Source organism: Juglans regia, chromosome 13, assembly GCF_001411555.2.
Source record: "Juglans regia cultivar Chandler chromosome 13, Walnut 2.0, whole genome shotgun sequence".
Taxonomy (NCBI): domain Eukaryota; kingdom Viridiplantae; phylum Streptophyta; class Magnoliopsida; order Fagales; family Juglandaceae; genus Juglans; species Juglans regia.
The window spans coordinates 23686026-23758114 of record NC_049913.1 but is presented as its reverse complement, the minus strand read 5'-3'; the positions used below and the strand labels follow the sequence as shown (position 1 = coordinate 23758114).

The following is a 72089-nucleotide window of genomic DNA, read 5'->3' as shown; positions in this document are numbered from 1 at the left end:
ATCTTTCTAAAGGTATCACATTTGAAAATGTAGCTGAAGATGTTAGGGTTTTTGGGTAGAAGAAGCAGAAATAATGTTTTTCTTCAAAGATTGTACTTGGGATGTTTTCAAGAGGATTAAACATGTATCGACATGGCAGGGGTTGCTTTTTTTCAACTCTAAAGGTTCCAATGGAGTTGGCGAGATAAATATGTAAAACCCAAGAAAACTAGTGCTGCTGCTGCCACTCCTCGAAACAATTGGCTTTTCACAGCCTTTGTTGTTTGCAGGTAATCTCTACATCTTGTAATTTTAATGTCTCAACTTAATTATGCGTGTCAACAACAACCATCCACATTATCATCAAATTACATAATCCTAAAATATCACTATTAAAAATGGAATGATGATAGAATAATGATTAAATAGGAAGGCTATGCTGCTATTAAAAGAGAATCAAATAGCACAGATTAGAGTTATACTACAGAATAAAAAAAAAATAGAAATAACAAATTCTTGGCAGTATGCTCTCTGAATTAACGAGGTTGAAGTTGTACAGTTGTAGACGTAATGAACTATTAGGAATTTAGGGGACGTAATGAAGTATGAGCTATGGAGGCGTAATTGAAGAAATTTCAAGCATCTCATACAGTTTTTGCAAATCCAAAACAGAACCAATGATTTATAAAGCCATCAGAGAGAGAGAGAGAGAGAGAGATAAGTCGAGAAGAACCGGCGGAATGGAGATCGACGACGACCTGCGGTGGAGCAAGAGGAGCTGCGACGGAGTGGACTGAGTCAACGAGCTGCTGCTTGTGGCGGAAGGCTAGAGGCCGGAAGGTGTCTGGCGTAGGGTAGGAGAGAAATTAGGGATTAGGAAATTGAGGGAAAGTGAAACTGATTTGCTTCATCGCAGGCTCACAAGGAAGGAGAAAAAGAATTAGAAAATTACAAGTTCATCCTACCATTTCAAACAATTTACCAAATTGTCAGACATCTTAATTCCGGACCGACATTCCAAAATTGGGCCGGAATGGACCTATTAAAAAATTAATTTCTTTTCAGGTGGGTCCCTTATTTATTCACTTTTTTCAAGAGTGGTCACGACTCAAGATCACTCTTCCAGAATTGGGCGGAATGGACCGGAACAAAGAGTGGTCTCGAACTGCTCCGCAAAAGGAGAGGAAAAAAAGGGGAATTTAAATTCAAATTAAATAGAAAGAATGAAATGACCGCCGTGGACAATAGAAAGGTGGGTTGAAAATGAATGAAAAATGTTTTTTTTTTTTTTTTAATCAAAACGTATCTCTGAATTTCATTAATAAGAATCTGTTACAGTTTTTTCTTGTAAAATCAAATTATATAGACCCTTAGAGTCATCTTCCATCCATATTTCCTCTTCACTTACATTCAATGAAAACTTTACTAAATAATCAGCTGCTTTGTTTGTCTCTCTAAATGTATGAGTAACTAGCCATTGAGGTCTGTTGTGTAACAAACCCATAATATCTTCAATTGTCTGACCTCTCCACTCTTAATTTTCATCTCTATTGTTTACAGCTTTAATAATGCATAAAGCATCCCATTCTAATTCAACTTCACCCATCTGCGACTCATCACACATCTTCATAGCTTTCCGTAAAGTAGTAGCTTCCACTTGAGTTGCTGACATGACACTTGATTGTGGTATACATGAAGATAACAGAATATCCCCTTCTTGATCTAGAAACACAATCCCAATTCCCATCCTCTTACTATCCTTCAGAAAGGCAGCATCCCAATTTATTTTTGTCACTCCTCCCTTGGTTTTCTCCATCTCACCTCCCCTCTTTTTGCAAGATTTCTTCCAGGGCATTCTACACTATTTGCTACCATATACTCAGTCCTTGTCATTTCAACATTCTTAAAAATACTAGCAGGACCATTAAAGCATGATTCAAATATAAATATGTTTCTCCTTAACCATATATTTCTCAAGACTATAGCAGCCAATTCCAATTCTTCCATACTCAAAGATTATGACATTTTCCTCCAGACAAACCCAAAATCCACTTCTTCTTATGGCCATTTTTGAATTGGACTTCTACTTTCTGCCCAAACATCCACTGCTGCAACACAACTCCATAAAACATGACAAATAGTTTCTTCATACTGATTATAAATAGGGCAGCAAGGATTTTCAAGTATTTTTCTTTTAAACAGGTTCCTTCTAGTTGGCAAGCAGTTATTTAAAGATTTCCAAATGAAAATCTTTGTAACCCCAGGGACTTTTAATCTCCAAATACCATTTCATCCTTCATCTTCAAAAAAAAACCTCAAGGACTCCCCTAGCAACATTTTCCTCCTCTGCATTTCGAAATGGTAAGCAGATTTCACATTGAAAACCCCACTCTTAGAAGGTGCCCAGATTTATTTATCTGGCCTACCAATTTTACTAACAGGTAAACCACATATAATCACAGCCTCAATTTCATTGAACACTTCTTTCACCAACTCCACTTTCCATTCACCATTTTCTCCATCAATGAGCACTGCCACCTTATCAACCTCATTTAAGCACTTGATAGGAGATTGTATTTTATAAGAGGATAGTTGAGGAATCCACCTATTACCCCATATTTTTATACTCTTCCCATTACCAACCCTTCACACAAGCCCCTCTTTTAACAAGTTCAGAGCTCCCCACAAACTCCTCCAAATTAATGAAGGTTTACAGCCTAGCTTTGCCTCCAATAGACTAGAAAATTTAAAATACTTGTCATGTAAGACCTTGGCTGTAATAGATTCAGGATTTTGAAAAACTCTCCAACACTGCTTTGCTAGAAGAGCTTTGTTGAAACTCTCAAGTTCCCTAAATCCAAGACCACAACATTTTTTTGAAGCTCCCATTTTGTCCCAGCCCATCCACCTTATCTTTTTGTCATTTCCTTTGAAGCTCCACCAGAATTTTCCCACCTCATTAACTATCTCCTTGCAGAGTTTTTTTAGGAGTGCAAAAACACTCATACAATAAGTAGGAATCAATTGAATCACTGCCTTTAAGAGGACTTCTTTCCCAGCAGGAGACAGTAAGTGATTCTTCCAATTGTTCAATCTTAGCCACACTTTATCTTTAATTCCTCTAAAAGTATCATATCTGGATTTCCCCACCATTGCAGGTAATCCTAGATACTTTTCAAAGCTATTATGAACTCGAGCACCCAAATCTATTATAATCCTTTCCCAATCCCTTTTCCTTCCATTTGAGCTGAACATAATAGTGGTTTTCTGTTTGTTAAGGTATTGCCCTGAGGCCCTTTCATAAATCTGCAAAATGTCCCTTATTTTCACCCATTCCTCCCAACAAGCCCTTCCAAAGATGATGTAGTCATTAGCAAAGAGGAGATGAGTAAGCTTTACTCCACCTCTTGCCATTGCCCTTCCTCTAATCAACCTTGCCCCTTTAGCCTCATTTATCAAACCACTCAAGCCTTCATCACATAATAGAAAAAGATGAGAAAGGGGTCAACCCTGTCTCAGCCTTCTCGATGGAATAATCACCTCTCCAGATTGTCCATTCAGCAACACAGCATAGGAGACAATGGTAATGCATGTCATGATCAAATTAATCCACCTCCTTCCAAAGCCCATTTTCACCATTATTGCCTCAAGATAACATCACTTTACTCTGTCATAGGCTCTTGAAATGTCTAACTTCAAAGATATTGTTCCCATCTTGCCCTTGAGTCTAGTTTTCATAGAATGAAGTGCTTCATAGGCTGCCACTATGTTATCCATGATTAATCTATCAGGGATGAAGGCACTCTGATTCTGTGAGATCACACCATTTAACACTTTCTTCAATCTATTTGCCAAGGTTTTTGCAATGAGCTTGTACAAGACATTGCACAAGCTTATTGGCCTGAAATCCCCCACCTCCATAGGCTCAAACAGCTTTGGAATTAATGCTATGTATGTGAAATTCAAAGACTTTTCAAACTTTCCATCATTCAGAAAACTCAAAGCTGCTTTACTGATCTCTTCACCCATAGTCCCCAATAAGTTCTGGTAAAAACAAGCACTATATCTATCTGGACCAGGATATTTATGAGGGCCCATATCTCATAAAGCTACCTCCACTTCCTCCCTACTAAATCTTTTTTTTAACTTCTCATTCATACAACTTGTTATTCTTTTATCAATGGGACGTATACATTCCTCAATAGCCTCCCTTGGTGGAGATTCAGATCTATAAACTTCAGAAAAATGCCTCTTAAAAGCCTCAACTATCTCATTTTCCTCAGTTCTCAAAACTGATTAAGCATCCTTCACAAAAAGCACTTTATTTCTTTTCTTCCTCTGATTGGCACAAGCATGGAAGAACTTTGTGTTCTTATCTCCCAATTTGTACCAATTCATCTTTACCCTCTGCTTCCATCTTAGATCCTCATGCTCAAGCAACTTTCTAACCTCTTTTTTTAGCTCTCTCAGTTCAGTTACAACCTCGGGACCCTCCATATCTTGCAATTCCTTTATCTTCTTTGTTAACTACTCAATATCCATTCCTCTTTCCCTGTCTTTCTTTCTGAATCCCTTTGTTAGCTCATCACTGCATTTTAGCAACAAATTCTGCACATGTTGAATTTGCTCAAGTGTTAACTGCTTCTTTTCCCAAACTTTTTTCACTACCCCCTCACAATCATCCTCCTTAAGCCAGCTGGCCTCAAATTTAAACAAAAATCTTCTTCTCCTCTCTCTAATCCTTTAATTACTTGCAGTCATTAGCAAAGGTTTATGGTCTGAACTTCTTGCAACTAGACCTTCCGCCTTGACCAAATGGAAACTTCCTCTCCATTCCTTATTTGCTACATATCTATCTAATCTTTCTTTTGTAAAAGTATGATCAGCATGACCATTACTCCATGTAAAGCAATCCCCCACATAACCCATATCAAATAGCTCATTTATTTCTAAAGCATCACGAAACATCCCCATCTGACCCTCAGGTCTCATCTGTCCCCCTTTCTTTTCATCTTGTGTTAAAATCTCATTAAAGTCCCCTTGCCACACACCAAGCTCTTCCCTCACTAGGTTTAAATCTGGACAATAGCTCCCATGTGAACTTCCTCTTGGCAGCCTCCTGGTGCCCATAAAAACCAGTAAAAATCCATTATTCTCCATTACCATTTTTAACCATGGCATTAATATGCCATTGAGAAAATTGATAATCTCTACCATTACTTCACTATTCCAAAAGAGAACCAGACCTTCCTTCCTTTCTAAAGAGTCAACCACAAAACAACCCTCCATTTTTAACTTGTTTTTTAATCCCTCTATTCTTCCTGCTTTCACCATTGTTTCCATCAGAAAAATCAAGCCAGACCTCCTTTCCTTAACCATAAGGTTAAGGTCTTGAACTATCCGAGGGTTGCCAAGCCCTCGGCAGTTCCATACTAAGGTTTTCATTGGTCTTGGTGGGGTTGCTCAACAACCTTCACCGTACAATTTGAATTCATACCTTCCATCCCAACAATTCCCCTTCTCAATCTTTTTCCCCTTCCCTCCATAGGCCCCATCTCATCTACATTACCAACAGCATTTCTTTTCAAAATCAAATTAGAAGGTTGAGACTCACCATAAGTTTTAAGGACACGAGCCCTCCTCTTCCAGCTACTAGCTCTTCCCTTCTTTTGTTCATTAACATTCATTAAGCATGCTGAATTAGATTCACTATCAGTAGCAAGTGAGAGAACCTCCTTAGGATCTTCTGTTGAGCTCACTGTTTTCGGCACCAAAGTTTGTTCTACTTTGATCATCTTTTGCTTCTCGACCCCTTGAGTCATCTCAACCACCTCTGTTGTCTCAATACCACCTTCCATGCTCCCCTTTTCCTTCCTCAATACACCTCCACCTATCTCATACTCTCCATTTTCCCCTGATCAATATTAGTGGAATTCCCTCCCATTCCTAAAGCTTTTGGTTGCCTATCTGCCAGATTACGTCTAACAGTTGAGGCCCTCATCCAAACTCCAAACTGTTTTGAATCAATATCTTCAATTGTATCCCCCAACTCTCCACCCAAACACCCATTTTTTGAGTGCATTATACAACCACAACAAAAACAAATTCTAGGTAGTTTTTCATACCTAAATGGAATCCAGAGTTGTTTTCCTTCATAACTCATTGTTCTTCCTCAGGCTAAAGGTTTTGTAAGCTCGCACTCCACCTTCACCCTCAGAAAGCAACCCCATGCCACGTCGAGAATCCAGGAGGTGAGCCTGCGTACTTCCATCAAACGGTTTAAGAGCAAACAGACGGCTGTCAAACAGCCATGGGCATCCCGCAAGAACTCTCTTTCTATCGCCACGGTTTGCAAAAGTCACCACAAAAGTATTTGTTCCAATCTCAGTAAATTCCATGCTCATGTTCACTCGCCAGTTCTTCTCCATCATCTTCCTCACAGTTTCCTTACCAATCATTCGATCTGAGCATATTCTTCCAACTAAGCTCCTTTCCCCCTTTTTCCGAATTCCTCCATATTTCCCAAATCCACAGCTATCGGAATGTTCTCCTCATCATTCAGTCTTAATCACTCCCATTCAACTTCAATCTCCTCCATCTTCGATCTTCACCACCACCGCCAATGGCTAACTTCAGCTCCCCTTACTCCACACGAGAATAAAGGAGACTAAATAACATCTCCTCTATCGCTTACTGGAGGAGAGAGAGAGAGAGAGAGAGAGAGAGAGAGAGAATTCAGGAATGAAAAATGTTATTTGCAATTATAAAGTGTGTAAATGTCTCACATTTTTTTTTAAAAAAAAATGAATAAATATAAGACTCAGATAGGAGTGCTACCTGCATCCTTCCAGAGAAGGTAGACTGCATCCCATACGCCGCTCCTGCCCTAGTAGGGGTGGGTTTTCCTTGCTAGATCTGACCATTCACCTCGGGGGCGGGGCCTCCCTTCCGGGTGACAAGGGGCATATTTCAAGCCATGGTTCGTTCGCCCCCTGTCCAGGGCAAATGGGCCCAGAACCGCTTCTTAGGCCATTTTCGGTCCATATTGTTTTTAAAAAAAGTCTTAAAATAAAAGAAAATTTATATTTTACAATTTACATATAACATATAACATAAAAATAAAAAAAGGTTGTTTAGAGCATAAAACATAAAAATCTAAATAATCTAAGCTATGACAAATTAATTTAAAAATATTATAAATTTTCAAATAATTGAAATGAATAATATTACAATATTAGAAATTGTATCTAGCAGACTAGCAAGATGACTTTGAGTCCTGAGAGTGGAATTTGGGGTGGTGGGCGAATGAGACTGTGAGATTATAAAACTTAAAACATTAATCGGAAAACAAATTGGAATTACAAACAATATAATGATATATACATATGTAAATAAGTTAAAAACATAAACTACAAGTTCAAACCAAATGAGACTATCAAGGATTCTAGATTAGATCATTGGAAATTTGGGATTAGGATTGAAACTTAGGCAAGTGAGGGTGTGAGACTATGAAACCTCAAAAACAAAATAAGAAAAAAATCATAAATATAAACATTATATAGATATGTGATAAAGTTATAAAATTAAAATTATAAACCGAGATGAGATTGAGATTGAAGATGAGATCGCTAGGATTGGGCATATGCCAATGAGACTATAAAAATTGAAAAGAATACAAGAAAACCAATTAGAAATCCCTAAATACAATTTGGGGCTTTCAATATTGAAATCCTCAAAACAGATTTCTAAATTAAATTGGGGGTTTCGATTTAAAATATTTAGGGTTTCGATTTAATTTAGGGTCTCAATCTGAGTTGGCGAGAGCGACAACCTAATATTGAAACCCCTAAACTAATTTAGGATTTCAGATTAAAACCCTAGATTTACAATTTTACATCACAAATACCACCAAATATCATCACAAATTCACACAAATATCCCCACAGCAAAGAAATCACAACCCCATCCTCCAAACCCATTCATGAATCTCATCCTCCATAGTCCAATCCGAAAACTAAAAATTAATTTAAGGTGCCCCTTTCTTACATCTCACACTTGCACATAGTGAGCAAGACTGCAGGTCTGCATCTCTCAATATATTCTCAATCTTGTTCACACTTGGCAAATAGGTCGTGCGACCATCGAGCACAGCTGTAAAAGAAAAATAAGAGCATTATATCAAATCTCTCTAAGAGAAGACTAACATAGCAACATCCCTAAAAGTGTCTCGCTATGCCCCCGACTCATTTAGTCACATTAGACTAAGCATCCATAATCCCTCTTGAGTCTAAATGACTCAGAGCAATGCTCAATCTCCATAATACATAATTTACTTATAGCTATGTTGCAACTCCTAAGAAGCAACATAACTTGCCGGCAGTGAATACACACCATTATCGATGTGTACCAAATAGTCTTCCATTCGTCCTCATGTCATTTAGTTTCAATTCAGTCACTTTCTCAACAATATCTCTTTAGACCATATCATTCATGATCCTAGATAACATGCCAAAGTATCAGACACTAAAACATTAATCTCGTGACATAGTCAAAAGTCTACGAAGGGCATAACTAAATTAAGGTCATTAATTATGACCTACAGGACTCACACAGTGAGAAAGCAAGGATCTATTCACTCACCTCTACTATTTATTGCAAGAGCACATGTAGTATGAAATGCATGTTATGGTGGAGTTTTCTTTCCAAAGAAAAAGCATATATCTAATCTCAATTCACTGTACAGATTTTAGTCTAGTCGTTATCTCAACGCCTAACTCGAGTCCCTCCATTTGCTCACTATCCAAAACAGCACAGAGGATCTCACATCTGGCTAAACCATAGGCTACATGATTGTGGGTAACCATGCACGATCCTTTTAAACATGATGGGCCTCATCTTAGCTCCTACTAAGGCGACATATCTTTTGTATGTTACAACTTATCCTTATTTAGACAAGTACTGAGTGACACATTGTCTCATCTTTATTCGCTACCTCTTTGTAGCACCAAAGGTGATCGCTCGTGTGAGTGAGTCGATTTAAACCTGTCAACATACCATTTTCACCATAACTACCAGATTTATGGTGAATGTGTGTGCATACCAAAAATATTTCTAAAATGCTTCTAGTCACGCCACATGATCATTAAACACATCATTATCATGTGCATGACAAACAATACCATGATGGAGAGAAATCACTTGGTCAACTAAAAATAATCAAACCACAATTCTGAAGTCATGTTTTAGAACCATTTCTCTTTATGCACATTCTCATGTGTAGTAGCTTTTTAAAACATGCTCCTACCAAGAGACTCTACTTTTATATATAAAAATCCTTTGCACAGCCATGAAGTCAGCGACGACTCATAATGAATCTCATTTAAGGTCAAACTCACAATATAAACCTTAGATTCTAGTAAGCAAGTCTAACTGTGACTTTTAAGAATCTACAAGATGACCACAAATCTCATTCAGCAAACTTCATTTGTGATTTCAAGGTTTCATATGAATCTCTTGTACTCAACAACATGTGAGATAACCAACCTTTATTTTTCATTAAGGGTAAAGCAATTAGGGCATTTTTCCCCTAAGGACAATCATAACAGTCTAGTCATTACTGTTAATGACTTTTTCAAATCACATCACAAACTCACTTAATCAAATAAGCCATATTTACCCTCTAACAAATTCTCAACATTTAACTCTCATGAGCAAACCATAATGGAAACACCAAATGGTATAGGAAAAACTAGATTTTTTTTTTTTATATTTTTCATCTCATTAATTGTCTATGAATTTGAATAAGAGCTCATAGAAAATGTTTTCTTATACACAGTCTTAAAAGACATGAAGTCATAGAAATTGTCAATAGCGTTCAAAGAACCCCATTTTATTCATTAGGTCGTTAATAAAAAAAAAGGACTAGGTACATTGGATATCTTTGAATAGATGGTTCGTTTAAGCCGCATGTAAAATGAAATGGTACAAGCAACAATCATGCGCTCCAGTACTTTATGCCTAAACATTACAAAAAGCTAAGCATCTAATTCTCCTGTGAGAATCAACTATTGACTCTTTCAAGAAAAGTTCAAATAAATGTGCGATCAATGGTTATCTAAATGCAACTCAATTAGTGTCAAGAGATGGATCTATACCTCTATCAACTCCACTTTTCCTTTATCAATTAGATCAACCACCCTAGGTTGGATCATTTAAGTGAAGTAAATTTAAAATTCTATGTTAGGATTCCTACTATGTTAATTCAATACCTTTAACAGAGCCATATTACAAATATTCTCTTCTAGTCTCTAAACGACGAGAGAATACTGATATAAAACTATCACATTATTTATGAGGATCTTTATATTCTATGAATTTTGGGGTCACTATCACAAGTAGTACGAAATCACTCAAATGTATACTCACACTAATTGTTGAATTACTCTCACTATTTTTGGCGAACTTTTATAAAAAAAAAATTGAAAATATTTAGGTTAAGGTAATGTGGAATTAAACGCAATGAAACATTCTTTCCTAAAAAACAAGTGTTACAAAAAAATCCACGATTCCCCACCCTCACCAAAAATACGAGTAGTTTTCTTAACTCAACCAAAAAATTATCAAACTTAGATCCTTTAGATTTTTAAAAGAATTCACGTTTGCACAAAATAGTCACTTAGCCTTTCTTAAAAGGCGAATGAATTTGATCTAAGGACGACAAATCAGAATTAAGGTCGCAACCCCATATTACATCAACCCAAGTGTGATGCAATAACTACTTTTGTGCCATAATTCATTTATAACTTCATTCTCAGCAAGTCATTAAACTGCGAGATAATTATTCTCATTATATAACTTATACAATTGCGATTTGGAAAAAATATTTTAACCGAAAAATATATTTTCCTTAAAAAAAATTAGAATCACATTTACATGATGAAATAATATTTTTTATTATTCCATGTCCTTAGTGTGTATGTATAGGAACTTTCACATAAAAAGATGCTCATATTTCCTTTTTTCTTTGACTCTTCTAAATAAAGTAGGGGGATCTCATTAGCGAGAAAACAATCAATTTCTCAAGCTTCACTCCCATCATCCTATGTCTCCACGGCAGATTTAAGTATACCATCTCTCCATCCGAGAAATAATATTACTGAGTCACTAAGTGACCATCCAACTCATAAACCTTTGGAAATTCTCAATAACACCGTTAATTTCAATGAGTCTTAAATCAAATTAGGACTAGATTTCACCAATATCACATTAAAAGTGCAAAAAAAAAAAAAAAAATCTCCTTGTGCAATAAATGTAGTATATGACGTTTTAGCAACTAACTAGCAATATCTCTATTTCTCACTTACTCAATATTTTTCATATTCCAATTCCCCTATAGGAGAGGAAAAAAAATTGCAAGAAATTATCATAGCCTAAAATCTATCTTGCATTACTGCAACCATGAGCGATTTTTAGGCTTAATTAAATCACACCTAATTATTCAGACTTTTGCCACAGTTACCATGCAAACCTCCAAGATGCTTGGTATTACATTACTCTCAAGAGGTGTTTCGAAGTTTATATATCTGTAAGAACATATTTGTTCTCGCTTGAGAAAAATAAAACATAAAATGAATGTGTCAATCAAGAATGTCTCCAACATTCCTGCACACTCATATTTTAATGTCCTTACTTGCCAGACATACTAGCAAGTTTTAGAAAGTATGTGCTTATCTGTGAGTTAATCTAAGTTGTTTCAAGATTATAGTGACCAACCTTAAATCTAGGAGTAATTAATCTTTACGTTACAAAAAAAAAAAAAATGCACAACTTTCGTTATTACCCACAAGATTCTTAAATGCATAATAATGGTTTAGTTCTATCTGATAGTTGATCCCATCAATTTCTATGAAAAATTGTAGTGCATGCGTGCAATGCGCATTTCTAATTTTACTCTAGATCTTTTAAAGGTTTCTATGAAAAAATATTCATGTGACACAATTTCATACTGATTTAAATAAAATTAACAAACACACCAACAATAAGCTATAGCCCAATGGTTGAACTCATTGCCCTTGTGTGTGAAATCTTGGGTTCAAAATACCACATAGAACTTTTTTTCCCTTAATGACCCAAAAAGAACACAAAACTTTTGGATGGGCTGTGCGGACTCTCTCACAGCCAGCAGGCCGATGACCAAGCTTGCAACCTAGTTCGCCTCAAGACTTCTTCTTCTTTTTTTTTTTTTTTTTTTTAATATAGCACACTACACCAAACCAGAAAGCCCATGGTCTGCCCAACTAGATGCCCAACAACTACACAATCCCAGCTCCCATCAACCAAAAACAATGGCCCAAATCCATCTTAGCCAAAAGGAAAATGTCAGTCCCAATCGTTTTGAAACCCACAACCCAATTCATCTTAGTTCATCACAAGAGAAAAAAAAACTATTCTTCTTCCTCATCTGTTTAGTAATTGTTCAATGTAATGGAAGAGAAAACAAAATTTCTAGGTCACGGCTGCACCTCCTAGCGAGAACAGAGTTGCATGGCGATGCTGCCTCACTACACCAGCTTGGTGCGCACAACTCAGCAATAGAGCACGTTGCACCGACTGAGTGCATCAAGCTTAACGTAGCACAGGGAGCACCGTTGCACTTGAGCTGCCTGTACGTGCAGCACCATGGGCACGTAGTATCCAACAATTGCGTCGTAGGCTACACTGCACACAATTGCAACGTGATGCACCAGACTATACACCCAACTGATGCTAGGTTATCCACGCTGGCACCGCCTCTCCCTAGCAGTCAGCATTGCACCCTTGGCAGTATTACATAGGTATCTGCGTGAAATGCATCGTGCAGGCAGCGCCATGGGCGACGACCTAGCTGGTGTGCACAACACCATGGGCAGTGCAGCACCCAGCTGGTTTGCCCACGCTGCAGTGCTCGCTACACTCTCATGGGTGCGCAATGCACTGTGCACAGCGGCTATAGTACGTGTAGCTCCTTGCGCAACAGTGCTAGTGGTGCACCATTACCCTGGTTTGAGAGGGCATCACCGATTGTGCAACTCTAAAAAAATAGAGAGCATCACCGAGGCAAGCACTGCACCACTAGTATGCTCTTCTGCCTAAGGAGCTCCCGGCATTAATGTGTGCAACATCTTCAAGTACAAAAGTCCCCGCACTGCTCTGTATGTGGCCATAGCCGCTGCCTGTGCAGTGGTCTTGTGGTTGCATTAACGATGCTCGGTAGCCACCAGCAGTAGAGCACGTAGCTCTTTGTGTGGCCTAATACACGAATCTGCCGTAGCCCCTTAGGCATAAGGCGCTGATCTTTGGAGTGGTTGCTGCACAGAGGCAGTAAACACGACACAACACCCATGCGGTGTGCGTCGCTGCCTCTTGCAGTGTTTGCAGCACTTGGGTGCTATGCAGGTTGATGTCTCATAATCAAGATTTTGCAAGCTCGACTAGTTCATTATTCCGGTTGTAGCCAACCGTGGTTACAGGAAAAAAAATTTCCTCATCACAGAAAAATATTCCGTAAAAGAAATCACCACATGCACAACAAAATATAAATCAAGAACAATCAATCACGCTATGATACCTATGTTAGAAATACTAGATCAGAATATGTAGCGGAAGCAATATTACCTAGTTGTCAAATTGTAGATCAAGTGGAGTTGTTTCATAGATTCTCTATCGTCATTGTTGTTCATCTTAAATCATTCTGGCAATAGTGGAGTGTGCTACGCGGTAATATACCAGAGCAACACTCACATATTCCAAAGCCTAGATGCCAGGACTATAGAGAACCATTTAAGGGAGAACTTGTTTGTGATGCGAGTAAGTCATCTAAGTGTAATCCCTAACTGGCTATTAAGGGCCAGCCATCAAGATTTATGAACTGGCTCACTTCATAATACCAAGAGAAGGGGAATGGGTGCCCACTATGGGTGCCCCTTTCTTACGATAAGAAAGCAAATCTTTTTCTTTTGGTTTTTTATTTTGTAGTAACTAGTAAGCATCTGAAGTATAAACTTTGTTACAAGCATACTTTTATTTTAGTTGATAGTCTAAATTTCTGGCCATGTATAGCTGATCCTTCTTGGTGCTAGAACAACTCGTTCTTTCCATTCTCAATATTGGTAGGGCATATATGTTAAGATGCTAGATTGAACCATTAATATGATGTTCAACAAATCATAATAGAAATGCATGTCAACAAACATGTCATATCTTACTCTGATATGGTAATGTTAGATTCATATCATTAGAAACTTGTTGACCTGTGGGACACAACCTGTTGGGGAGTAACTGTTTCTATGTCTTCTTTGACTATAATTGTTTCTCCATTCTACTAGATTTTAAATACAATGAAGATTTACAAAAGTTGGGCTTTGAATTTGGATCGATTCTTTTGTACATCATTTCCAAATAATGATTTAACTACATGAAACGGCTGATTGGCCATATGTTGCTACCATACAAGTTGGTGGCTGAAATGTATTTGTGGTTAGAAGCGCCTAGAATAGGTGGTGATTCCATTATTATCTTATGAGTATTTCTCCATTTTCCATCCAATTATCTATCCTTGTTCATATATTTTCTTGCACTTTCTCACATATCAAACATATCCTAACCTCACCCTTCATATTCTTGATTCTTCACATTATCACCTTTCCTAAAAATAACCCTTCATCTATCACCAATTGCCATAGTTGAAAACCCTAGCCTCCATAAGCAAGTCCTATAATTTAGGACCCTAACCCTATCTTCCATAAGCAACTCCTATAATCTAGGATCTAAATCCTGTCTTCCATTCTTGAATCCCTAAATTCAAAGAACCAACCCTAGCCTCATCCAAACCACCAAATCCCTTTCATATTTGACCTAACAAAAAATCCTAGCCAACCTAATCATCCCTACATTTTAGGATATCATTTTCCATCTTCCAAACCCTAGCCTCACTTCACATCCAAACCCTAATCACCACCCAAGTGGTGCCACCATCAATGAACAACATCAAGTCGTGCCACATTGCATCATACTCACAAGTTCATCTCTTAGATCACCACAATACATCATTACCACTACAATCATCTTTTTCACCACTAAACATCAAACCACCATTAACCTAGAGAACTTTCGTTGCCATAATCATTCCAAGACCAAGCAAGAAGACAAGGTGTAATTGGTCATCACAATGAGAGACAAGCTAGAGGACCTTAGTGTTTGGGTACTTGACCGAGGTCCCTAACATTAACTAGTGCTTTTATTGAGAGGCTCAATCTTGCTTGGTGATTCTAGAGGAGTTCTCACTTCTCTTTGAGGTAAACGACATGTTAACTTGAATTTTGTGATTGGATTGGGGAACCCCTCTTGGGTTTCATATTGTGTTCTTGTGAAACTTGCAGTTGGGGGTTGAGGAGGAGGTCGGAGTAGTTACGTTGTAGTGGTCAGCCACCCAAGAAGGTGGAGGACTCGAGGTTGGACTTTTTGAAGCTTGTTGCAAGTGTTCAAGAGGTCCAAAGTTGTTGTCCAAGTTTGCAAGTTTCAGTTTGCAAGTTGTTTTTAGGTCAAGACTTTGAAGCAACAATTCAATAGGGCACTCATGAAGCCACGAGACAATAAGGTTCCAATCGGGAATGCATTGAGACACTTGAGGGGCATACCACAAGGCTCACTAATGTCCTTGATGAGGTCACTACCACTATGGCCGAATTGAGGATGGCCTTGAATGCCACATGTTGAGATAGTGAAAGAACCAAAGAGCCATCGAAGCCATGAGAAGAGAAACCAATGTATGTATTGAGAGGCTTGAAAGAAGAGTTGTTGAAGGGAATGGCCATGGGCCACTTCTGAATCCGAATGGGCAAAGACAAGATGTTTTTGTTGATGGTGTTGAGACAAATGTGACAGAGTCTATGCAAGAGCCAAGTTTTGAAGAGGGGGAAGAGTTGAGAATGAGCATGTTGCCGTAGAAAGGTGGATCCGAAATGAAGACCAAAGTACAAAGAGCCCTAGTGTGAGAAAAGAACCTCAAGATGTGAGGTTTGAATATCAACAAGAAGAGAAAGACTATGAGGCTGAGTATAATCATGAGGTGGGAAGACCTTATGGCCGAGGTGATTACTTTGATAGAAGAAGGCACCAACAAGAGAGGGGTAGAGGCCACCTGAAAGACAGTATGATGCTGGGTACCATGAAGAGAGAAGAGGACCTAAGAAACCTAAGGTAGACTTCCCTAAGTATAGTGGGGGAGATCCATATGAGTGGTTGGACATGGTCCACCACTATTTCCATTCCTATGAGATTCCGAGAGAGGAAAGGGTGTCAACGACATGCTTCTACTTGGAAGGGAAGGCTAACAAGTGGGGGAGGTGGATCCATGATCAATATGAGAATGAAAGAAGAAGGCTGGGATGGACGGCTTTTGAGAAGGAGTTTCTTATGCAATTTGGCCCATCACCAATTGTCAACCACAATGGCCAACTTGGTAAGTTGAGGCAAGAGGGAAAAGTGCACACTTACATTGAAGACTTTAGGCAACTTCAAACTATGGTAAGAGGTTAGTCCGAAAAGGAACTTGTGGGCACTTTTGTGGATGGTTTGAAGCCTTGGCTAGCCAAGGAGATTAAGTTGAACCGACCTACAAGGCTCCAAGTGGTGATGAGGATGGTGGAGATCCTAGAAGAAAGTACTACTATGGAAAGGCTACAATCTAAGGACATGGGGAGTAAGTTTTCTAAACCCTTGCAAACCAAGGTTCCTTGGAAAGACAAGGAGGACATGGGGGTGTTTCTAAGTCCAAGCTGTTTGATGTGAAGAAACTTTCAAGGGAGGAGGTCCAAGAGAGAATCAAGAAGGGTCTTTGTTTCAAATGTGGTGAGAAGTGGAGTAGAAAGCACAAGTGTAAATCGGGTCAGGCCTTTGTATTGCTTGATGAGGAAGATAGTGAGGATGGTGAGGGTTGCCATGATAAATCATCAAGCCAAGAGTCCGATCATGAAGAGGCCAAATCTAGTGAGAAACAAGAGGAGGCTGAATTGTCCCTTAATGCCTCGGGGGTCCAAAAACCTACTTCTATGAGAGTGATGGTATGGATTGGGACATTTGAATTCACCTTATTGGTGGATAGTGGTTATGCACACAACTTCATCAATTCCAACATTGTCACCAATGTTGGATTGAAATCGGTTGTTTATTGAGCCATTTGAAGTCAAAGTTGCTAATGGGAACAAGTTGAAGTGTGAAGGGCTAGTGAGAGAAGTGAAGATGAATTTCCAAGGGTGAGAATTGTTGCCGATCTACATGTTCTTTCATTGGTGGGGCTTGATGTGGTCTTGGACAATGCATGGCTCAAAGGCCTTGGAAGGGTAGTGCATGATTACCACAATATGACTATGGAATTCAAGCTCGGGTCCAAGAAGAGAGTTTTGATAGCTTTGGCGGCCAAGGAAGTCAAGTCTTGTGAGACCATTATGTTCGAAAAATTATGCAAAGGTGGAGCACATTGCTTTGCCATTATGGTGGCCAATGAAGACTTTGTTTTTGAGATGGGAAAGAAGGAAGAAGGGGGCAAGCAAGATGAGTTGCAATTGCTGCCCAATGAGATTAGAGAGGTTTTGGAGAACCATAGAGGTATTCTAGATGTGCCCACTACCTTGCCACCTTCTAGGTCATTTGATCATTGCATTGTTTTGGTGGATGAGAAGAAACCGGTGAATGTGCCTCCTTACCGGTATACTCACTTTCAAAAAGGGGAGATTGCGAGGCAAGTGGATGAGATGTTGAAGAGTGGGTTGATAAGGCCAAGCACTAGCCCATTTTCTTCTTTGGTTTTGCTAGTGAGGAAGAAGGATAGATCGTGGCGGTTTTGCACGGATTATAGGGCCTTAAATGAAGCAATGGTAAATGATAGATTTCCTATACCAACAATTGATAAGATGTTGGATGAGTTACATAGGGCTAAGGTCTTCTCCAAGCTTGACTTACGGGCCGGTTATCACCAAATCCGTATGAGGGAAGAAGATGTCCACAAGAAGACATTTAGGACTCATTCCGGGTACTTTGAGTACCTAGTGATGCCATTCGGGTTGTGCAATGCCCCCTCCACTTTTCAAGCCTCCATGAACACAATCTTTTAGCCACTTTTGAGGAAGTTTGTATTGGTCTTCTTTGATAACATCTTGGTCTACTTCAAGTCTATTGAAGAACATAAAGAGCACTTGAAGATTGTGATGATGATTTTGGAAGAACACCATTTTTTTATAAAGGCTTCCAAATTTTCCTTTATGGAAAAAGAATTAGAGTATCTTGGTCACTTTATCTTGGGAGAAGGGGTAAGGGTTGATCAAAGGAAGATCGAGACCATGGTGGATTGGCCATTGCCTAAGGATGCTTCGGCTTTGAGGGGTTTCTTGGGCTTGATCGGGTATTATAGAAGATTTATGCAGAACTATCATCTCATTGCCAAGCCACTCACTTCTTTGCTCAAGAAGGAAAATTTTGAGTGGACACAAGAAGCAAGGGAAGCCTTTGAGAATTTGAAGAGGGCTATGATCGTGACCCTCATGCTTGCATTGCCCAACTTTGAGAAATCATTTGAGGTGTACACGGATGCGAGTGGGGAAGGAATAGGTGCTGTTTTGGTGCAAGAGAAGCGACCATTGGCCTTTATTTCCAAGGTACTTGGGCCAATGGAGAAGGCATGGAGCACCTATGCAAGAGAGATGTTGGTGGTTGTGCATGCGGTGAATATGTGGCGGCCTTATCTTTTGGGCCGTGTCTCTTCAATTAAAGTGTCTCCCAAATGCAGGAGATATGTAGTTGTTTCTAGGAAGAGTACCAAGGTCGATTTCACAGGGATTAAAGATTTTCAAAGAACTGAGCTGTGGTGTTTAAAATGAGGATGCTTATTTATTCAAACTTAGAGAGAATGGTGATGAAAAAAGAAATAGGCGGAGACCAGCCTTTAGACTATTGAGTTTGACCTGGTATGCAATGAGATGAGATGATGTGATTTAATCTTCCTTTCCCTTCTACTTGAACAATGCTTCTATTCTACTAAATCTTTTAAAGTTTTTAAAAAACACTTGGTCTTTGCAGATTCAATAAAACAAAAAAAAAAAAAAAACTAAAACAACCTTTTCGATATCTAAGGGACTTTTTGTCAAACATTTAGGTTGCGGGTTCCTTCTCATGGATTGGTTCCACAAGGAGGGTTAGACTTTCCCAATTTCCTTCAAACATCATTTCAGTCATGAACAAAATGTCTGGTTAATACATATGATTCACGCTCAAAATAAACTCTGAAATACCTCCAGTAAATTGACATCAAACTATCGTTAGGTGTGCTAACAAAACCAAAGTCTCACACGAACCAAGAATACACCGTGCCCTTCAGTCAACGATGGATCAAGGATAGATAAGTGAGCTTTAGAATGGCATCCAATAATAGCTGATAAGAAAACTTTCTGGATACTACTTGCTAAGAACAATAGAAATCACAAACCCTAGGAAACTCAAACCGCTCAAAGAAATCTCCAGCCTAAGTTTTAGAAAATTTACTCACACATAGTGTGTTGGTGAACAACCAAAGAGAAGAAAAAATAAAACATCATCCAATTCTGTTCAGCGGGAAAAACACAGTACAACAATAATTTTCGCTCGAAATCTTCTCCGTCCCAAAAAGACCCTCTTTTCACATGAATCTTTCCCCTTCTTATGCTCCCGCACCAACCTCTGCTCCACTTTCTTTCCCGAATAATCCATGAGTTGGTTATCCCCTCTTGTTCTGTGCAGTTCATCACTAGAGGCTAGGGCTGGAAAAGAAAACAAAGAGAGAAAGAGAGAGGGAGAGAACAAGAGAGGGAGAAAGATGTCAGTGTCCTCGTGTAAAGACTATTTTCTTTTTCTTTTTTTAAAGTCATGCATCAAACTTTCCTTCTTTCTTTTTAATGTATTAAACTATCATGTAACGTGATTTTGTTCCAAAATTGACTCAACCTTATGCTTATTTAATACATTATTGTCACTCTATCAGGCCACGAGTTTACTATTCTAACCGACCAACAAGCTTTGAGTCACCTCCTACAACAAAAGATTATCACTCTCAAGCAACAAAAGTTCATTGTCAAGCTACTTGGTTTTGAGTATGAGATTGTTTACCAACCGGGTAAAGAGAACAAAGTGGCCGATGCATTGAGTAGAAGAGAAGGGAGTTCACTTTTGTGGGTTGTGTATGAGGAGGATGAGTCCTCTATGATGGCCTTGAGTGGGGCCGAATGGAGAGTTTGAGACAAGATCCAAGAAGCTACAAGAATTGAACTTTTGGAAGCACAAAAAGAAGGGATAGTCGGCTTCAAGGTGAGGGATGGTTTTATCTACTACAAAGACTATGTTTATGTGCCTAATGTTCCAAACTTTAAGGAGATTCTTGATCACTTCCACAATAGTAAGGAAGGAGTGCATTCGGGGTGGTTAAGAACCTGCATAAGGGTGTAGCACTTCTTCTATTGGGAGGGGCCTAAGAAAGAGGAAAAGAAGCTAGTGTCGAATGTGATGTGTGCCAAAAGGTCAAGTATGACACAAGACCACCAACCGGCCTCTTACAACCATTGCCAATTCCAAACTTGATTTGGGAGGACTTGACAATGGACTTTGTAGAGGGGCTACCTACTAGTAGTGGCCATGAGGTGATTTTAGTGGTGGTGGATCGACTTAGCAAGTATGCTCACTTTGTTCCTCTCAAGCATCCTTACACGGCCAAGGCTTTCATTGATAATGTGGTGAAGTTACATGGGTTTCTGAAGAGCATCGTGACCGATCAAGTTAGGGTGTTTATGAGCACCTTTTGGAATGAGCTATTTGAATTGCAAGGGAGCAAGTTGAAGGCAAGTTCCTCTTACCATCCTCAAACTGATGGGCAAACCGAGGTGGTGAATAGGACACGAGCAATATTTGAGATGTTTTCGTCATAAAGAGCAAGTGGGGTGATTAACTCACATGGGTCGAGTATTGGTATAATACAACATTTCACTCTTCCATTTAATTGAGTCATTTTGAGGTTGTTTATGGAAGACCACCACCCACTTTAATGAATTATGAAAGGGGGACGGCTAAGAATGATGAGGTGGAGAAAGAGTTGATTACTAAATATGAGATCCTAGTGAAAGTGAAGAGGGAGCTCAGGAGAGAATGAAGAAGTACTACGACCAAGGGAGGTGTGTATCGCCTTTAAAGTGGGGGACTATGTGTACTTGAAGCTACAACCATATGGGCAAAAGACTTTGAGGAAGAAGCTTAGTTTGAAGCTGTCCAAGAGATATTATGGGCCTTTCAAGGTGCTAAAAAATTTGGGAGAAGTGGCTTCTAAGTTGAAACTTCCTCCAACATCCAAGCTACATCCGGTCTTTCATGTATCGGTGCTAAAGAAGCGGGTTGGGGACACTAGGCTCATCATTGAGGAGTTGCCTACCTTTGATGAAGAAGGAAGAATGTTCTTGCAACCAAGAGAAGCACTCAAGTATGTGGTCAAAAGGGAGAGGAGTAGGAGGAAGGTGTGGCAAGTGTTGATACAATGGCAAGGAGTGCCAAGGGAAAAGGCTTCTTGGGAGGAATATGATGAAATGGCATTAAGATTTCCATAATTGATCCTTGACGGCAATGATGTGCTTGAAGGGAGGGGGAATGTCAAGACCCCAAGGAAAGTGGGCCACGACCAAGCTACCAATCATGCCATGGGCCAGCCAAGGCCAACCACGAACCACGGGCCAACCCATGCCATAAGCCCATCATGGGGCCCACCCAAGACATATTTGAAAGGGGACCTTTTAGGATTTTCCCTCCTATGTTATTGCTTTAAATAAGTCCTTTTAACATTTAATTTGTATCTTTTGGCAAATTTCCTTTGTGGACGGCTTGAATTGTTTTTAACATTTTTTTATGCTTTTGCACTTGGGTTTCTTGGATGAAATTCGTGAATCCTAAGAGAGGGACATCACATTGCAATTCATGAATAAATGGTGATTATATTAAGTATTTCTCCATTTTCCATCCAATTATCTATCCTTGTTCATATATATTCATGCATGTTCATATATTTTCTTGCACTTTCTCGCATATCAAACATATCCTAACCTCACCCATCTTATTCTTGATTCTTCACATTATCACCTTTCCTAAAAATAACCCTTCATCCATCATCAATTGTCATCGCTGAAAACCCTAGCCTCCATACAATTGCCATAGCCGAAAACCCTAGCCTCCATAAACAAGTCCTATAATTTAGACCCCAAACCCTATCTTTCATAAGCAACTCTTATAATCTAGGATCCAAACCCTATCTTCCATTCTTGAATCCCTAAATTCAAGAAACCAACCTTAGCTTCATTCAAACCACTAAATCCCTTCCATATTTGACCTAGCCGAAAACCCTAACCAACCTAATCACCTCCTACATTTAGGATATCATCTTTCATCTTCCAAACCCTAATCACCACCCAAGTGGCGCCACCATCAAGGAACAACATCAAGCCGTGCCACATTGATTCATACTCAAAAGTTCATCTCTTAGATCACCTTAATACATCATCACCACTACAATAATCTTTTCCACCACTAAACACCAAACCTCTATTAACCTAGGGACCCTTCATTGCCATAATCATTCCAAGACCAAGCAAGAAGACAAGGTGCAATCGGTCATCATAAAGAGAGGCGAGCAAGAGGACCATAGTATTTGGGGACTTGATCGAGGTCCCTAACATTAATTGGTGCTTTCATTGAGAGGCTCAGCCAAAAATTAGTGATTCCAGAACAACATTCAAAACTACTATGAGAGTGAGAGTGAGAGAGTGAGAGTGTGTGTGTACCTTTTCCGATCGGCCGGATGCAAACACCCCCATGGCCTAGTTACCAGATCTTGGAGATGAAAATACAATAGGAGAAGAGCTGATTTTGCTAGGCAGAGAAGTTGAGTTTGCTCGATATCGAACAAAAATGCTTTCTTCTTTGTGGGATATCACCAGGCCGACCATATCTATGTCTGGCCTCTCATTTTTTTTTTCTTTTTTAATATTTGATGTGAACCAAGGCACATTGGATTTAGCCCTCGTTTGCTTTCACAACTATTCTCATATCATCTTATCTCATCTCATATTATCTAATTATTACAACTTTCTCAAATTTTCACACAAAATAAAATAAAAAATTCAATTTTTTTAAATCCTAAAATAAAAATAATATTAAAACATATATTTTAACAATATTTTATTCAACTTTCAACTTTTATCTCAACTCATCTCATCCGTAAAAATAAATGAGGCAGTGTGTGGCGACTTGGGGGTGCGATTCTATGTAGCAGTTTTGGAAAATGGAGCGAACGAATGGAGAAATGTTAAGTACTGTGTTACATGATGTGTTCTTAATTATATTATAAATACTCAAAATGAAAATTGGTGGAGCTAAATACCTCCAATAACACAATAATTTTGGGATTCAAAAGATGACTTCATTTATGATATTTTAATGGTTTAAATAGACATAGTAACCAACAAACAACATAACTAACTCCAAATATGAATCCTCACACAACCACATTATCCCATTGGCATGACACCATAAACCCATGTAACAAAAGACAAGAGCCCGCTAACAATAGACTCGATCAAACTCTAAAACTAAGCCCATGAGAATTAAACAAAGCAAAAGACATAAATGAGCTTAGACAATCTAACAAAGACATTGCCTATGTTGCCCGAGAGATAAAGCCGAAAGTCTAGCTTCCAGAAGCCCTAACATATTCCCTTCCTTCAGAGGACTTTGCCCACAAGGTCTAGGTAGCGCCTCTTCAAATCCTCCCATGTAGTGTTCTCCTTCGTCGTTCCTTTCCACTATATCAGCACCTCTACGCCGACTCTGTTCCCTTTTTTCTAAAGCCTCCTCTGTAGCACCTTTTCAGGTACTGGGGCTAGGGTTCCTTCTGTTTTTATTGTTAAGAGGTTAAGGATGGGTTGAACGTCGTTCCCTAGCTTTTCTTTTAGGCGTGAAACATGAAAAATAGGATAGATGTGAGATTATGTGGCTAGCTCGAGCTTGAAAGGTCCTTAGTACCATGGGGAGAGCTTTAGATTCCATCGCATCAACACCAACATCTGGCAGTAAGGACACAATTGGTGGAAAACCTAGTCACCTTCATTGGACTCTCTGTCTATTTTTTTCAGATCTGCAATAAATTTCATTTTAGCTTGTGCTTCCTGTAGGTTTTCTCGAACCAAAGTGGCTATAAAGTCTCAACTTTTGAGTTCCTCCTCTACGACTTGTACATGGGTTGAGCTTGGTTCATAGGGCAACATTCTAGGTGGGGGTTGGCCGTATATGGCTTCAAAGGGTGAAATATTAATAGATGAGTGTATAGAGGTGTTGTATGCATACTTCACTAGTTTTAACCACCTCGCCAAATCTTTTGGTTTGTCACTGGAAAAGCACCTCAAGTAACACTCGAGCCCTTTGCGCATTGCTTTCATTTGACCATTGATTTGTGGATGGTACACCGAATTGAGTAAGATTTATGTGCTATAGATTCTGAATAATTCTTTTAAAAAATGACTTAGAAAAATTGGATCTTGATCAATAATAATAGTCTCATCCTGTGTAATTTGAAGATATTATCCATGAAAACCCTTTCTATAGTCAAACCTATGTGTGGATGCGTGAGGGACATGAAATGAGCATATTTGCTCAATTTATCAACCACCATCATAATCACAGTTCGACCTCCCGAGGGGGGGGGGGTATCCTTCTATGAAATCCATACTGATGTCTACCCAATTTTTTGAAGGAATTGGCAGGGGTTGAAACAACCCCACAGGGTGGAGGGTTTCAACCTTGTTCCTTTGGGATGGATCACACTCACGTACATATGCTCAAACATCACTTCGTAACCCAAGCCAGAAAAAGTCCCTTTTTATCCTTGCATATGTTTTATGAACTCCTGTGTAGCCCTCTAATGGACTGTTGTGGAACTGCTACAAAATCTATTGTTGAAATGGTACCAAGGACCCAAGGTAAAGTCTTCCCTTGTAGAAGAGTAGCTCATTCCGGACTTGGTACTAAGTTGGGTCCAAGATCCCCTTATGGTAGTGCTTAATTAGCTAGCAGCTGGGGGTCTTAGGGGTAAGCCTTCTTTAATTATTCCACCCATTGTGCTTACATCATACTAACTGCTTGTAGTTGTATGTTTGAGGAATGGAATTCAATGTTTGGAGTGGTGGTGGGATTGGTTGATTAGGTTATGGCTGGTTGGGTTATGGTTGGTTGGATGTTGTATTTTCTTGAGGGGTAGTCGAGATAGTGCATCTGCCATTGTGTTAGTTTTTCCATTCTTATACTCCATTGTGAAATCATAGCCTAATAATTTAGATGCCCACTTTTGCTAGACAGAAGTCCCTACATGTTACTCTAGCAGGTGTTTCAAGGCTTATTGATTAGTGCAAATCCTGAAATTGCCCTAACAGATAGTGTCTCCACTTCCTCAATACCATAACTAATGCAAGCAACTCCTTTTCATAGGTAGAAAGAGTGAAAGATTTTCATTTTAATGCTTGACTGAGATAAACAATAGAGTATCCTTCTTGCATTAACACTGCTACTAAAACTTTTCCAGAAGCATCACATTCTACCACAAAAGTTTTAGAAAAATTTGGTAATCTCATAACTGGTGGGTTGACCATTGCCTCCGTAAGTTGGTTAAAAGCCCCTTGAGGCCTTTCAGTCCAAATGAAAGAGTTATTTTTTAATAGTGTTGTAAGTGGTGCTGCAAGTGCCCCGTAACCCTATACAAATTTTTTGTAATATCTAATGATCCCCAAGAATCCCTTTAGAGCTTTGAGATTCTTCGGAGTTGACCATTCTTGAATAGCCAAACTTTTCTGGGGGTTGGTCTTGACACCCTTATTGGAAATTAAATGTCCCAAGTATTCTTCCAAAAGCACATTTAGAAATCTTTGCAAAGAGCTTATGAGACTTTAGAGTCTCTAGGATAGTGTATAAGTGCTGCAAATGATCCTCCAAATTTTTGCTATAAATTAGAATGTTATCAAAGAAAACCATAACAAACTTCCTTAAATAGGGCTGAAAAACTTCATTTATCAACTCTTGGAAAGTTGATAGAGTGTTGGTGAGCCTAAAGGGCATCACCAAGAACTCATAATGACCCCCCGGAAGGCAGTTTTATATATGTCTTCAGAATTCATCCTAATTAGATGATATCCCAAACGAAGGTCTAGCTTTGAAAAGATTACAGCTCCATAAAGTTTATCAAGTAGTTCATCAATGTTAGGGATATGGTACTTATATTTTACAGTGTCTTTGTTGAGGGAACGCTAATCCACACACATACACCCACTATTATCCACCTTTCTTACAAGTAAAATCGAAGATGAATAGGGACTTTGATTGCTTGGGATTATGCCATTCTTTAGCATCTCTGCCATTAGGCTCTCCATCTCCTCCTTTTGATAATAGGGGTACCTGTAAGGTCTCGCACAAGTAGGTTTGGCACCATCTTGTAGCCGTATTTGGTGATCACGACTCCTTAAGGGAGGCAAACCCCTTGGTTCATAAAAAACAGCTCCATATGCATTAATAACCCGCTACACAACAGAAGGGATTGAAACAGTAGAAGAGAAGCTAGTCCCTTCTAGAACTTGAAGCCATATTCCTTTAGCCGATCCCCACTTATGATGATTGATCAAATTCCTGTATAATTTGAGTGGCAGGTTGTTTTCCCTGTAATTTCACTGTAGCACCATCAAAAGAAAACTGCATTGTAAAATCAGTAAAATTCCATAAGATAGAGCAGAGATTTCTCAGTCAATCCACCCTCAATACCATATCACAGCCCTTTAATGTTAGCAAATATAGGTGAGCCTTAATGTTGATATCTTGTAGCTTGATAGGGACTGCCCTACATTACCAAGGCAAGGAAGGCTAGCAAAGTGGCTGACAGGTGGCTTTCCTCCACTGGCAGTCTTCTTTTCTCTACTACATAAGGATCAATAAAGCTGTGAGTACTCCATGTGTCAATGAGAATTAGCACCATTTGATGATTAATAATTCCTTCCAGTCGCATAGTCTTTGGTGATAGGGATCCTGCTAGGCATGTAATGAGATGCCTAACAGTTCTCCTACTTCCTTCTCTTCCCCAATAGTTTCATTTTATTGTATCACTGCTAGAGTACCCTCTGTTTCTTCTTGCTTTCCTTCTTCTTCCAGTCCTTCCAACAAAAAATTCTTAGGGCGAGTACATCTATGGCCTGGATGAGATTTTTCATCACAATAATAACATAGCTCTCTTTCTCTTCTTTTTTACATTTGGGTAAGGTTAATTCTCCTAATGGGTATGGTGGGACTACAGTTTGGGTTGTGAGGTGGGGAGTTGGTATTGTTGGGCCTTGGGTCTGGGCGAGGAGGTGGTGCAAGTAGTCTTAGGATGGGAGCTGGAGCAAGTAACTTAGGGTTAGGATTCTGGGCTATTGTGCTTTGGGTCTGGCCCCTAGGTAGATATCCATGTTTTCTGCGGATTACTTCTTCTTCTTGCAATCGGGCCAACCCAAAGGCTGCCGACAGAGTGGTGGGCTTAAACATTGTAGCAATGATCTTAAGACCATCTATGAGTCCACTAAGGAATGTACTAATACGAAATTCCTCAATAAGGCCACTAATTCTGTTGGATACAATCTCAATTTGAGATTGATATTCTTCCACAGTAGCTATTTATCGAAACTTGGTAAAAGCTCTAATCGGGTCCTCATAAGCAGAAGGCCTAAAATGAAATTGTAAGGCCACTACAAACTCTTCCCAAGAGTTGACTGGGCTGGAATCCATTAGCCAACAGTATCATGAGAGGGCTTTACCCTCCATATGAAAAAAAACAATTTGCAACTTTTGTTCATCTAGAGTATTACCATAAGCAAAGAATTGTTGGGCCTTAAGGATTCACTCTGTGGGCTCTGATCCATCAAACTTGCGAAAATCCAAGCGGAGAGTTCTACCTTGAATACCCGCAGTTCCTTCAAACAGAAGGTTACTATTAAATTTAAGGGCATTACCTGATGAGCCTTCTCCTAACTTTTGATTTCCAGTCGTGATTGCCAATTGATCTTAACTGGAAACCAAGTTATTAATCTGTTGCAGCACTACTTCCAACATTTGCCTTTGTCGTTCTTGTTCTTCTCTCAATTGGACATATTCTCCCCTCAAGTGGACACGACCTCAGCAAGTTGAGCATGGTGGATACCTTCAGCCATCTGCCCAGGAACATGGCTCTAAGACCACTGTTACATGATGTGTACTTAATTAAGTTGTAAATACTTAGAATGGCAATTGAAGGAGCCAAATACTAACACAATAATTTTGGGGATTCAAAAGATTATTTTATTTTATATACTTCAATGGTTTAAGAGCATTAGTAGTGAGCTAGACATAGTCAAAATTTGGCTAACTTGCTTTAAATCTAGCCAGCCCAAATTGTTGCCCAAATTATTTTTTGGCCATAAAATATTCTTATAGCTTACGTTCATCTCTTGCGAAGCACACCAAATCTCCACAAAACATCTCCTGGAAATACCAAGTTATTGCTAAAGTCTCCCAAAAACACAGAGCAGCAAAGCAACAGAAGTCTCCCCAAAACCAAGCTTCTGCCACCGTCATCACCAAACACCTTCCGGTAAGCCCACGCCGTCGCCTGCTCTCCTTTTCTTTTTTTTCTTTTTCGGTTCTATTTCCACCATCGACCATGTGTCTTTAGGTTCCTTGGGTTCAATGATCATATAATGTAAAATTACACATGCTATCATAATACCGTTGAGTGTTTCAATGTGAAAAAACTATGCAGGGCCACGAACTATAGCAAATCGTGCTTGAAGCACACCAAAAGCACGCTCAACATCCTTCCTTGTGGACTCTTGGGCTACATCAAATTATTTTTTCTTGTTTCCTTGGAGAGCTGAGATGGTTTTAACAAATGTTGCCCATTGTGGATAAATGTCTTCAATAAGATAGTACCTCCATTGTATAGTTATGACCATTAATGGTGTAATTGACAATCACAATACGCCCTTGAGCAATGTCAGAAAATATAAATGATCTATTAAACACATTTATATCATTATGAGGTCCCAGTAATCCAAAAAAAGCTTGCCAAATCCATAGATCGTAAGAAGCCATTGCTTCTAAAAAAATTGTCAACTCGTGGATATGACCAGAGTACATATCATGCCAAGTAGTTGGACAGTTCTTCCACATCCAACGCATACAATCGATGCTCCCTAACATACCTGAAAATCTACGTTTCTCACCAAGTGCGAGCAATCTAGCAATTTCATCATTGTTGGGTTTCCTTTAGTACTCTTTAGAAAAAAAATTGAAAAACTACTTTAACAAAAAAACTTTAAGCTTCTTAATGCGATAGTCTCTACAATCTTCAAGTATTCATCCATAAAATCAACCGTGACACCATATGCAAGCATCTTCAGAACAATTGTAATCTTTTGAAGGGAAGAAAAACAAAGTCTTCCAGAACCATCTCGTCTTTAGATAAAATAAGATTCATGGGCTTTTACTGCAGCTTGAACACAAAGAAATAGAGAACGACTCATTCGAAACCCCATTCGGAAGTATTTGTGAGGATAGATTGCAGGATCAGCAACATAGTCGCGAAAAAGATTTTGGTGGGCTTGCAATCAATTGCGCCTGATGAATCTACATGATTTTTTAGAAGAACCATGTGAACTTGATCCTTCTTCTTCCAGAACAAGTTGTCTAGCTATCTCAAGTTCTTCGTCAGAATCTGAATCGATGAGTGCCATTGTAACATACTAGTCTGGGATTTAGGGTATATAAGTAAATTTCATAGTAAAATTTTTATTTTTCTATTATTATTATGATTATAGTTTTATCAGAATTTATAATTACTTTATTTTTTTATAATTGCTATTATAATTTTATTTAAAATTTGCTAGAGTTTTGTTTTAATAGTAATTACTAAATTGTATCAGATTTACGTTCACTACGGTTTGGTTTGAAATTTAAAATTTATTTTTCTCTATCTCCACCGAACCTCATCTCTTGTTTTTAACCTCTAAGTTAAACACTTTAAACCTCAAACCCATACGTTTCTCAGTGTTTGTTGCTAACGTTCTAGTGGAAAACCGACTCTGTTGATGAGTAATGTTCTCCACTCCGCACGTCTCCACTCTCATACACATGCACGTCTCTAATCCTCTAGATTTCCTTTTATTTTTCTCTATCGTCTTCCATTATAAATCATGCTTACCCGTATACAAGAGGAGAAACTCATGAGCCACCCCACAATAATCCTTTGTTTATGAAATACCCAGAGGATCAATATTTTGCTTAAGCCTTAGGTTCTGCCCAACCGCCGCCAACCACCATAGGACGTTGGAGCACCACCCGTGGAGCAAGAAACTGCCAACCAGCTCAACCCCAACGCACCCACTCCCTTCCGGTAAGACCTCGACCGCCGCCAGCCTCATTTTGTTTCGGTAGTTTCCGATCTAACAGTCTCTCTCTCTAAACTCTCTCTCTTTCTCTCTCTCGGTGTCGCACCACCAGAGAGAAGTCACTAGTTACGCCGCCGTGACCCCCGCTTGCTGCCAGAACCGCAGCACAGCCTATCTCCGTCGCTTACTCTCTCTGTGAGCCCATCGCAGGACCTCTCCCTCTCTCTCAAAACTCTCAGTTTTTGTTCCTTTGTTTTGTTTGGTCGTGGGTCTTATTTCCTAAAAGAATCCGTAACTTTTGATGGTACTTTGGGCCCTAGGCCCTTATGTGTGTGGGATGGACTTATCCTTTTGTTAGGCTCATGTAGTATTATTATTATGGGCCATATTTTCAACTCTTACAAAATTCTAATGATGTTTAAATGGACTTGTATTTTAAATTAGACTTGATCTTATTTTATTTCAACAACAGTTTTAGTAATTTTTATTGGGCTTAATATGTTAAAAGTTAGTTTTTCTTAAATAAATATATTAGTCGAAGGCTATTTTATAAGGATATTTAGACTAATATTTTGTTAATAATTCTTTGTCTATTTAATAGAATTTAATAAAATTATTATGTTAAGAATATTTAAACAATATTAGTATTTATTAGGTTTCTCATAAGATTTAATAATTATGTTAAGAAATGAAACTTAGTTTAAGAATTAAAGTTTTATGAATTATTTTAAAATAGCTAGTGTATTCTACTAAATTATAAATTAGTATTTTAAGTAATTTAAATACTAGGATTTATTAATTATAGTGTTAAACAAAAGATTTGTTTGACTATCTTCTAGATTGTGATTTTAATTAAGTAAGATATTAGTACTTATTTGTTTCCAAACAAATTTAATGATAGTTATTATTGTATATAGGTCTCAAGTTACGAAGTGTTATTCAAGAAGAAGGGCAGCGAGGTATGTAATTTGATCATAAATTAGGATCATCATAGTTTAGTTTATAAATATGTATTATTCAAGCCAGCTCATTGACATCCATTATTTACGAACCACTCATGTCATATGCAAACATGTCATCCAGCATAGCATACGATCATTTCATTCCACATCATGTTCAGATTCAGAAATTATAATTATGTATGTAATATGTCATGCATCTCATGTGTATAAGACACATAAGCCATCTTAAATTCAAGTGCAAGATAAGATCAGATCAGTTAATAAGATGGCCATTCAGATGCATGGTACCAATGCAGTTCAATTTCAGGGTGAATGTGGAAGCCACGAACTCAGTCGTGGTCCACCACAGTATGCCAGAATACTATCAGCGGCTCCCCTTGCGGCCGCGTGATGTGGGGTCGGTGCTCAACCTCTCACAGAGGGTTAAGTGTGTTGGCCAGTCAGATAAATTAGTTAAATCAGTCAGATCAGTCAGTTAATTCAGCTAAACCAGTCATACATAGCATAAGCATCAGTATGAACAGTCATGAATTTTAAACTCTCAGCATGAAATTTTTTATGAAAACCTTACGTTTACTATGTTTACGTTGTGATGGATTTCTTACTGAGTCTTCGACTCATTTTAGTTTGTTTTCATGTTTTTTAACCACCCAGGTGAGGATGATGAATACGAGCAGGCAGACCAGGAGTAGAAGGAGCAGTTATTTTTAGTTCAGACTTTCTAAAATAAAACATACTTTTATGACATGATTTTAGTCAGTTTATTCATTTAATGTTTTTGGAAGACATTTTATTAGACCTTTTTTCTACAAAATAAATTTATAATTTCATTTATGAAATTTGAGATCTCTTGTCGGATCTATTTTTATGAAAAATACGTGACACTCCTAGCCTATGGGAAGGGGGTGTTACAACCATTTTGTGAAAAAAGCGAACAATCCATTGGGAGAAAATGAAACAAAAAAAATTCACAGAGAAACTTGAGTTGAAGTGAATGAAATTGTTAAGCAAATGTTATGTTTTATAATGGAAGAATATAACCGTTGGAGAAATATAGCTATTAAAAATATATATCCATTGTAAAAATATAACTGTTGGAAAAATATATATGTTGGAAGAATATGACCATTGTAAAAAATAAAATAAAAATAAATAAAAAAAACCGTTAAAAAATTATATCCATTGGAATAATATGAACGTTAGAAAATTAATGTGTACTTTTTTAATAACGTATAAATATTCCAATTACAATTAAAATCAAAATAAATGAAAATGTCAAAATCAATATTTTAATAAAATAGTGATAGATTTAGAGAGTTTATTATTTGGTATTGCTGGAAAGTGACTAGCTAAATTTAAAAAAGTGAATTTTCTAGTCACATTTTGACTAAAGAATGGCCACTACTAATACTCTAAATATATATAATAACCAACAAACAACATAACTGACTCTAATATGACTCCACACACGACCACATTAACCTACTGGCATGACACCATAGACCCACGTAACAAAAGACAAGAGCGAACTAACAATAGACTCAGTCAGACTCTAAGGCCTCGTTTATTTTCACAACTCATCTCAACTCATTTCATTGCATCTAATCATTATAACTTTTCTAAATTTTTATATAAAATAAAATAAATAATTTAACTTTTTCGAATCTCAAAACAAAAATAATATTAAAAAAATATATTCTAACAATATTTTATTCAATTTTTAACTTTAATCTTAACTCATCACATCTCATCTCATTTGCAAAAGTAGAGACCTAACATTAAGCCCATGAGATTTTTTTTTTTTTTTAATGGAAATAGACTTCATTTCATTCAATGGAACCAAAATTACAACTGTGACTTATCAATACAGGGAAAACCTAAACTACAAGCCAAACTACGCATTTGCTTTGGGGCACTCCCACACACAAATTCTTTTGTAACGAGTATTGTCTTAACTTCTATAAAACTCTTTCCTAACAAACCTTTCGGTTTGTGAGAAAAGAGCGTTCTATAAAAATAGAACTAAACAACCCTTCCAAATAAGAGAAGCACTATCACCCTTCATCTTAAGGAGGAGGAGTACTATCGCACCGCCAGCCTCTCGAAAGAAGAACGGGACTCTGCTGCTATGGATACCAAGTCCAATAGCCTATTTCGTTTTATTATTTACTAAAAACAAACAAAACTTGCAAATACATAAAAAATAAAATGACACTAAAAAAAACACAAACACATAAAAAACTACGAGAGATTAGGGCTTCATCACTTCTTTGTTCACCACCCCCTTCTTCTTTCTTTTATTCTTTTATTCTATTTTTCTTTTTTCTTATGCTGCTTTTATTCTTTACCTTCTTCCTCCTTTGCTAGTGACCCCCTCTCTGCGTCCGTCGCCCACCACAAGCACCGGCTTCACAAGCACCGTCCCTCTCACCAAGCTCTTGCTCCAAACGACATGAGCACCCTGCTCTCACACAAGCACCAGCCTCCACTGTGCAAGCAGCCAACCAATTCCCCTCCACCTACGCATGAGCACTAGCCGCACGAGCAGTGGCCATAGCCATCGCCATCGTCCCTCTCGCCCAGCTCTTGTCCTAGACGGCACCCGTTCCAAACCAGTGTGTATGCTTCTTGGACCACTGCACAGGCAGCTCATCACCTCACTTTCGGGTCAAAGAGAGGATAAAAGGAGTAGGTCATCTGGCTGATGATTATGAAACAGATCTAAAAAATGTAGAAGAAGAACAGAGACTATGCTAAGACTAGGATCACCGAAAAAGTGTTCTCCTTTATTAGACCTGGAAATAAAAAATACACAAAAACAAAACAAAACAAAACACAGACTGAAAATAGAGACTATGCTAAGACTAGAATCACTGAAAAGTGTTCTCCTTTATTAGACCTGAAAAATAAAAAATACACAAACAAAACAAAACGTAGACTGAAAATATGGGTAGGAGGGAAGTGTCAAGCTAGTTTCGGATTGGAAGAGTTTTTAAAGAGAAGTTGGAGTTTCTCTCTCTAAAAGTTCACGTCAAATCACCATTAACCAAAGCAAAAGACATAAATGACCTTAGACAATCTAACAAGACATCGCCTATGTTGCCCTGGACATAAAGCCAAAAGTCCAGCTTCCAGAAGCCCTAGCATACTATATATATTGGAACTTGGAGATTGCATAGAGAGAAAGAGAGAGAGAGATTCAACATCGGCAAGGCATCAAATGAGAGTGGGTTCAGTCCATCCTAAATTACGTCTGGTCCGGTACAAGGTGAAGAAACTATGTCTTGAAACTGAAAACCAAAAAACCTGAAAATAGTCTAGTGGCTAGATTGGACCAAACCTTATGTCAGTTTGTTCGGTCCACCCTCATTATTTTACATCTGTATTGATTTTCTTAAGATTTCAAAAATCATGCAAGAAGGAAGAAGGTATCTCTACTAAATTTCGTGATACTTGCAATGAGCTAGAGTTAATTTTTAAAAGATTGAACTTGTAATCAATTTATAGCTTGATCATAAATTTTCAGCCAAACAAAACGGAATTTTATATATATATATATATATATATAAATGAGTTAGGGAAAAACCTTATATGAGCAAACTGGCAGGAGCAAACTTAATTTATTTGACAACTTTGTTTGAATTTATTTTCATCTTAAATCTCATGAAAGAAACTAGATCAATAGTGCTATTTGAAAGTGCTATTTTTTTTTTTTTTGAAATTAAACCTCCTTTGTATTACTTATGAGATATCTGTATACAAACTTTCCTGTAAAACAATGCTTTGGATTTCTGGTGGAACATCTCCATCCAGATTTTTTCCTCAACTATAGAAAGAGACATCTTTGCATGCTTATGTGCAACTTGATTACAATCCCTAAATGTATGTTGTACTATCCAACTTGGTCTGTTTTTCAGTACTCCCTTCACATCTTCAACCATTTGACCAAACCATTCCCAACTTTCCTCTTCAGTATTTACTGCCTTCACAACAATTAAGGCATCTCCCTAAAAAACAACTCTATCCATATGCAAATCTGCACATAGTTTCATTGCTCTCCACAAAGCTTTAATCTCAGCAACTACTGGACTGTAGTAACCTCTCTTCGAGCTGCAAAGGGATACCATAACCTCCCCCTTGTCATTCCTTGCAACAATACCAGTCCCCATTTTACCTTCCTTCTGATTCAAGCCAGCATCCCAGTTAACTTTCACCTGATCACAACTTGGGGCCTTCCATTTTCTACCTCTTCTTCCTACTGCAGAAACCACGTCCATTCCCTTCACAGATACCTGAGCCATCTGGAACTCTTCTAGTGTTGCTGCAGCTTGTTCAAGAATTGCACCAGGACTAGCAAACTTTTTTTCAAAGATGAAATTATTCCTTCTCAGCCATACCCCCCTCATCACAACTGGCACCAACTCTAGCTCCCCTTTTAGTAACTTTTTAAACCACATATCCCACAACTCAGTAAGCTGCACCTCCTCACTCGACCATTTCTGCAGGGGACTCTTTTGTTCAGCCCAAACATACATAGCCCCTCGACAGCTCCATACAACATGAGTTACAGACTCCATCTCTGATTCTCACACAGGGCAGCAAGGGTTGTCCACCACTTTCCTCTTGAACAAATTCCTTCTAGTGGTAGACAATCATTTAAAGCTTTCCAAAGAAAAACTTTAACTACTGCCGGTACATTTAAACTCCAAATCATCTTCCAATCAAACTTTGCCCCTTCTGACTGCTCCCCTTTATCCCTCCTCTTCCTTCCCACCTCTAAATAATAGGCACTGCTTACACTAAACAGCCCATCTTTTGTAGATCCCCAAATCTGTTTGTCAGGCATACCAGATTTACTCAAAGGCAGGTTGCACACAACCATGGCTTCATCCTCATTAAGAACCTCCCTTATCAGTACTTCCTTCCATTCCCCACAACTGGAGTCAATAAATTCACTTACTCTCGCCTCTCTGCTAAGAACAGCAACAGGAGATTGAATACAGTTAGTTAAAAAGATTGGAATCCATTTGTCACCCCACACCTTTATATTCTGTCCAGTGCCAACTCTCCATACCAAACCTGCATTGAGAAGTTCCAAAGAGCTCCATAAACTCTTCCAGATCATAGAAGGTCTGTGGCCTAACTTTGCATGCAGTAACTCAGAGTGTCTGAAGTACTTATCTTTAAGAACCAAAGCTGCCAATGACTGAGGATTTGTGAACAACCTCCAACATTGTTTAGCTAGTAGAGCAGTATTAAAGCTTTCTAGCTCTCTAAACCCCAACCCCCCCTCAGCCTTTGACATACCCATTTTTGACCAACTTCTCCACTGAATTTTTTTGTCATTCTCCTTAAAGCCCCACCAGAAGTTTTCCATAACAGCTACAACTTCCTTACAAAGCATTCTAGGTAACCTGAAATCATTCATATAGTAATTAGGAACAGCTTGGATGACTACTTTCAATAGTACCTCTTTCCCAGCAGGAGACAAAAACTTGTTCTTCCAGTTATTCACCTTCTGCCACACCCTATCCTTTATACCTCTAAAAGAATTGTATTGTGACCTGCCAACCATAATTGGCAAACCTAAATACTTCTCACAGTTTGTAATCAGTTTTGCCCCAAGTTCCTTTAACACACCTTCCCTCACAACTGACTTTGCATTAGGACTGAAAAAAATAGTGGTCTTTTTCTTATTCAGACTTTGACCCGAAGCCTTCTCATATAACTCCAGGATACTCATTATTTTTCTCAATTCAAACCAGCTTGCTTTACCAAAAAAATACAGTCGTCTGCAAACAAGAGGTGAGTCACTCTTGTACCACCCCTGGACACGGCCACACCCTTTAACACCTTCTGTTCCTCTGCCCGATTAAGCATAGCACTCAACCCCTCAGCACACAACAGAAAGAGGTAGGGAGAGAGTGGATCTCCCTGCCTCAGACCCCTTGTAGGCTTGATCAAATCACCAAGGTTACCATTTGTCAAAACTGCATAGGATACAGTAGATACACAATCCATTATCAACATCACCCATTTCTCACAGAAACCCACCTTCCTCATAACCTCCCTAAGAAAAGACCACTCTACTTTGTCATATGCCTTAGAAATATCTAGCTTTAAGGCCATACTTCCCACCTTATCCTTTTGCCTTGTTTTCATAGAGTGCAAGACTTCATATGCAGCTATAATATTGTCAGTAATAAGCCTTTTAGGGACAAAGGCACTTTGGTTTCTCGAGATAACATCACCTAGCACTCTCTTCAATCTATTCGCAAGAGACTTTGCAATGACTTTATACATCACATTGCAGAGACTGATAGGTCTAAAGTCATTTACTGATTTCGGCTCTTTAACCTTTGGGATAAGGGCAACAAAGGTATGATTCAGTCCACTATCCATCCTTCCCCCATTTAAAAAATTCAACACAGCCTCACACACATCATCCCCAACAATACCCCAATAAGCCTGATAAAAACATGCCCCATAACCATCAGGTCCTAGGGACTTTAGAGTGCCCATCATTTTTAAAGCTTCTAACACTTCCTCCCTTGTAAAAGACAGCTGCAGGTAATTGTTCATTTCTTCAGTAACTCGACTCTTTACAGCATTTAAACAAGAATCAATGATGCTGCTAGAAGGGACAACAGTAGTATATATCTTAGAAAAAAGGGATCTAAAAGCATCAGCAATCCCTCTTTGATCCAATCTCAGATTTGACTTTGAATCCAACACAGACAAAATCTTGTTCTTTTTTCTTCTCTGGTTAGTACATGCATGGAAGAACTTTGTGTTCTTATCTCCCATATAATACCAGTTCTTTTTTGCTCGTTGCTTCCACTTCAAATCCTCTTGCTCTAATAAAGACCCCACATTTTTCTGAAGGGATCTGAGTACCTCTACATTCTGTGGCCCTTCTTGATCCTGCACCTCTTGAATTCTTTTAGTGAGCATCTCTATATCTTTTACTCTTTCTTTGTCTTTTTTCCTGAACCATCCCACTAGATCCCCCCTACAAGCCTCTAAAAGAACTTTAACTCTCTTTATAGGATCTGCAATTTTGCCCTCTTTGTTCCATCCTTGTCTGACCAGCTGCTCACAACCCTCTTCTTTTATCCAGCTTGCCTCAAACCTAAAAGGAAAATTCCTTCTACCTTGTCTTTCCTCAATTCCCATCATAGATAACAGGATAGATAAGTGATCAAAACTTCTCCCTGCAAGTCCCTCCACCCTAATCTCCTTAAACAAAGCCCTCCATAGATTGTTTGCCACACACCGGTCTAGTCTTTCTTTAGTAAAAGAGTTTTCAGTGTGTCTGTTGCTCCAGGTAAAGAAACCACCCTGACAACCCATATCAAACAGACTGTTACTCTCTAAGGCCTCACAAAAATGGGTCATTTGACTCTCACATCTCTGGTTTCCCCCACATTTCTCTGCCTGTGTAAGAACTTCATTAAAATCTCCAGCAACACACCAAGCAGCCTGGTCTGAGGGCCTTATTTTGTTCAACAAATCCCACGAGAGCTTCCTTTTACTCACATCCGGGTGCCCATAAAATCCTGTAAAAATCCACTCACCCCTTTCCCCTTCCTTCCTTATCAAAACACTAATGTGCCATTGTGAGAAATTTAGTAGCTCCACCTCCTCCTCATGCTTCCAGAACAAAGCTAATCCACCCCTTCTTCCCAGTGGATCCACACTTACACAACCATCCATTTGTAACATTCCCTTCAACCTCTCCAACCTTCCTCCTTTCACCTTGGTTTCCATCAGGAAAACCACATTGGGCTGCTTATTCTTCACCATGAGGTGAAGATCTTGAACTGTCCGAGGGTTCCCAAGCCCTCGGCAGTTCCAACTAATGATTTTCATAATGCCTGGTGGGGCTGCATCACAGCCACCACCTCACAGAGATCCTCCGCAGGCTCTGCACCCTCATTCATTCTTGCCTTCTTTCCTCCCACAACCATCGCCATTTCATCAACTTCATCAATCAAAAAACATTTATAGAGTTAAGGTTCGAGAGACATACCAAACTAGCCTGATCCTTTTCCCTTGCTCTCCTTTTCCAGCTCCTTTTTCGCTCCATAGATCGACCTTTGATATTTGAGGTTGGATCTACCTCTAGTAATTGATCAACCCGAGAAGAGTTGGAGTTCAAAATAGGAGCTAAACCCTCCCCCTCCTCTAGCCTTTTTGGACCAATCCTCCCACTGACATATGATCCTCCCCTTTCCATAATCTCCTCCTCCTCCTCCTCTGCCTTAGTAATAACTTCCTCAAACAAAAATATAGGCACCTCCCCCTTCCTCAGTCCCTCCCCTTTCATACCATCCACCCTCTCCTCCTCTACCTCCTCAGAACTTTTTTCCTCTTGGTTAATGTTCCTCTTTCTCTCATTATGTTTTCTGTTCACCACCCTTGCTCTCATCCAGGTCCCATATTGTGCTACTTCCCCATCCCCTCTCCCAGTACAACCATCTTTCCCATGAACAATGCATCCACAACTGAAACACAGCGTTGGTAACTTTTCATATTGAAAAGGCACCCAGATCTTACCTCCCGAAATATTGACAGTTCTTCCTCCGGCCAAAGGAGCCCTCAGGTTGCATTCAATCTTCACTCTCAGATAACGACCCCATGCCACTCCATCATCATTTACATCAATTTCTCTCACCCTTCCAATGGAAGTCCCAATCTGCTTCCCCATCCATTTATTCATATATCTTAACGGGAGATTGTGCATTTGAACCCAAAGTTCTGTAGAATCAAAGTCTATTAGATTTGTTTGAGTTTCCTCATCATAAACCTTTAGCACAAACAGGAAATTGTCAAAAAGCCAGGGGCACCCCTCCAGTACTTTCGATTTGTCTCTCGCACTTGCTAGGGTAATAGCAAAACAATTGAAACCAATCTCTTCAAAATCCAGAGGTTTCCCCACCCTCCATATCTTCTCCATCGTCGCCTTTACTATTTCTTTTCCAATCCTCCGCGTCGAACATATTTTCCCCACCAAACTTCTTTCCCCCATTCTCCTGATACTCTCATCTGCTCCTCCGTTTACTTCGATAGGAGTATTTATTCTTCATTAAGCCTTAGTCGACTCCAAACCTCCTCTATCTCCTCCATTTCTCCTCTGCAACCCACCGTAGTGAGTAATGACTCTGCCCTTTTCCTCCCACTTACGCAGGAAAAAACAGACTAACAAACTCCACCTTCCAATCGCCCTTCAGCAGACGGTTGAGAGAAAAGACTTATCTTACTTTTGAAAGTACTATTTGAAAGCCCAACATCAGACATTATCCACGTGTCATAATTTAATTTGTAAGATTCGGGTTTTAAAATTTATCTTTCAGATTAAATTATCTCACACGAGTGATCTGTAATGTAAAGAGATTCAAATATAATTATTCATTAATTTATATTAAGAATTGAATCGAAATCCCAAAACATTTTTAAATGTCATGCATCTTGTTTGATTCAACAAATTAAAGCTACTTTAATATTGGCTCAACTATTGATCCTTGAGTTGTATAATAAGTCTTTTAAATTAATGATATTGATCAGTAATGATATTGAGAGGAACAATTGAACAACCAACAACCAACACACCAAGCCAACAAAACCAGTAATAAGGTTGAGTTCCTTCCTCGCTTCAACCGTACTTGAAAAGAAATTTCATCGATTAGGATGTAAGATTTTATTCATCCAACGAATAAATCATGCATTCAGTATACACTATACAAGCTACAAAGATGATCCAAAAAATGCTGCTAAAATAATCATTTTTCCTATAGCCCCCCTAACGTATATGCAACAATTCATCTGTGAACAGTTTACCTGAACTTAAAATGAGATGAGAAAAAAAAAATTGTATTAAACTGAATCAAGCTTCTCAATCACCAAATTCAATACGAAAGAAGTGGAAGTCTTGATTACCAACAATATTAGATGAATCTACCTCATCCATTTCAACATGGATACTTGTTGTGTCTATAACTACTTTACAAGGTACTAGCTTCTCATCAGCTATAAAAATAGAACACTTCTCATATAGACCCTCCTTTGGAGCTAGATTTAGCAAGCAGGACTTTGGAATTGACAACCGACTTCTGTTGTGAGTCAATCCTTCCTGGTCTTTTGCCATCAATATAAGGCGATGTTTACGACCCAAAAGCTCTGAAACATATCTCATATCCCCTACGGCAAGGGCACGGCGAACACGAGTAGATGATACTTGTCCTCTCTCTTTTGAATCACTGGAGTTCATATTTCTGGCATAATGGTTCTTGTCCATAACAGACTCTATTACGTAAGCCCCCATACCATACTCCTCACACAGCCTCACCAGTTTTAATGCATCACCAGCAGCTCTATATCCAAATCGGTAATTTTCACCTGCCAAAATTTCACATCAGCACATCTACTTTAGTCACCAAGAGTATTTTTTACTCGTAAAAAGTGTAACAAAACCAGCAATCTTCATTATATTTACCTACGACAACTCCACACACTCCAAGCTCTTTTGATAACTTCTCGATAAATTGCCTTGGAGTAAGATGGCGAACACTGGAAAATTCCATTTGAAACTCTGCTGGAGCTATGTTACCACAGTAAGGGGCCCAAGAGGAAAGGATCCGCTTCCGGTCACATTTGGCAACTATGGGAGCCCTGTTCAAAGGTAACAAAAATAATTTAATTTGGTGAATGAAATGGCGTTCAAAGCTCAACTATAAAGAACAATGTCTGTCTATTTTCCATACTATGTCGAGTATAATAAAAATTATTAAGAAAACGAGGAAAAACAACCCTGAAATTTTTATCAAGTCCGCTATAATTGCATGCAAAACCGACTACATTCTCTAAATTTGGACTTATTTACTTGAATTAAAAAGGTAGCCAACTTTATTCTTCCACGTCCATTATGGTATCACAATATTAAATGAGAGCAGTAAATTCCACCCACACTAATTACAGAAACTCCTAATCTCTGAATCTAAGCCCCATCTTACATCACAAAGATTAAATAAAGAATGATACCTCTATGTTTCAGAAATCAAATAAAGCCATCTTGGGCATAAGATCAATCTCTGAATTTAACACAACCAGCATGGACAGTAACAGATGCATGGTCTTCTTGAAGAAGCCCATTAAGTGCGTGCAAAATTCAAAACCTATATTTATGTCGCAGCAATGATTTTCCAGAGAACAATTTATAGTTTCCTATCAACATGATTGCAAGATTTTTTTCCAATCCAGATATAGCATAATTAAGCACATAGAATTCCGGGTCAACATGATAATGATAAGAAAAACTGGTATTACCCACAGGCCTTCCACATGCATGTTTTCCGTAATTTCTCATGAACTCATTCACTATGAGAAGTGTAAGCAAGTGTTCTTTCTTTCTTCAGAGAAAAATAAATCAAAACAATGATACCAGACAACTCCAACCCCAATTGCATAAGCAATCAGCAATGAATGTGTATAAAGCATAATCAAATGGATACATCATTATCTTTCTTACCAATTCCATAGAACTTGAAAACGCATGAAAGGAAATTGCTAAAGAATTTGTTAGTTGTCTTCCTTACTTTGATCTTAAAAGACTCATGTAGTTCGCCCATATCACACAAATCAGATAAATCATCGGCTTTTCACCAATGGGACGTGGCCTTTAAAATTGTTTGCACCCAAGGGTTTGAACCTTAGAAACGGAGTGAGTATCCCCCCAAGACCAAGACTCTTACCACTTGAGCCAACCACTAGGGCCTTAGTTGTATTTACTTGGATTACTTTACCTCTTAATACTCTCCTTTCCCAATCCCAAAGTTGAGAAGAAGTATCCACCACCCTGTCAAGCTTCAAGTACAAATGACTTTTTAGCCCTTTTCTGCTAGCAAATAGGTCATTTTGACCCACACTGATCACTCCATGGTAGTTAAAAAAGACCATTAAGTGCACAAAACCACATAAACACTTATAATTTTGCACCCACCCTCCTCTGCCCTGCATTATATTTTTTCTTAATAATTAATATTCACAAGGCAAAATTATTAATCATAGAAGAAGCAACTTATGCAATTAGTCATACTTCAACCAATTTTACTTCTCTCGTGGTACAAAACCAACCTTTCCATACCACAGCAACAAGACTCTTAATAAGTCCAAGGGCAAAGGCAATGGACTACCACTCCATAAATAATAGAGAGAGAGAGGGTTTGAAATAAACAGATAATAAAGATGCATAATATCCATACCTAAGTTCCCAACCAAGTATTTCAGCCATTCCAACGAATGACAAAAGAAATGGAGGTCCCACCTTTGCTGCTTGAATTGCAAGTTCTCGGTGGCCTATGTGAAGGGCATCGAACTTTCCCAATGCTACTATTCCTCCTGGAAATGATAACCATGGAGTCATTATTTTTTTTTTTTAGTAAATTCATTCCATTAAAAAGCCTATAGGATATATCATATCTCATAGGAAAGACCACACACACAACATATATACTTACCTATGTAGGCATTTAATGTGTGAATGCATAGAAAGAGATACAGAGGATTGCTAACATAATATATCAACAAAGGCTAGCAACTTTCAACACACTTGTAATGACACAGATAGACAGACTAGCCTTCATTTAAGAGAATTTATTAGATGTCACATTTTCAGCAGAAAGGAGAAGGAGAGAGGGAGATCTCCATAGTGGCCAGTGGGCAGCAATGTCCATTGCTCTGCTCTCCTTAAAATTGGGAGAACGCTGATACCTTTTTTTCTACAAGTCATTTTTACTAAAATAAGCGAAGAGTCTCAAGTATACAAGGTCTATATGAGAAGAGCACCTGGCTAGGTAGGTGCAGGAAAACAGAAATTTGGATACTCATGCATTTTTTTTAAAGTAATTTCAATACTCTGATACTTTCTTTTTGACAAGTTAGTGCAATGTCAAATTTTAAGGTTCATTCCTTATTTGGCTTTCATATATTCAGGATTTATCATTCTCACTGAACGTATCTAGTTCTCCAACTTCAAAAGATAAACATCTAGCATAAGTTTCTTTATGTGAGATTTATTAGAGATGCTCATGATTGGGAAATGCCCGTTCATTCAGATTTTTTCCGTAGGCTGAATGATATGAAGATTGTGCAGGGAAGGGAGGGCAAATTGCTGTGGAAACATGCTGGAAATTCTATTTTTACTGTCAGCTCTTACTATAAAATGCTGGCTTGTCATTGTGTCAACCAATTTCCTTGGAAGTGCATTTGGAGATCCAAGGAGCCTAGTAAAGTTGCTTTTTTCTGCTGGTTGGTGTCTCTCGGGAAAATCTTGACAACAGATAATTTGAGAAAGCGTGGTATAATCTGTTTAGATTGGTGCTATGTGTAAGAAAGATGGTGAATCTGTTGACCATTTGTTTCTGCACCGTGAGGTCGCTAAGACTTTCTGAGACGAGATTTTCAGCAAGTCAGTCATTGCTTGGGTGATGCCTAAGAGGGTGGTGGATCACTTGGCTTGTTGGAAAGGGTTTATGGGTACTCATCACATTGCAGAAATTTGGATGATGTTTCCTTTATGTTTGGTGTGTGCCTATGGCTGGAAAGAAATGGTCAGTGTTTTGATGATAGAAAATGTTCGTTAGGAGAATTCAGAGAGTTTTTCTTCCGAGCTTTATGTCTTTGGGCAAATGTTCTTGTATTGAATGGGGATAGTCTTCATGATTTTCTTTCAGACTTTCCTAGTTCCTAGTTTCTAGCATGTATTTAGGTGTTTCTGCTTGTATACTTCATGTGTACTTGGGCTCTGCCTATTTATTTGTCTTAACAAAACTTCTTATTACTTAAAAAAGAAAAAAGTTCCTTTATGTAGTTCATTAACCCATCTCACTTTTCAGTTTCCAGAGTTTGTTTTTATTTCTTTTGATAAGTTTAGAGAGTATTGGGATAAATCTGCATAAAATGAAATGCAAAGGACCATATGGATGATCAACAAATCATAAGCATTCACTAGTCCAATTTTGTAGGCAAGGCTCTCATCACAGTAATTGCAGCATCATTTGGAACTAAATACCCTGCCAATTAATTTTACAATGAATAAGTAACTCCCAATTTGAAGGCGCCAAAAACATGTTAACTTTTTCTTTTGGTTGTACTTTGCTTTTTAACATGTCAACAAAACTATAAAAGTCTAAGGGGAGGTTTGGATAGTGAGTTGAGATGAAAGTTAAAAGTTGAATAAAATATTATTAGAATATTATTTTTTAATATTATTATTGTTTTGGGATTTGAAAAAGTTAAATTGTTTATTATATTTTGTGTGGAAAATTAGGATGGTTGTAATGATTAGATGAGATGAGTTGATACGAGTTGGGGGGACTTTTGTATCCAAACCGGGCCTAAGTAGAGTGAATAATCAAGAAATGAATTCAAATCCCACATGCTCAAATCCCACGATATTTGTTGATAGTTATCAGTAACTCTAGATTTAGAACCTCATGATCCAAAGGCATTTGATTGTAAAAAGGGGAAGCTTTTGAGACAATAAGCCCTGGCATATAATCTTACAAGTACTATTCTCCTTCTTAGCATTCTAAATATAATAAATCCACCTACATTTTTTATTTCCCAAATACATCTAACGTCAAACTACTATCCTGGCACATGGAGAAACACCTAGAAAGAAACCTAACAAATGGATCAGCAAACATACTCTAGAAGCTCTTTCATTTAGAATATCACATAATTAAAAATGGGCGGCTCTACAGCCACAGTTGGGAGCACCCGCTAGTGCATTTCATGTAAGTTTTTCTTTTTTTGCTTTGTTTTTCAAATGCATTTTTTAATACTTTTAAATACTTTTTTTTAAAAAATAAATTCACAACATCATTAAAAAGACACTTCCTTAATCATTAAGTACAAAAAAATATTAAAAAAAGATCCCAGCGGGAGGACTAACATTTTCCATTAAAAACATCAGTTATATAAATGGATGGTAATTATGGGAAACTACATAAATGAGGATGAAAGAAACCTGACACGGGGGACAATCCTTTGGATGGAAGCTCATGATCCTCTTCTTGTTGGCTGTGCAAGAACAGAAGCAAATCAGATCCTTGACCAAAATATCATACGAAAAGCAGCATATGTATGCATTGATGGGTGGTGTAGTAACGATTCCATACTAGAACCTTTTCAACATTCAAATAGCAATTAGTTCGATTCGTAGCTATTTCTACAGCTAAAGTATAGAGGGAAATTCTGTTTTCCATATACATAAAAACTTCGACTTAATAAGACATAATTATTTGGGTCCCAATATGAACAATATCTTCTTTCAATTGCTATTGAATGGTTCAATTTATGTGGAAATCATAGATCAACCAAACAAATGGTTCTGATAAGAAAGCAGGGCACCAAACATATCTGGTTTAATAAGCAATATTCTGTTTAAACACCTACAAGTTTTCAAAGGGTAAGTAAGTGGAGCTGATTGTAGAATATATATTTCCAATCAAGATACTATGAAGATTGGCTCAAGTGGTAAAGGCCTTAGTCTTGGTGGTATGCTCCCTCCAGGTCTAAGATTCAAATCCTCTTGGGTGCTAACAATTTCTGGGGGCCATTGGACTGGGGGAACTTCCCATTGAATTACCCAAGGTGCACTTTTGGGAAACTCCTTGCCAAGGGCCTGTGCACCCCGGAGATTAATTGGGACTTTGTTCTTGGACACCCGGTGCCAATTAAATTAAACCCATATAATTATAAAATACTCTGATCGAATCCCGATAATGGATTCGTGTTGCATGGGTAGAAGAAGCGATGAAATGAAAGAATATTTATTTGTGCATTGTGAGGTGGCTATCACTCTTTGAATGCCATTTTTGGGTTGTTTGGCCTAGATTGGGTCATGATTCGCTCTGTGGTGGAAACATTGACTTGTGTAAAATGGAAGTTTGATTGCTTACAGAGAGAAGCCATGTGGAAGATGATCACAAGTTGCTTAATTTGCTGTATTTGGAAAGAAAGAAACAATTTTTTATTGGTAAATAATATTTTATTGATCATAAGAATAGAAAAACAATTGAAGCTTTGAGGATAAGGAAAAGACAATGGTAGATATTGAGGATAGTTTTCTTTTATCATTAGTTGTGTACTCATTTTGTGGTCGTTTGATCTCTAGTTTTCTGGACATTTTTTGCTCTTTCTTCATTCTCTTATTACGCGCGTCTCTTGATGTGATACCCCATATTGACTAATAAGTGATAAGGGTAGGTGATGTATGGGATCTCGTATTGCTTGGAAATGAGAAGTTCTTGCTCTTTATAATGATTCCAATTGAGCTCCAATTATATCATTGACCAATCATTTTGGAGTATAAGCCCAAATGTGACTTGGGCCTCCCTTTCTTCGGGTGTTACAATTTAGTATCAGAGCCCAGGTCGAGAAATTCTGCCGACATTTTGAAAAGATAAGCAATGTTTTTTTGAGATTAAAACATTTTTTTAAAAAAAAGGATTTTTTAATTTTTAAAGAGAAGAATTTTTTTAAGGAGTAGGATTACCTAGGATATGTCTTGGCTTGGTCAATAGTATGGTAGAATTATTTTATTTGCTTGCTTGGTAATTAGAATAGCATCGAATGCTAGGAATAGCACTAACACGCCAAGAGATATGGGTACTAGCAAATTCCAATTAGATGCGGAGAAAAGATGAGGGACGAGAATGCATATAAGTACACTTGAGGTGCTAGCAAATTCTAAGGACAGGATTTTAGGCCCGCCGGGGGTTTGTAACATCCAAACCCAAATTTTTTAGGCTTTACAAGTTTGGAACATGAGCCAAGTTTTTTTAGGCTTTATTATTTGAGGATCTAGTATTGAGGAGATAGGATTGGATATGAAATTATGAACCTAGATTCAAAATTGAGTAGTTTCCCATTACCTAATATGGATGGATAAGCCCAAGTATTTTCTAGCCAAAGCCCATTTGATTTTTGGCTGTTAAATTCATGATAATTGGAAACCATCCCCATTTATGACTCCTAAATGGATCCAAAGAATAGCAACATATTTACCCCAGAACTCCTAGTCATTAGGATTCCTAGAAGCCCTTTTCAAAACAAACTGAGTTAAATTCGTATAGCCCTATTATTAGGTTTTTCAGGTCCATTAAAAGGACTGTATGGCCTGAAATCTAGAAAAGACACAGGCTGCTGTGAGTCTGGAAAGTTTTAATAGCAATCCCATGTGATGTTCTTCAAGAAAACTAATCCCTAACCCTAGATCACTGCTGCAATTTCAGAAGGTTGAAAAAAGAACCAGCCTCGCCCTATCAAATCCAACCCTTTTCCAGCAACCTCAAGTAGGTGATTATTGACGCGTTTGTTATCGATAGAAGCAAAGAGGTAAGTAGCATTATCATACCCTTATATGTTTGGTAAACTATTTTTTTAAGTATCATTTATGTACGGCTCTTTATTGAAAGCTCCTTTTTATGTACCCAGTTATAAAATGATGAAAGTGAGTTTCAATGTAATGTTATTATATGTTTTACATGCATCATATTATGTTTCAATTATGATTACGATAGGCTACGTCATTTGTGTTCTACATGCTAAGAAAGATAAAAGACAAGTTATGGAAGAAGCTTTAAGAATGGCCATAAGAGATGCATGGTACCAATGATGTTATGGGTGTGAGTGTGCCAGCCGCAGACCTAAGCATGGTCCACCAAATTATGTTATGATAAGTTAAGCAGTTCCCCTTGTGGCCATAGACAGTGGAATCGTTGCACAACCTTGCACATGGGGATTAAAGTGTGCTACCCATTAAAGAAAGGAAAAGACAAGTTTAATGAGTTATGCATAGTACATGTTACATGTTTATGTTAGTGTATAAGTATTTAGTATGCACGCTTTTCAAAAAAATCTATGTTTATTATGTTTACTGTATGATGTACTACTTACTAAGTATTTGACTCATTTTTTCTTTTATGCTTTTAAAATGTCCAGGTAGAGAAGATAGTGTTGATGAGATGACGACCAGGCATCTATTATTTGTCGGGATTTTCAGACTTAGTTAATAAGTGTCTTTCCTTTTCATTGAAAGATCAGTTTTAAATTTTCTTGCTATGAGACTATATTTTTGTTTTTTTTTTTAGGAATTTATTTTCAATAAAGTAGGTATTTTTATTATGTTGGGTCTCTTTACCAAGAGAAGTGTCGAAAGTATGTAACACTCCTAACCTACAGGAAGGGGGTGTTACACGTGAATACATCCCATGCACTCGGGCCATACCACTTTTTCTTCATTAATAAAATTTTAACTTAAAAACCTCAAGTTTCTTGCATTAATTCAATCTCAAGGATTTTTTTTCTTTGACATTCTAATATAATATCTTCATATATTGTAACGCCCCAATGGAATGCCCAAATCATATAACCTATACCCCAAAAGGACTAGTCAATGATACAATTTGAGCCCCATTGAAACCTTATAAATAGCAAGAACTTATCATTCTCAATCAATGTGGGAACTCATACACCACCTACCATTATCCTTATCATATGGGATATCACAATCTTCCCCCCTTCAATTCTCGACGTCCTCGTCAGGCCTATTCATTGTAGGTGGCACGGCTTAAATCCCACATTTCTGGTTGGGATAGACTCTGATACCATATGTAACGCCCTAATGGAAGGCCCAAACCACATTGCCTATACTCCAAAATGTCTAGACAATGATATAATTTGAGCCCCATTAGAACCTTATAAAGAGCAAGAACTTCTCATTCCCAAACAATGTGGGATCTCATACACCACCTACCATTATCCTTATTATATGGGATATCACATATATCTATACGCTACCCCTTATGACTTCCAAAAGCTTTGGCATTGAAGGCCACATTTCATCTTTCATAAGTGCCAAACACATATAGACCACCTAGGGTATGAATCTTGTCAAACAATGTGCTGTCAATCCACCTAAAACTAATTGATGTTAGATAGACACGATTAGTTTTGTACAACATTCAATATTGCACATCGCAAGCCCCTTTTAGAGCAGTTGCAGGGAGCAGTACTGTGGACACACTCTAACAAATCATATTTAATTAAATTTCCTTCAACACATCTTTCTCATAAACCAAACATGAGGCTCATCAAGATTTGAACCGATTTGAAACGTAGGAAAGGAAAACAGAACCAGAAACCATCGCAGAGTGCAGGATTCTATATTATTCCATGAAATTTCGAATTCTCATAATAAATACAACAAAAATCAATAGAAAAGCACCTAAAACAATCAGAAAGCAATGGAATAGTATAACTTCTGATAAGAAATCCGGCATATAAAAATTTACTTTCCAGGCCGGCATCAAGATCAATGGTATGGATAACTAAGCCGGCATTTTCATGCATCGCAATTACACCAAACAAAAATTACTTACAACCAAGCAGAATACAAGCAAATATCAACAAGACGCGCGATAGAATAGAAACGAACCTAAAGCAACTGGAAAGTGTAGGAAATTCGCCAGGGGACTTGGATTGGATGCGATGACAAGAAGGAGATGAAGTGCTTTTCGATCGACGCAGGAGGTGATGAGTGGCAGGGGTAATGGGGGTAGAAGAACAAGGGTTTGGAGGCGAGGCAAAGGAGAGCTGAATGATACTGGTGCTGTAAAACCCTAAACCTAAACCTAAACCTAAACCTAAACCGAAGAAGCAGTGGTCGCACTCTCGCAAGTGGTAGGAGATACGAGAACCACCGGCCAACATTATCATCAGTTGCTAGAAATAAAAAAAACTCTCGAGTCGTGTTTTCGAAGAATCGCCTCGACAAACGTGCTCTTCAGTTCCTCTTCTACAAAGAGAGAACCAGGCGCCAGGCGGTCCGTTCGTGCCAGACTGTCGTGTGGGATCGGCCTATTGTTTGATCAACAATTCTTCCGGATAACATCTTAAATCATTTTCTTTTCGTACAATTCCAGTTGAAAAATATGACCAATGCTTGTTAGTACTGCACCTCTGGGAATTGAATTGATAAACACTGATATTTCAGTAATTTAAGAAATTAAATTTACATATTAGTTTTTTATGAGCTAATTGCAAAATCAATATCGAGTTTCTCATTTTTTAAGTATCGGTTTTGCAAAAACAGTAGGTTTTCTATCATCGATTCTCCTCCTTTTTCTCTCTTTGAAAAAGGGTGGAGCGGAGTAAGTGAGATGTGGAAACGGTTATAACGGAAGTAGTGGAAGTCAGGGTGGCGTGGAGTGGTAAAGAATAATCGTACGAGGGCAGAAGGTGTGTGAGTACAGTGGTTGTAGGTGTTTGTGGGTGTATCTGCAGAGAAGGTTCTCGACAGAAGGGACCTAAGGTGCTCGGAAGGTGGTCTCTGAGAAGGGGAGTGGGTGAGCAATGGTTTTGGAAGAGAAATGTAAGAAACTAAGGCTACTAGAAGAGGAGGTCTCTGATATTGTAATAGGAGATAATGTCTCTGAGGAACTAAAATACAAGGAGCAAAGAAGCTTAGTGGGAAGAATGGTTTTGTCCAGAATCATTAGAAGGGAGGCATTGGAGGCAACAATGGCGAAGATATGAAGAATCAGCAAGGCAACTAAGTTCATGGAGGTTAGTATGAACATCTTTGTCCTAGTTTTTCAAAACCAAGAGGATAAGCTAAGAGTTCGGGCAGGAAGGCCCTGGCTCTTTGATAACAATCTATTAGTATTGAGGGAGTTTGAGGGTCATATTCCTCTGCAATGCATAAGTTTTGACCATGAAAGCTTTTGAATCAGAATGCATAACCTACCTTTATCATGCATGACAAAAGGAAGAGGAGTACAGATTGGTAGTACAGTTGGTAAGGTTGAGGAAGTGGATGTTCAGGATGATGGTTGTGGATGGGGGAGTTATCTGAGGGTTTGGGTTTATATGAACTTGACACAGCCTTTGGCAAGAGGTTGTACTCTGAAGGTAAAGGGAGAGAATGTCTGGGTCCCTTTTAGCTATGAGAAAACGCCACGCATCTGTTTTTCCTGTGGATGCATTATTCACGAGACAAATGAATGTTGTAGTGTATTGGAAGATCTAGAAAACAAGGAAGAGCAATATGGTGCATGGCTGAGGGCTACTAAGTTTCAAAGGGTTAAGAATTCTAGTAATTTTTTCAAAAGGGAAGAGGGGTTAAAGAATTGGAGGAGGGAAGATACTAGGCAGTCTCAAGGTGAGGAAAGTAGAGAAAATAAAGATGAAGAGGGGTTAGAGAGGGAGATAGAGGCAAGGGGGAAAAATTGAGAGGTGAGGAAGAGAGAAAATATGATATTTCAAAAAGCTCTAATAATATGAGAGAAAGGGAGTTTATTCCTATTACTAATAAAGATGAGGTGAATATGAGTGTGAGGATAGGGCAAAATCATGTAAAGAAGGATATGATAGAAATGTTTGAGGTGGAGCTGAGAGAGGAGGGAGTTTTTCAAGCAAGTGGTATGAGCATTGAAAATGGGGAGAGAAAGCCAAGTCTTATTGAGGATGCAGTTCAGAATAAGTGTTGGAAGGGAGCTGGGCAGGCCATAAAAAAAGGAACATGGAAGAGGAAAGCAAGGAAAAAAGGAAAGAAGGATTATTCAGCAGAAATATATTGTAAATAAAAAAAGGAATGAGGAATCTATCATAGAAGGTAAGGAAAGTGGAAAAAATAGAAAAAAAGGGAAATGGGGTATTGGTGCAGAGGGAGAAGATAATGTGGTTGAAGTGGTGGAGGCTGAGTTTCAGCCCTGCCAAGCATTATGAAAATCAAGTTGGAACTGCCAAGGATTGGGGAATCCTCGGACAGTTTAAGATCTCTACATTATGGCAAAGAAAAATAAACCCAGCTTAGCTTTCATAATGGAAACCAAGATTAGAAGTAAAAGGATTGAATGTCTAAAGAAGAGGTTCAATTGTGAGGGTTGTTTTATTGTGGGTCCAATGGGAAAAGGGGGTAGTTTGGCATTATTTTGGAATATTAATGTGGGAATATAAATTGTGAATTATTCTCAAAGGCATATTAATGCTTGGATTTGGGATGAAGGGGCTGACAAACGATGGTTGCTGACTTGTTACTATGGTCAGCCTGAAACAACTAGAAGGAATGAATCATGGAACTTATTGAAATCTTTTAAACCACAAACTCGGGTTGGGTGGTGTGTTGTGGGTGATTTCAATGAAATCCTTGTTAACAGCGAAAAAGAAGGGGGAAGAGTGAGACCTGAGGGTCAGATGGCTTTATTTAGGGAGGCTCTCAATGTTGGGAACCTTTATGACTAGGGTTGGAAGGAGGACAAATTCACATGGAGTAATCTGCATGGTGATGAATCATTTACCAAGGAAATGTTAGATAGGGTTGTTGCAAATCCTGTATGGAGAGAGGTGTATAAGGAGTCATGGGTTGAAGTTTTGGTGGTTAGCTCTTCTGACCATAAATCTTTGTTAGTTCACTTACAGAAGCAAAAAGAAGCTGAAGGGGTTAAGAGGAGATCATTTAAGTATGAGGCAAGTTGGGCTTTAGAAGATGATTGTGAACTGGTTTTAAAGATAGCATGGAAGAAGGAAGTCGTGGGGAGGAATCCCTCGAACACGGTAGTGAAGTTACTGGATAATAGTAAAGCAGTTTTTCAGAAGTGGAGCAAGAAGCTAAGTAATGAAGGAAAAAAGGAAATTGAGGAAAAATCAAGACTACTGCAGAGGCTACAAGAGGATGAAAATAGTAGTAATGCACTTGAGATGAGGAGAGTGAAGGAAGAATTGAACTTGTTGTTGGATAAAGAAGATCTGAGGTGGCGATAGAGGGCAAAGACAAATTGGTATAAGCTTGGAGATAGAAATACACAGTATGTCCATGCTTATGCCAACCAAAGCAAAAAAAAAAAAAGGAATCTTATTAAAGAAGTGATGAATGAAAGCAATAGGAGAGTTACTGGGCATGAAGAAATTGAGGAAACTTTCAGAAGGTACTTTATGAAACTTTTTCAGACAAATAATCCAAATAGAGAGGAGATAGTCGTATTGGAGGCACTGAAGCAAAGGTTACCCCAGACATGAATGATTGGATCTCGAGGAGCTTTTCAAGGGAGGAGGTGGAAGAGGCAATTAAGCAAATGGGACCCTTAAAGTCCTCGGGTCCATATGGGTTTGGAGCCTTTTATTCCAAAACCATTTGAAGGTGGTAGCTGAGGATGTGTGTCAGGCAGCCTTATTTGTTCTAAATGGAAACTCTATGGACTCTGCTCTTAATTATACCTTCATTGCTTTGATTCCTAAAGTGAAAGACTCTAAGATGGTTAGTGATTTTAGACGCATCAGTCTCTATAATGTCATTTATAAAATTGGGTCAAAAACCATCACTAACGATTCAAGAAAATGTTATCAAATATCATTTCTCCCACTCAAAGTGTCTTTCTACCGAGGAGAATGATAAGTGACAACATTATGATAGCATATGAAATGTTACATTCTATGAAAACAAGGAAGAAGGGGAGGGTGGGAAGTATGGCCATCAAGTTGGACATGTCCAAGGCCTATGATCGAGTGGAATGGAAATTCTTAGAGGCAGTAATGTTAAGGCTTGGTTTCTGTGAGAAATGGGTGAAGCTCATCATAATGTGTATGCTCAGTAACTTTTTCAGTGCTGATTAATGGAAAGGTAGGTCACATTTTTAAGCCTTCAAGGGGGTTAAGGCAGGGTGATCCTTTGTCACCTTACCTTTTTATCCTTTGTGCTGAGGGGTTGAGCTTGATGCTTAACTTCTATGAGAAACAGAATTTGATTAGAGGTGTGCAAGTGACTCAAGGGGGGACAAGTATCAATCATCTCCTATTTGCAGATAATTGTATACTGTTTGGAAGAGCCAAATTGGAAGAATGGGATAAGATTCAAGAGTTGTTAAACAAATATGAACAAGCCTCAGGACAGTTTCTGAACAAAGGGAAGACATATGTCTTTTTCAGTAGCAACACCAAGGAGGAAGAAAAGAGAAGGATTATGGTGGCTGGGGCTTCTGTTGTTTGTGGTAGTTATGAGAGATATCTAGGTCTTCCAACTCTGGTAGGAAGATCTAAATACAACTCTTTTAGAGTCTTAAAAGATAGGGTTTGGCAGAGGATTTCCAGCTGGAAAAACAGCTTTCTTTCACAAGCTGGAAAAAGAAGTATTGACAAAGGTTGTGCTTCAATCAATCCCTACATATACCATGAGTGTGTTCAAGCTTCCTGTGAAGTTTTGCAAGGATATGAACGGGTTGTTTTCTAAATTCTGGTGGAGGAAGCAGCATAAGGATGGGAGTATCCAATGGAAGAAATGGGAATATTTGGGATTGCAAAAAGGAAAGGGAGGCTTGGGATTTAGGGACTTGGAGAGCTTAATTTAGCTCTCTTAGCAAAGCAGGGATGGAGGCTTCTTAAATATCCTAATTCTCTAGCAGCTGTGATTTTTAAGGAGAAGTATTTTGGGCAATCAAATTTATTGGATGCAAAACTTGGCTATCAACCCTCATTTATATGGAGGAGCATTTGGTCGGCAAACGATCTGCTTCATGAGGGCTTAAGGTGGAGAGTGGGGCATGTGAGTAAGATTCAGATTTGGGGCTCTAAATAGATGCCGACTCCATCATCCTTTTCAGTTTAGTCACCAGTGTCTGTATTGAGGGAAGATTCAAAGGTGGAAGATTTGATTGACAAACAGAATAGGGTAAGGGTTGAAGGAAGAGTGAGAGCCATTTTTTCAAGTGAAGAGGCTGAGCAAATTCTCAATATCCCCTTGGGTAGAGGAAATGTACAAGATAAGATAATATAGGGTCCATCAAAGCAATGGGCTTTTATTGTCATCAGTGCATATTATTTGCAACTTGAAAGACTGAGAAGTAGAAGAGGTTCAAGTTCAGATGCAGAAATGGAAGATAAGAGATGGAGGAATATTTGGGATCTAGAAGTTCCAGGAGTGGTCAAGTTGTTTTTATGGAAAGCAGGAAATAATTTGCTTCCCACCAAGAAGAATTTATTCAAACGGAAAGTAGTGCAGGACCCAAGTTGCCCCATTTGTTTTACAGAAGAATAATCAGTCATGCATGCTCTTTGGGAGTGCACAACAGCAAACGATATCTGGGCTGATGAGAGAAGTATAGTATATAAATGGAGCTGTAAGGAGGTTGACTTTATGCAACTGTGGGAGAAATTGATGGCAAGATTGAATATGTCACAGCTTGAAGAGATGGCAATCCTATTCAGAAGAGTGTGGTTTAGGAGGAATGAAATTGTATTCGAGGAGAGATTCTCTTATCCTAGGAAAATCCTTAATTCGGCTAAAGTAGGGATTGATGAGTACAAGAATTCACAAAGGGCACAGAGGCAGGATGATCATCCATCAAATGCAGACGGTAACAGACACAAATGGTTGAAACCAGAGGTTGATTTCGTGAAGGTTAACTAGGATGCATCATTAGATTTAAAGAGAAAGAGAATGGGAGTGGGAATTATGATTAGAGATGAGAAGGGAGAGGCAATGGTGGCTGTTTGTGATCAGAGGAAGCATGTTCAGGATCCATCAATGGTAGAATGTCATGCACTCTGGAAGGCATTGGAGTTGTGTAATGAGTTGAACATTCAAAATGTTATGCTTGAAGGAGATGCCAAGGCTATTGTTACAATTGTTAATAGTGAGGAGGAGGACCTGTCCAATGCTGGTTCTTTAGTTGAAGATATACGTTCAATGTTAAAAAATAGACCAAATTGGTCTTTACATTTTGCATATAGAGAAAAATACAGTGGCTCATACACTAGCTAAGGAAGCTTTGAAGTTAGTAGAAGCTAAGATATGGATTGAAGAAATTCCAACTTTTATTGTAAACTGTCTGGAAAGAGATAAACTTTGTATTACTTCAAGTTTGATCAATGAAGTATTGAGGTTTATTTCAAAAAAAAAAAAGTATCGGTTTTGCAATTTGAGAGCTCAGTTTTCAATTTTTGCAAAATTGATATTTGTATTTTAAGAAATTCGCACTTGGATAACTCATCAAGAGTAATACAAGATACAATTTTAGAGTGTGCAAGGCTCTCGTACTTCTTTTGAAAAAAAGTAAGGTCTACTATTAAGGTTCTCGTCCGTCAATATCTTGTTACAGCATTCACAACCCGTCCTCTATATCTCCAAAATCCCCAAATTTTGGGGACAAATATGGGGATTTTGCCCAAACCTTTCCCCATTCCATTCCCCATTTTGTGGTGAATGGATGGGGATGCTACAGTGGATCTCCAAATATGGGGATCGACAGTTCCTCCCCAAACTGAAATCGGTTGTTAGTTTCTGGGTTCCCTCACGCGTCCCCTTCCTTCGACTGTTGGCTGCATTCATGGTTTTGGCCCCTCCCTCGCATCGCAGCCACCATCAACAACCTCATCTCCATTCTCTCATCACTGTAAGTCCAATCCCTTCCCTCGCATTTAGTTTCACTAATCTCATGGGTTCCCTCATGCCCATTGTGTAGTCACAACTATTCGGCTTCCCCCATGGAGAACTCTCCTCCATCTAGGATCCTCCATGGCTGTCTGCATCGAGGTTCTCTACCCCATTTGACCCCTAATACGGTTTCTCCATGGCTGGATTTTGAGATATAGGGTTTTGAAAAGAAAAACACTAGATTTCTCACGGGTTACCTATATGGGTTCGATTTGTGCATTTTTCTTGTTGGAAATGGGTATTACTGCTATGTCCACTGAGATTATTCATGTTCTGTTTGGTTTGATTACTATGTGATGTTTCAATTGATGCCAAGACTGGTCTGTACACCCACGGGTTGGTCTGTGCAAACCCATTGCTATGTTTTGTTTGCATGCTTTGTGTGTGTTTCAATGATATGTGTTGTGTTAATGCTTTGGGTTGGTCTTTGCAGACCCATTGGTATGTTCTGTTTCAATGTGTGTTCTATTTCAATGCCTTGTGCTCTGTCAATGCTTATTTGTTATTTGGATGCTATGTGATATATCATTGCTTTGGTTTGGTCTATGCAGACCCATTACTATGTTCTGTTTCAATGTTGTGTTATGTTTCAATGTCATTGTGCTCTATCAATGCTTATTTGTTGTTTGAATGCTATGTGTTGTGTCATTACTTTGGGTTGGTCTGTGCAAACCCATTGCTATGGTCTGTTTCAATGCTATGTGTTGTGTTAATACTTTGGGTTGGTCTATATAGATCCATTGCTATGTTCTATTTCAATGATGTGTGATGTTTCAACGCCCTTATACTCTGCCAATGCTTATTTGTTGTTTGAATGCTATGTATTGTGTCATTACTTTGCATTGGTCTATGCAGACCCATTCCTATGGTATGTTTCAATGATGTGTTATGTTTCAATGTCATGTGATGTGTCAATGTTTTGGGTTGACCTGTGCAGACCCATTGCTATGTTTGTTTCAATGTCATGTGTTATGTCAATGATTTGGGTGGTCTGTACAGACTCATTGATATGTTCTCTTTTAATGTTGTGTTATGTTTCAATGTCTTTGTGCTCTGTCAATGTTTATTTGTTGTTTCAATGCTATGTGTTGTGTTAATACTTATTTGTTGTACCAAACGTACTATATGTTGTGTTATTGCAGAATGGTTACAAATGCTCTTATGTGTTGTTTCAATGCAATGTGTTGTGTCAATACTATGTGTTGTGTTTTAATGATATGTGTTGTGTCAATGCTTTAGGTTGGTCTATGTAGACTCAATGCTATGTTTTGTTTCAATGTTGTGTTATGTTTCAATGCACTTGTGCTCTGTCTCAATGTTGTGTTATATGTTATGTCATTGTTTATGTGTTGTGTCAAGTCTTATTTGTTGTTTAAATACTAATGGTTAATTGTTTATAACTTTATACCAGGAAATATGTCTTCATAGACCAACCCAAAGCATTGAAACAAAACATAACATTGAAACAACACATAGCAATTTGTATACTTGGGGGGTTAATTCACAAGTGTTAGTGGAGCTTGATCCATATGGTGGGGTAATCCTAACCCGAATGGTCATTAAATATTCTGTGATTTTTTCACAAAAGGCAACTGGGGTTAAGGTTTTGTAGTCATTTTATGATATGTTGCTAATTTTGTTGTGATAGAAAAGTAATGTATCTCACCTAATGCATGCAACCAGGGTATAAGACTTGTGATCAAGAAATAATGTGCCTCACCTAACCTTTGCTGGATTACCTCCCTTGGCTGTGATGATGACAAATCCAAGATGGTGACACAAGAAATTTGGTTAGCTCCTCCATGGCATGGTAATCCGAACTGCCAATAAGTTGTGGCAAACGGTTTTGCAGGCATTGGAGGGTACCAAATTTCCAACATGTTACTAGATTCCTGAGCTACCTACAAAATCACCCCAAACTTTGTTGTTACGTGTAACATTTGTACAGAATTTTGTATGTGTATATTTTTTTAGAGATGGATTCACAATACCTTGGACATATATACTTCACCAACCTCCTAAGTCAAGATCCTCAACTCGACTCCACTTACGGTGGTCAAAGTGGACATTCTCCTATGACTGTTGATGAATATTCACCCATACCCCATAACGATTCTCTCGACGTAAGGAAAGCAACCAAGGGTGCAAACTTCACCCCCCAAAATAGACAAGTTACTTGTCTCCTCATGGTTTAATCGTAGCCTTGATGTCATTGCTGAAACTTACCAAAAACATTCCCAATTTTGAGAAAACATTTTTGAATACTTCCAGCAGTTTAAATAAACCACAAATGACCGAACCATAAAGTCTTTAATATATCGGTGGTCGTCCATTCAAAAGGCAACCAACAAATTTTGTGCGAAATTAGCCCAAGTTGAAGGGTTTAATCAAAGTGACATGACCGAGTAAGACAAGGTAGAATATCGATACTTTTACTTGTTTTACATAGCAGTTTATTCTTATCTCATTTGATTTAATTGTCTTCCTTTGTTTACATGCAAGTTTGACAAAGTCAAAATCATGTACCAATCGCTAAAGAAATGCTCCTTCCAGTTTGAGCATTGTTGGCACCTGTTGAATGATCAACCTAAATGGATTCAGCGTTGCACAAATGAGAGTTCAAAGCGAAGGTCGACGATGTCCCCATCTTCAACCCCGACTCAATGTTCAAGAGTTACAATAGATTCAGTTTTTTATCTCGAGGCGGAGAATGTTCTAGACAATGAGGTTTAGTATTTGGAGCGGCCAATGGGAGGGAAATCTGGGAAAGGAAAACGAAAGGTTGAAGGCAGGCCAGCTGAGGATATTGTTGCGCTGAGCAAGCTGAAGTATACGCTTTTGGAGGAGTCACGTGCTCAGGAGAAATAGTTGTTTTGCCTCAAGGCCACCAAATGGAATATGACCAGGAAAAATAGGAAAATAAAATCCGTCAAAAAGAAGAGAGACTGAGGTTGGAGGAGTAGAAAGTAGAGTTAGCCAAGAAGGAAGCGGATGAGCGCATTATGATGATCAACGTGAGTACCTTACCTGGACTACTGCGGGTATATTTCCAACAACGACAGAGCGAAATCGTGGCAAGACGCAATGTTGCAGAAGATTTGTTGTGATTTGGTTTTTTAAAAAGTTTATTTCTTTATTTTTTGTTTCTTACAATTTTGTATGGATGAGTGTACTATTTACAATTTCTACTGAGGTTGGATGTTATTGATATTGAGACAGTTTAAATTCTTTAAGACAAGTAGTTCTAGATTTATGTTAGATGGTTGGATGTTATTGATACTCTGTCAATTTAATTTTTCTTGGATGCGGTTAAACATTTATGCTAGAAATTTAAAGATGTAGCCATTGGATTGTGTGCATGGATATTTTGAAAACAAGAAATTAGCCATTACAATTACAGAAACTATTACATATTACCCCCTAATATTATATCTCATATTTTTCATCTTCTGTTGATGGAACATGTCTAGGGAATGGAAATTTGATAAACTAAAATATAGTCACTACTAATATGAAGAAAATACAAATATTATGCTGCTAGTCTACTGTTGGGAATAGAATTATCATTGATGTTCAATAAGATCTGCTTGAAGCTGATTATGTGCTGAGTTGTCTCTAATTTGATGATGATACTAAATGAAGTCCATAAGCTCAGTTGTACGATTGCGCAACAATTTTAGGACTTCATCATCAAGTTGATCATACTCAATGTTCGGGACTAGATTATCATCACGCTTCTCTTCAAAGATCATGTTATGTAGAATAACACATGCTTTTATTATACTTGTAAAATCTTTGATCTTGAGCATTCGTGAAGGTCCACAAATGATAGCAAATCGTTGTTGAATGACCTCAAATGCACGCTTTACATCCTTTCGTACTAATTCTTGTGCTGCTGCAAAATGTTTCTTCTTATTCCCTTGCGGAGATGGAATTGTCTTCACAAAAGTTGAACACTTTGGATAAATGCCATCAGTAAGGTAGTACCCCATTGTGTACTCATTGCCATTGACTGAGTAATTTATTGAAGGAGCACGGCCTTGTGTCAGTTCCTTGAAAATAAAATATCTCTCTAGTACATTGATATCGTTATGCGAACCAGGCAAATCAAAAAATGCATGCAATATACAATGATCATACGAAGCAACCGCTTCTAAAATAATTGTCAGTTCACAACAGGGGCCAGAGTACACACATTTCCACACAGCGGAATAGTTTTAACACTTCCAATGCATGCAATCAATGTTTCAAAGCATCTTGGGGAATCCACGTTGTCCACCAACCACGAGCAATCGAGTAATATCATTAGCATTTGGAAACCGTAAATATTCATTAGAAAAGATAGCAACGGTTGTCTTCACAAATTGTTTTAGGCTCTCCATTGCAGTGCTTTCTCCAATTTGTATGTATTCATCCATAAAATCAGCAGTTACTCCATACACAAGCATTCTAATGGCAGCAATTATCTTTTGCATAAAAGATAAACCAAGTCTTCCGACATTATCTCTTTTTTGGATAAAGTAGAACTTGTAAGCCTCAACCTCATTAAGAATATGAAAAATAGCGGACGACTCATACGGAATCTCCTTCGAAAAAGATTTGAGGGTTATACTGGTGGTTTTGTAAAATAGTCATGAAATAGTTGTTCATGCCCTTGAATATGATCACGCCGAATATACTTATGACGCTGCCGATTGTGACCACGCCGGGTTGTTGATCCGTCATCATCATTAAGAACAACCTCCAACTCATCTTCAGAGAATAAGTTAAGCAACAACTTGCGGAAGAACAAATGAACAATTTGATGAAGTGAGTAGGAGATAAAGTCAGAAATTGGAAATTTGTAAGATGAAATAGGGGTTAGATTTAGGAGAATGTGAGAATGTGGTTGTAATCAAAATGCCTATTTAAAAAAAAAAAAGTTATCGTTACAATATGATGAAAAATTGTTACCGTTAGAGAGAAAACAAAAAATTTTTACCGTTGTAAAGAAGACCAAAAAAAATTACCATTGGAGAGAAGACAAAAAATGTTATTTTTGAAAAGAAGAGGAAAAAAAAAAGGTAGTAGTTAAGAATGAAAATAGAAGTGAGAGAAAAAATTAATAAAGAATGAATAGGAAAAAGTTTTTGTAATAGGATAGAAAAAAAATAGGAAATGAGATGTATGAGGTTTTTTTAAGATAGGTAAAATTTGGGATAAAATTTAGGGAATGATGTATTTTAGTTAAAATTTAGGAAATTTTATGGGGAATGAGATGTGAATGTTCTTAGAAAACTTATGAAAGGATTGTCACTTGGCATCAATATGCCACGTTTTAACCAATCAAAGATATGCATTTGAGATGTATAAGCATCTTTTAGTTCAGCATTAGGGCTGTAAATTAATAATACTATTCGACAAACCTCTCGAGATCGACTCGATCAAACTCGAGTTCGACTTTATTCGTTTATTAAATGATCAGTTATTCATGAACATAAAATTATAATCAATTATTAAATGATACAACTCGTACAAAATTTGGCTTAACTCATACAAACCAGAATAAATTCTTATTTATTATTTTTTATAGTGTATTATCTCTATACATATAATGAGAATATTTAAAATACCCAAAGAGATTAGAGCAAATCATATTCTTAATATAAAACATGCCACTTGAATTCTTATGAATCTAATTGTTGATAAATGTATATACAAACTTTATAAAAATATTAGCAAAAAGTCAAATTTTGTTTGTCAAAATATTTAGATAAAGCTATTGTAGTAAAGGGGTACCCATAGTGGGCACCCATTCGTCTTCCCTTGGCTAGGGAATATGAAGTAGCTTAATAGCTACTTCAAGGGAAGATGGAGGGGTGAACCTTGATAGCTGGCCCTTAAGGCCAGTCGGGGGTTACAATTAGAGGGGTTATATATAGTCTCTCCCTTCTTAGGGCTAAGAAATTTCAATGTGTAAAGTGAAATCTCTCTCAAAGTTGCGCACCAACTAGATGCTATGCTGCCAGCATTGGTGCAACATTGTCACGATGCAACACTGGTAAAATGCTGCCTTGTGGTAGAGATGCCCATCGACATGGTGCAGGAGCAACGATAAGGGCGGCCCAGCTGCACGGGAAGCCACATAACAGGTCGAGGCAAGCTCTGTTGTGAGTGGTGCCACACATCAGGCCAAGGCAGTAGGTTCTGCTGCATACAGTGTCGTGCACTTGGATGGCATAGCCTGCTATACTCTGCCATAGAAAAGCATGCACTAGGCTGGTACAACACACTCTGTCACCAAGTTGCGCACACCAAGCCAGTGTACTACATTGCAATGGCACATGGAGCGGTCCGCTGAGCCTGCAACGGTGGTGATGGCTACTCCATGCGCCTCAAAAATTTCTTTTCCTTCCGTTATGCAAACATAGGTTGGCGGCAGCTCTTTGCAAAAAAAATTTTTGGTACATGAAAAGAAACCCTATACGGGTGAGAGGAAGAAGATGATCATTTCCTTTAGTGATGGGTTTAGGCTTTGGACTTGTTATAAATATTTTTTGTGCTTATATGGTTATGGGCCATTTTTAATTTTATACTAGCCCATCTTAAAACATGGGGGGCGGAGGGGGGCTCTAGGCGAAATTGGGCTGTGAGCCCAGAAGGCAAAGGCCAACTCTGCATTTAGGCAATCAGGAGGGCATGACCCACTGACAGTGTTGCTGGAGGAAGCTAAATCAAAAACATTTTTTGGCTAAAGGTCCTTGTAGTGTTTTGAACCCAAGACCTAAATTGGGCCATGAGCCCAACAGGCAAAGGCCTGCTCTGCATTTGGGCAATCGAGAGGGTGTGACCCATTGACAATGTTGCTAGAGGAAGCTAAATCAAAAATATTTTTTGGCTAACTGTCCTTGTAGTGTTTTGAACCCAAGACCTCACGCACAAGGTAATGAGCTCAACCATAGGGCTAGAATACATGTAATTGTGGCACATGAATATTATTCTGGAATAATTTTTGCATGTGGTTATTGAATACATGCATGCCATGATATTATGAGATCATTTTTTGTCACATTTGTTAGACATTTATTTTGTGTTATAAATTGCCTAGATTATTATTTTTTTTTTTGTGAATAATAATTATTAGGACGAAATGTGATGAATTGTGTACATGTATTGTGATTCCGAGTTTTTGCATGTGAGCTTATTTTATTACTAGTATTTGGTAGGCTAATTTTAAGAATTAGTCTTCAAACTTTTAGAACGTGATAAGTAGCTCAAGTAGCCCGAGTTTGTACTATCCATGTTTATGATTAGCTCAAATAGATTTCTTCAATATAGGAAAAAATTATTTTTGCATGTGACTAACTCGGTAGATTGCTGATCCTAGTAGGAGTATGGTTGAAATTGATTTGGAATTAATCTCCTATACGGTATGAGTTTGTGTGAAAATTAAATTAGAAATTAATAATTTGGCATTGTGGCACAAGAGATGATTAGAAAACTTGACGAATTTTTTATCTTGCGACATGTATTAATTATTTTTGTTCAGACTTAGATTGACGAGTCAAATTTCTTATATGTGTGCACTATTAAATACTCATAGGTTAGTAACTTTGAGATAACCGAGAAGAAAGCTTATAGATTGTGTATGCGACTTAATTGTCACATTAATCTCCTCCATTAGCAATAGTTGGAAACAAATCAAGATTATTATGTGTCAAATAGTCTTAGACCATCATTATTGTGAAAACCTCTGAAAGGTCTAGAATAAAATTAAAATTATGTGCGGGACGCACACACTACAATTTTCATAGAAGTTGAAGGGATCAACTATTAGATAGAGCCAAATCACTATTTTGCCTTTGAGAATCTTATGGGTAATGGTGGAAGTTGTGCGTTGTTTTTGAAATGTAAAGATTAACTGCTCCTATATTTGAGCTTGAACATTATAGACTTGAAGTAACTTAGATTAACTCACATATATGTATATATTCTCTAAAACTTGCTAGTATGTCTAGTCAGTAAGGACATTAAAATCTGAATGTGTAAGAGTGTTGAGGACATTCTTGGTTGGCACATTCATTTTAAAGATTTTATCAGTGCACTTCTTTGTGGTATTAGTATTGGTAATCTTGTTCAAGTTTTCTCTCTCTAGCGAGAACAAATAGGTTCTTGTAGATATATGAACTTAGGAACACCCCTTGAGAGTAATGTAATACCAAACACTTTGAAGGTTTGCATGGTAACTACGGCAAAAGTTTGAATAATTAGATATGACTTAATTAAGTCTAAAAATCTTGTTTGTCGTTGCACTGATGCAATATAGGTTTTAGGCTAAGATAATCTCTCGTAAAGATTTTTTTTCTCTACTATAGTGAATGGAGAATACAAAAAATATTGAGTAAGTAAGAAATAGGGATATTGCTAATTAGTTGCTACAACATCATAAACTGCATTTATCGCAGAGAGGGTGTTTTTGGCACTTCTAACACAATATTGGCAAAGTCTATACCTAAATTTAAAACTCAATGTATACAATGGTGTTAGTGAGAATTGCTAAAGATTTAGGAGTTGAATGGTCACTCATTGACTCAATGAAATTATTTCTCGGGTGGAGTGATGATATACTAAAATGTGTCGTGGAGGCATAGGATGATGAGTATGAAACTTGAAAAATTGAAGATATTCTCGCTAATGAGATCCCTCTAATTTATTTAACATAATCAAAGAGAAAAGGGTAATATGAGCATTTTCTACGCTAAAGTTCCTATACATGCACACTAAGGACATGAAATAAGACAAATTTTCTCATCATATATTTGTGATTCTAAAGAAATTTTTTTTAACTAATTTTAATCAAAAGGAAAATATATATTTGAGGTAAAATAATTTCATAATCGTAATTGTATGAGTTTTTTTATGAAAGCAATTATCTCGCAATGTTATGACTTGCTGATAATAGAGTTACAAGTGAATTATGGAGCTGAGTAATTGTTATATTACATTTAGATCAAGTTCTTTCGCCTTTTAGTAAGCCTAAATGATTATTTTGTGTAAATGTAAATTCAATTATGATGGAAATATGGAGGATCTAAACTTGAGTATGTTTTGATTGGGTCAAGAAAATTCATATTTTCAATGAGGGTGGGTGTAACAACCTAGCCCAATAATTCTAACGTAGAGATATTAATAATTTTTATTGGGCCTAAATTATATTTAATGAGCCATATTGAATAAGCTTACGAACAATAAATTATTGATGTTGATTAGGAGTTTCAATTAGGGTTAATAACTAGGTTAAATCACATTTATTATTTCTTGAATGAGTTAGACCCATTTTAGAATTTAAAGATTGGTCATTAGAAATTTATTTCAATTTAAAAAATCACTAATTGAAGTCCTCTACGTAATCTTAGTCACTGCCAATCCTACATTGAATGAGCTACTAGATCATATTTTTAAATTCAAACTCTCTTCTTGAATGATTGTGACCAAGTCCAACTCGAACTCGTCGACATCCTATTACAACAAGGATACAATTCTACATGTCATCTTCATGTTAAAACTCTTTAACTGAGTCCAACTAAAACCGGTCATCACCCTCTCCCAAATCTCTCTATAAATATCTCCCTTTCGCGTGTTATTTAGAAAAAAAAACCATAAACCTTCCAATCCAACACCGCGATCTATCTTGTGTCAAAACTTTTAGGAAACAACACTACAAGGTAAATAGATTGATCATAAATTAGAATTAGTATACGTTAGCTAGTTATATGTATTATTATTAAAACCAGTTCTTTCAAAGCCAGTATTTACGTACCACGCATGTCATGATATTTGCAATCACGTCGTTCATCATTTTTCATTTAGCATATTATAGTTATGTATGTATTATGCATCTCATGCATCTCACGTTGCATAAGACACTTAAGCTTCTATAAGATCAAATGTAAGAGAAGCTCATAACAGTTAACCAAATGGCCATTCAGATGCATGGTACCAATGTAATTTCAGGGTGGGCGTGCAAGCCACGGACTCAAGCTTGGTCCATCGTAGTACGCCAGAGTACTACACAACTCAACTTCCTTTGCTGCAGCAGGGGAAATTAGTGTACAACCTTCCACACAAGGTTAAGTATGTTGGCCAGCCAGATAAGTCAAATTTTTCAGTTAATTCAGATAAATCAGCCATGAATAACATAAGTATTAGTATGATTAGTTATAATTTTAAGTTCTCAGCATAAAATATTTTATGAAAAATCTTATGTCAAGTATGTTTACGTTATGATGGGTTTCTTACTCAGTCATCGACTCATTTTAATTTATTTTTTATATTTTTAAATCACCCCAGGTCAGGATAATTATGATGATAGAGCTGCAAGACAGGACTTAGTCCAGACAGGCATGACAATGGCCTAAATTATGTACATAGATTTTAAGTTATGATTTTTATGGCACGGGCTTTTAGAAATTTTAATAAATGCTTCTGCGTACTCTCTTTTATGATCTCAGTATTTTAATAAATAATTATTTTATTTTTAAAATCTTTGTACCGAGCTTCCTTTAGAATAAAAGAAAATATTTTTAAGTCAGGGTTCAGTAGTAGCACTCCGACTCTTGAGAATTTTTAAAAGTGAATTTATTATTAACCATGGGGAACGAGGTGTTACAATGGGGTATTGTGGATTTTATTAATAGTTATTTTTTGAAAAGAGTGATTTATTCCACATTACCTCTATATCAATATTTGCAATTTTTTTTATATAAAAGATAGCCTAAAATAGTGGGAGCCATCCATCAACTAGTTGGAGTATATCTTCGAATGATGGTGTATCGCTAGTGATTCTGACTCCCAAAATTTACTGGAATATAAGATCTTCATAAATAACGTGGTAGCTACATATCAATATTCTCTCTTCGTTTAGAGACTAGAAAAGAATATTTGTAATTGTTCTCCACTTAAGGTATTGAATTCACATAATAGGAGTCCTAACATAGAATTTTAGATTCACTTCATTTATATAACCCAACTCGGGGTTGCTGATCTAATTAATAAAAGAAAATTGGAGGTAATAAAGGTATAAATTCATCTCTTGGCACTAGTTGAGTTGCCTTTAGATAACCATTGATCACACATTTGATAGAAATTTTTCTGAAAGGAGTTAAATAGTTTATTCTCGTAAAAGAATTAGATGGTTAGCTTTTGTGATGTTTAGGTGCAAAGTATTGTGCACGCATGATTGTTGTTTGTATTGTTTTGATACAAAAAGCAAATAAATGCTGCTGATAATGTTTACATGAGGCCTAAACAAACAATCGATTTAAAGATACCAAATATACCTAATTGTTATTATTAATGACTTAATGAATAAAACGGGCTCTTTTAACACTGTTGACAGTCACAGAAAAGTGTATTATTAAGAGAGTTAATGCTGATGAATTTGGTTCTCTTATATTATTAATTGTCGCCTAATGAGTGGCTTTCCATACTACGTGGTAGTGGACATGAATTTGTGAAAAGTAGCTCAGACTTCATGTCTTGTGAGACTGTTTACAAGAAAAAACAGTTTCTATGAGCTCTTGTTCAAAATCTATTGACAATTAATGAGATGGTGAATGCCAAAAATTCTATTTTTGCCTATAATATTTAGTGTTTCTATTATGGTTTACTCATGAGAGTTAGAGGTTGAGATTTAGTTAGAGTGTAAATATGGATTATTTGATTAAGTGAGTTTGTGGTTTGATTTGGACAAAGTCACGGCTAGTCTGTTGTGATTGTCCTTGGGGCAAAGGCCCTAATCATTTTATCATGAATAAATAACAAAATTTGGTTATCTCACGTGTTGTTGTTAAGTACAAGAGATTAATTTGAAACCCTAAGTCGCAAATTATATTTGTTGAATGATACTTGGGATCAGCTTGTAGATTCTTAAAAGTCACAGTTGGACTTGCTGACTAGAATCAAAGGTTTATATTGTGAGTTCAACCTTAAGTGAAATTTGCGACGAAACACTGACTTCATGGTTGTGTAAAGGTTTTTTTATATGTAAGATAAGAGTGTCTTGGTAGGTGCACATTTTAGAAAGCTACTACACATGAGAATGCGCATAGAGAGAAATAGTTCTTAAACACCACTTGAGACTTGTGGTTTAATCATTTGTAATTGACCATATGATTTCTCTCCCTCATGGTATTGCTCATCGTGCAAATGATATTGATGTATTCTATGATCATATGGTGTGGTTGGAAGCATTTTTTTGGTAAGCACACACAGTCAACATAAATTTGAGAGTTAAGGTGAAAATTTTATGTCGACATGCTTATATCGACTCAATTGCACAAGTGATTGCCTTTGGTGCTTAGATAGGGTGCGGGGATGAGGCATTGTATCCCTTGATGCTTGTGTAGCATATAGAGATGGTTCACACAAATATATATGTTGCCTTAGCTTGGCTAAGATGAGGCCTTTGTTATTTTTATTTAGACCGTACATGGGAAGCCCACAATCTATGTAGCCTGTGATTTAGCCATATGCGATATCTTCTTTGGTGTTTTGGATAGCGAGCAAATGGAGGGACTCAGGTTAGGCGCTGAGATAGCGACTAGACTAAGATCTGTACAATATATTGAGACTAGACATACACTCATTTTTTTAAAAAGAACTACAACGTAGCATGTATTTCATATTACATGTACTCTTTTTACCAACAATATAGGTGAGTGAATGGATCTCTATTGTCTCACCATTTCAGTCATGTCATGAGGTTGATGCTTTAGTGTCAACTACTATGACATGTTGTCTATGACCATAAATAATGTGGTCTAAAGAGACATTACAAGGAAAGCGGCTAGACAGAAAATGACATGAGTGTTAAGGGAAGACTATTTGGTAACACAACGATATTGGTGTGTACTCACTATCAGCAAGTTGTGTTGCTTCTTTGGAGTTGCGACATAACTGTGAGTACATCATGTTTTATGGAGATTGAGCATTACTTTGAGTCATTTGGACTCAAGAGGAATTACTGATATAAAATCTGATGTGACCAAATGAGTCTAGGCATAACAAGATACTTTTTGAGGATGTTACTATGCTGATCTTCTCTCAAAGAGATTTAATATAGTGCTTCCATTTTTCTTTTACAGGTGTGCTCGATGGTCTCACAACCTATCTGCCTATATGAGCAAGATTAAGAATATATTGAGACATGCAGACCTAGAGTCTTGCCTATTGTGTGCGAGTGGGAGATATAGTAAAGGGGCGCATATAGTGGGCAGCTCTTCACCTTCCCTTGGCTAGGGGATATGAAATGGCTTAATAGCCACTTCATAAGCCTTGATAGCTAGCCTTGGGGTACAATTGGAGGGGTTATATATAGGCCCTCCCCCCTTAGAGTTAAGAATTTTCAATGTATAAAGTGAAAATCTCTCTCAAATAATTATCTCTAGTCCCAGCACTCTATGGAATATGTGGGCGTTGCTCTGATCTTACCACATAGCACACTCCACCATTGATATGTGAAGATTTCGGATGAACAACGACAACACAAAATCCATGGAACAACTGCATTAGATCCAAGATATTTTCGACGAGTTAATATCGTTTTCGTTGTGTATTCTGATCTAGTATTTCTAACAATTATAAAATACAATATAAATAATTTAGGCCCCATTTGGATAGTGAAAGTGTTTTATCTCATCTCATCTCATGATTACAACTTTCCAAAATTCTCACACAAAATATAATAAACAATTCAACTTTTTAAAATCTCAAACCAATAATAATATTAAAAAATAATATTCTAACAATATTTTATTCAACTTTCATCTAAAACCATCTCATCTCATCTCACTATCATTCTTAGGTTGTAATATTTATATTTCTCGATATACTTATATTTTTGTTATTGGGATTGTAATTCTGAATCTATGCTCATACGTAACACCTCATTCCTCTAGAGTTAAGAACGACGTCATTTTTAGAAAGTTAGGCGAATGGTGTGCTACTGATCTTGACTTTAAGATTTTCTTCTTATGGAAGCGCTAGGTGTAAAAGATTCTAAATTTAAAAAGTCAATTTTTATTAAAATACTTAACATCTAAAAGAGAGTATGCCGAAGCACTTATTAAAATCAATCAAGTCTTATGTGCT

General features: G+C 37.7%; 4 protein-coding genes across 5 annotated transcripts in view; 1 reads left to right on the top strand and 3 right to left on the bottom strand.

Moving 5' to 3' along the window:
• The window catches only part of LOC108988516 (30S ribosomal protein S21), a 6396-nt gene extending 5384 nt beyond the window's left edge, over positions 1–1012 (bottom strand). The window contains exon 1 of one of the 2 annotated variants that reach the window (XM_018961795.2): positions 738–1012. The gene's annotated coding sequence lies outside the window, so the exon portion shown is untranslated. Of the gene's footprint in view, positions 1–712 lie in introns of both variants that reach the window. The other variant, XM_018961793.2, reaches the window with a different exon arrangement.
• Positions 1013–41133: 40121 nt separating this feature from the next.
• Positions 41134–51510, bottom strand: LOC108988527 (FAD synthetase 2, chloroplastic). The gene is made up of 5 exons (XM_018961812.2): positions 50970–51510; positions 46497–46549; positions 43729–43864; positions 41964–42139; positions 41134–41866 (listed from the first exon to the last, which is right to left on the bottom strand). Exons 1-5 carry the CDS (start codon positions 51248–51250, stop codon positions 41364–41366), a joined length of 1149 nt encoding a protein of 382 aa, XP_018817357.1. The 5' UTR covers positions 51251–51510; the 3' UTR covers positions 41134–41363.
• A 2329-nt stretch (positions 51511–53839) lies between these two features.
• Positions 53840–54295, top strand: LOC118344229. Its single transcript, XM_035684358.1, has one exon. The coding sequence runs from the start codon at positions 53840–53842 to the stop codon at positions 54293–54295; it is 456 nt and encodes a 151-aa protein (XP_035540251.1).
• Positions 54296–61591: 7296 nt separating this feature from the next.
• Positions 61592–61951, bottom strand: LOC108988480. Its single transcript, XM_018961751.1, has one exon. It carries the CDS (start codon positions 61949–61951, stop codon positions 61592–61594), a length of 360 nt encoding a protein of 119 aa, XP_018817296.1.
• Between the last annotated feature and the right edge of the window lie 10138 nt (positions 61952–72089).

Bases quoted from the DNA above. Each gene is read 5' to 3' on its own strand.
- LOC108988527 (XM_018961812.2), bottom strand. From the start codon at position 51,250: ATGATAATGTTGGCCGGTGGTTCTCGTATCTCCTACCACTTGCGAGAG. The intron at 43,865-46,496 runs GTTTCTTTCATC...TATCATTTCCAG, and splicing joins AGGATTGTCCCCCGTGTCAG to GAGGAATAGTAGCATTGGGA. The intron at 42,140-43,728 runs GTATGGATATTA...ACCTTTGAACAG, and splicing joins ATACTTGGTTGGGAACTTAG to GGCTCCCATAGTTGCCAAAT.
- LOC118344229 (XM_035684358.1), top strand. From the start codon at position 53,840: ATGTTAGATAGGGTTGTTGCAAATCCTGTATGGAGAGAGGTGTATAAG.
- LOC108988480 (XM_018961751.1), bottom strand. From the start codon at position 61,951: ATGGGGTACTACCTTACTGATGGCATTTATCCAAAGTGTTCAACTTTT.